Source organism: Mustelus asterias, chromosome 17 (genome assembly GCF_964213995.1).
Source record: "Mustelus asterias chromosome 17, sMusAst1.hap1.1, whole genome shotgun sequence".
Lineage (NCBI taxonomy): Eukaryota > Metazoa > Chordata > Chondrichthyes > Carcharhiniformes > Triakidae > Mustelus > Mustelus asterias.
The window spans coordinates 46,577,068-46,635,321 of NC_135817.1; the positions used below are offsets into that span (position 1 = coordinate 46,577,068).

The 58,254-nt window shown below is 44.1% G+C and overlaps 1 protein-coding gene across 1 annotated transcript; it reads left to right on the plus strand.

Annotated features, from left to right (window-relative positions):
- Positions 1-283: 283 nt before the first annotated feature.
- LOC144506439 (NADPH oxidase 2-like) lies at positions 284-55,658 on the plus strand. The gene is made up of 13 exons (XM_078232556.1): positions 284-343; positions 10,773-10,868; positions 10,965-11,075; positions 23,194-23,278; positions 31,250-31,389; positions 33,120-33,301; positions 36,911-37,040; positions 37,151-37,243; positions 38,825-39,078; positions 40,677-40,839; positions 44,812-44,958; positions 49,277-49,401; positions 54,586-55,658. The coding sequence occupies exons 1-13, from the start codon at positions 299-301 to the stop codon at positions 54,710-54,712; spliced, it is 1,698 nt and encodes a 565-aa protein (XP_078088682.1). The 5' UTR covers positions 284-298; the 3' UTR covers positions 54,713-55,658.
- The last annotated feature ends 2,596 nt before the right edge of the window (positions 55,659-58,254 follow it).

The window sequence follows — 58,254 nt, forward strand, 5'->3', positions numbered from 1 at the left end:
AGGAGTTAAAATTCCGGCACAAAAGGGCAGAGGGAAGGGGAGAAGTGGGGGGTTAGTCTCTCTCCTGCTACTGACAGAAATATCTATCCATAATTTTAAGCACGTCTGTACCGCGAAGAGCAGAAAAGGATTAGTTTAATGATACATATAACTAAGCCATGCAGTTTGTTTTATTCATTTCATTTCTTGTCCAATAGAGAAGATGGTTGTTGTGCAACTCACCGAAAAAATTCTCACTTCCTTGTATTTTTGATTAAATTGACATCTGTGTGTGAGTGAGTTCATCAGTACTTCAAGCATGGGAAACTGGCTGGTGAATGAGGGAGTTTCGATCTTCGTGATTGTAAGTATTCCAAACGTAAAAAGCAACGGTTCCACACTTTTACACGTGGCTTCATTCCTCTTTTACGAGTCGTTTTAAATAAAAATAAACCGTTTTAAATATTTTTAAGGCGAGCTGTGGTGTTAAATTTACATTTTGTTATTTTTGTGGCTACTATTTCGGAGAACTGAAATGCTCATGCTTTCAATTGTTTGTTCTTTCAAGAATAAATGATAAAACAAAACACTTGAATTGCACAAAGAAATCCTAAGAAATTGCTCATAGAATTGTTCTAATTAGAAAATACAATTTCCTCTCTGATGCTTCTTTAGCTAAATAATGAATATTAAATATTTAGATTCAAGTATTCCCCTTCGTTAGTGCCAGAGTGTGGCGACCAGGGGATTTTCACAATCACTTAATTGCAGTGTTAATTAATAAACTTTGTTGCCTTTGCTTTGCCATGGCATTCAATTTGTTTTAGATAAGATGTGTCAAATAACAAGCAGAAAATTTGTTATCACTTGAGCAAATAGAAAGTATATTTTAATGAAGGATATTGTTGTATTTATTCATGTTAGCAAGGGAACCACAAACTTGTTGTAACAGTGAGTTTGAGCGTTTACTGTTAATTGCATATTTGATACAACAGTTTAATCATTATTTTATCGGACTCATAATCCAAAATCCTAAAGTCTGGATTAATAAATGAATAGTTCAACCCCACCACTGTAGTTTCAGAATGATTTTGATTTGATTTGATTTATTAATGTCACATGCTAGTTTCTTGCAGTCTTGTAACCTGTGAATTCAGGTTACAAAAATTTGAAAATAAAGCACTAAATAATGAACTTGAAGCTACCAGTTAAAACCACAATTGGTTCATTAATGTCCTTCTGGGGAAGGAGCCCTATCGAACTTTCATGTATGATTGACTCTTAGCAACCGTCTGAAGTGATCTCGGAAGGCATCCTAGATCAAAGGATGCTATCAAAATCACTGTAAAAAAAATAGAAAGAATTGTATTGCAGCAGTACAAGAAGGTGACCCAGTTCAACCATCTCAGGACAATTAGGGGTGGGCAATAAATGATAGTCTTCCCATTAATGACGCCCACATTTTTTGGGGGGTTGAGAGATTATTTGCACAGTTGTTCTAATTTTTGATTAGCACCTCTATCTTACAAAGGAGTCTGGAGAGCTTCATTCAATAAATATTTGAATGTGAAGAGTCAACAGATTTGAAGCATAAGCACGGTGGCACAATGGGTAGCACTGTTGCCTCACAACTCCAGGGACCAAGGTTTGATTCCTGGCTTGGTTCACTGTCTATGTGGAGTTTGCACATTTTCCCGTGTCTGAGTGAGCTTCCTCCCACAGTCCAAAGAGGTGCAGGTTAGGTTGATTGGCCATGCTAAATTGCCCCTTAGTGTCCCGGGATGTGTAGGTTAGCGGGATTAATATGTGGCATGATGGAGAGAGGGCCTGGGTGTGTGCGTCAGTGCAGATGTGATGGGCTAAATGGCCTCCTTCTGCACTGTAGGGGTTCTATGATGAATTGTTCAAATTGTTATTAATAGCACAAGCAGATACGGCAAATATGTTTTATTCAAACTGATGTACTTTAGGAAGTGAATTCGAGAACTTTTTATTATTTTTACTCTGGTCAAGATTTTGGAAATTAACTTTTGCGTAACAGTTAGTGTTGAAGTGTGATATTTTATTCTAGTGTGTGCTCTCTAAACGGTGATGTTCCTATTCCTAAAATTGGGTATTAACCCTTTGCTCTCATTCTGCTTCTGACTTGTTCGCAAAGTTCCTCTATTCTGGTGTTTGTACATGATTGTGCCTGAAGAGGGCACAAAAATGTAAATTACGTGGCAGTGGATATCACTGAGCTAAGATTTTCCCTAAGAGTTCTGCGCAAAAATAAGGGGTCAACCATCTCCATAAAAACCTGGTGCTGTTGATTCTTGACCTGCTGTTCAGTTATTAATAATCATAAATGAAGGCTTGGTAATATCAAGATAGATCTTTACTTTTAACTTTTTGGATTGATCTGCTACTTCAAGACTTTTTGCAAAATACTGTTAGTCTTTTACATTGTAGTGTTGGGGTTGTGCTCTGACACATCACCCAACCCCTCACCCCTTGTGACATGGTTCATTTGCATGCACTAAATAGGAAGCAACCACGAGCCTCTTTAACAGCTGCCAAAGACACCGATCCAAGTCTCTCCTGGCCACAATTATTTTCTTAGGCAGATATTGCAAGAATCTAGACATCCCATAATGATACTGCTGCTCTATACCACCCTGGAATAAAAGAAATAAGACTCATAGCCATACCAACTCCCTTCTATTCCTGGAACATCATCCCAGCGAAGGCACTGATTGAGTCATTGATATTCCTAATAAGAAGATAAAATCACAACTTTTGGTGACAATCGCTAATTTTAGCACGGACCAATTATCATCTGCAGCCCTCACTTTTAACATTTGACGCCAGCCATAGTTGTTGTTTAACAGGTTGGTCCTGATTGATGGCCACAAATCAAAATGTAGTTTCATTTAATATTTTGTCCACATGTCTGCCTTATACTGCCATCACTGCCTTATACTGCCATCACTATTTATGCTTGTATCTATCATGTGAATGGGTGGTCTGAGACATGCCCTGTTGAAAGGGTACTTTGACACTTCCATCCATTGTTGCAGGTAGAATCATAGAATCCCTACAGTGCAGAAGGAGGCCATTCGGCCATCGAGTCTGCACCAACAACAATCCCACCCAGGGCCTATCCCTATAACCCCATGTGTTTACCCTGCTAGTTCTCCTGACACTAAGGGGCAATTTAGCATGGCCAATCAACCTAATCCACAGATCTTTTGACAGTGGGAAGAAACCGGAGCACCCGGAGGAAACCCACACAGACATGGAGAGAACGTGCAAACTCCACACAGTCACCCAAGGCCGGAATTGAACCCAGGTCTCTGGAACTGTGAGGCAGCAGTGCTAACCACTGTGCCACCTTGCCTGATTGGAATAATGCGTTGTTCTAACTCCATAGCATGGAATTTTTGTAACTTTTTCAGAAGTCAACCTGACTAACCATCTTGGCCCCCTGTTGAGCAAGGATGCTGCAGAAAAGGCCATGACCCAGGAGTAGCTAGCTTCCCTAATCCAGCGGTTACAGAATGTAAGAGGAATCTGAAATTGAAGGCTCATTAAAATATTTAAGTGAGTGCCCTGCTTCCTGGAAGCCTCCCAGATTGGATGCCCCTCTCATTTCACCTCTATTGCTAACCAGAGGCAGGCAAATTTGACGCGGGTTGGGTTCGGGGTTTAAGTTTGGGTCTCACCTGACCCAAACTTCCATTTTTCGGGGCTTAAAATGGCCCCCATTATACCAGGGTTTGTATTACTCTGCACTGCGCATTGACATAAAACACTGCTGACATGTTTGTTTCTTTGAAATCAATTCTGACTGACAATAGGAACATTGAATAGTTACGGAACAGAAGAAGGCCATTCAGCCAGTCACATCCATGTTGGATTATCAAAAATAATTCAGCTCGTCTCACTCCCCAACCTTTCCCTGTAATCCTGGAATACTGTTTTCTCTTCGGATGCTTATCCAACCCCCTTGTGAATGCCATGATTGAATCTACTCCCCAGAATACTCTCAAGCAGGGCGTTGTAGATCAGGAACACCTTCTGAGTAAAGAAGGTTGCACTTTCCGCAAACGCAGTGCATGAGCAATTGCACCACTTCACTCGGTAATGTCATTGTGAGCGACGGAGATCAAACTCTACTCATTGTACCTACATGCCTTATAATATAAAACACTCGGCAGAGCAAGGACTAACGTGGGACTGAAGTGTGGCAACCCCCACAGTATGTAATCACATGGTAAAAAACCAGTCTAGAAGAGCACTTCGTAAGCATTTAGCCTGCATGTAAGACCATACTTAGAACTGTAAATAATTAAAGTCTGCTAATAAAGGTTTAAACATACAAGTTCTCATCAAGATCTCATCATTGACGCACCACCACAGTAACATCAAGAGCCCATATTATGACACTCACTCGCCAAACCTGGGTGTGACGCTTATCCTCAACATTTAGTTTCTCCCCTTTTTTAAACAAAATTCAAACTCACAGGAACCCTAATCAGAGCTGAACTGAAGAAGAAGATTCAATTAACAACCCTAGAGAATGGATTTTGGAACCAGAAAGGGTATTCTATTCAGAACAAAATACAATACCCATTTTCACCTAGGAAATTTCTTTATCTTTCTCTCGGGCACATTGTCAGTTCTACTACAGGCACCGAGCCCCAAATCCGCTCGGGACCAGATGTGTGCCGGATTTGGGGATTTTATGGATGTTAGATCCTAGGCCTAGCATGAACTTATAATACATAAAATAAAGCATGAGGAAGAGAGAACAAAAGGGTTTTATTCAAATTGCTACCCAGGGTGCCAGCTTCGAATGTGGCTGGTTTTTGAGTCCTTCTGGATTGAGGGGCACTGGATAAGAAGTGTGGTACCTGTATTTACAAAGCCTGGGAGATCACTCATCCATACCTGATCCATTTTGCTTTTCTCTGCACTGTTTTCTTTTACACAATCTGCAACATACATAGTTTCATTAACAATAACCACAGAAATGTCTGGTTTTACTTTCCAATGTTTTATACCGGACTGTGTTTGCAGTCTATGCATCAATGGTTTTCTGTGCAGACAAGTTTACAATGTAGGTGGGTGCTGGTGGCCTGCATTGGCAGGAGACACAGCGCGTAAAAAAAGTTTCTCTTCATATCACCATTAGTTGTTTTGTTATTCACCTCGGATTCTTTCCAACAATGGAAATTCTTTTTCTTTAGATACTTTAGGCAGATCCTTAATTACTTTTAGCATTCTTTTCAAATCTCCTCTCAGCATCGAGCTCGACCTTACCTGCCATTCACACCACGTTCCAGCTGCAGCGAGGGTGGAGAACTTGGCGGCCAGCCAAATCTCCATTCACTGCAGCGGAATGGGAAAACCCCGCTGGTGTGAACAATGGTAGGTTTCCAGCCATCACCAATCTACCCACACATCCCACAGCCCTAGAATCATTTTTGTAAGGGTGGATTTTCCAGCTGTTTCTGCCAGCATGATCACCCAGTCCCACTGACAGCAATTTCCCGCCTCTGGCTCCCTGGTGGTTGCGGGTATGAACAATGGGGAACCCCGTTGACAGCGACAGGACTGGAAAATCCCACCACCAGCCAATGGGGGACTGCCTCCGCTACTGCAAAACATGTCACTGGGGGGGAGGGGGTGGAAGATCCCACTCTGAATCTTTAGTGCCCCCTTGCTAAATCCTTCCTAAAGTGTCATGCCCAGAATTGTATGAAACATTCCAGACAAGACCTAAGCAGTTTAAGAGTCACAACTTCCTTGTTTTTGTACTCTATGCCTCTTTATGTAACACTCAGGATCCTTTATGCCTTTTTAACCACTTTCTCAGCCTGCCCTGCCACCTTGAACAATTTGCACATACTTACCTCTAGGTCTCTCTATCCCGACACCACCTTCAGAATTGTATCCTTTCATTCAGCTCGCCTCTCCTTGTCCTTCCTACTGAAATGTATCATTTCATGCTTCCCTGCATTAAATTTCATTTGTCATTTATCTGAAAATTCCACCAGCTTGTCTATATTCCTCTACTACTATACTCAACACGCTACTTTTGTGTCATCTGAACGTTTCGAAATTGTGGCTTGTATGCCCAAATCAATGTTGTTAATTTATATCAAGAAAAACAATGGTTCCAGTATCGACCCTGGGGAATCCCTTATACACCTTCCTCCAAAACAAAATCAACTAGTCACCACCACTCTCCGGTTCCTTTCAATCCAGCTTCATACCCATGCTGCCACTGTCCCTTTTACTGAATAGGTTTCAACTTTACTGGCAAGCCAATGTGTGGCACTTTATCAAACACCTATTGCATACTTATTCTCCCATCTCACATGCCAAGCTATCACTGTCACCAAGAATGGAGAATTTGGTGCTCAGCCAAATCTCCATTCACTGGAGCGGGATTGGAGAATCCATGCCGCGGGCAAGGTTGGAGAATCTGGTCCAGGGCCTCTTTTGCATGGTCCTTATTAACTCCCTCTTTTACCTCATCAAAAATCTCAATCAAATTAGTTAAACATGATTTGCCTTTAATAAGTCCCTAATTAACCCACATCTACCCATGTAACTGTTAATTTTGTTCTGGATTATAATTTCTCTAATTATAATCCAGAAGGTTTTCTGACCACCAAGTTTAAACTGGCTGACTGACATGTAGTTGCCAGATTTATCTTTACACACTTTTTTGAGCAAGGTTGTAATGTTTGCAATTCTTCAATCCTCTGGCACTATCTGTACAACTAAGGATGATTAGGAGGCTATGACCAGCAGGGCCTCAGCAATTTCCGCCCTTAATTCTAAAATTTATTTATTAGTCACAAGTAAGGCTTACATTAACACTGCAATGACACCACCACAGACTGGCACCTGTCCGGGTCAATGCACCTAACCAGCACGTCTTTCAGAATGTGGGAGGAAACCGGAGCACCCAAGGAAACCCACGCAGACACGAGGAGAATGTGCAAACTCCACACAGACAGTGACCCAAGGCAGGAATCGAACCCAGGTCCCTGGCGCTGTGAGACACCACCGTGTCACCTGATAATTCCCTCCGTAACCTTGGATGCGCCCATTCAGTCCTAGTGACTTAATAATTTTATGTACAGTTAGTCGTTCTTAAATCACTTCTTTATCAATTTTAATCCATTTAATGCCTCAACTATCTCCTCTTTCACTAACCTGACTTTTCTTATTCTCTTTCTTTGCCACTCTCTCATTTTCTATCTCACTTGCTCTCTAACTTTCCATGTTCAGCCTGATTCTTATTTTGCATTATAAAGCTGACATCTGTCACATGTAGCCGTTTCCTACTTCATACTCTCTATCTCGTTTTTTATATAGCTCTGGCTTTGCTTGCACTGCCTTTCCCCCTTGTGGCGAATGAATCTCGACTGCACCCAAGCCATCTCCTCTTTATAGGCAGCCCATTGTTACATTACAGTTTTCCCTGTTAATCTTTTATTCGAGTTTACCTGGACCAGATCTGTTCTCACTCCACTGAAATCGGTCCTCCTCCAATTAGAATCATACAACGCCTACAGTGCAGAAGGTGGCTATACAGCCCCTTGAGTCTGCACTGACTCTCCAACAGGGCATCTTACCCAGGCCCTAGCCCCGTAACCCCACATATTTACCCTGCTAATCTACACACTTTTGTGACACTAAGGGGTAATTTACCATGGCCAATCCACCTAACCTGCACATCTTAGGACTGTAGGAGGAAACTGGAGCACCCAGAGTAAACCCACGCAGACGCGGGGAGAATGTGCAAACTCGACACAGATAGTCATCCAAGGCTGGAATTGAACCCAGGTCCCTGGCGTTGTGAGGCAGCAGTGCTAACCGTTGTGCCACTGTGTCGCTCGCCCTCATATAAAGGGGTAAAATTAAACTATTTTACTCAAATTTCTCCTTTTCCTTTTCTGCAGCTGACATTGGGCATGATTTACCAGCTGTTCACACCACACTCTCACAGCAGCGAGGTTGGAGAATTTAGCGGCCAGCCAAATCTCCATTTACTGCAGCGGGATGGGAAAATCCCGCCGGAGTGAATGACCGTAACATTCCGGCCATTATGTTTGAATGTTTAGGTTAGCTAAATATCTATACACTTTCTTGACGGTAAAAGTGTAGGGTGGCATTTAATCCAGGCCAGTAATTGAAATTCTTCAATTTTTTTCCTGCCTGACTGCAATGTTATATATATTATAACTGATGTAGTTCAATCTACTTAATACTAATTACTCATCCTGGACGTACAGTACAAAGATATTGAAAAAGTATTGTACTTTGGGGGAACCTATTGTTTTTGTTCTTGCTTATATCTGTCTTACTTCTCAGTAAACTTCATTCATACTTTTCATCCTGAACTATATGATTTGCCAACATGGTGTATCCAATTAGTTGGAAGGATCAAGCATGCATGATGGTATCGCTCCTACTTCCAGTGATAAAATGATATAATGTTCGCTGATAGACTTGCTATCATTGCTACTTTGTACATGAGGTCAAGTCTTGGTTCATGGGAAACATTAGCACAGTGGTTAGCACTGCTGCTTCACAGCTCCAGGGACCTGGGTTCGATTCCCGGCTTGGGTCACTGTCTGTGTGGAGTTTGCACATTCTCTTCGTGTCTGCATGGGTTTCCTCCGGGTCCTCCGGTTTCCTCTCACAGTCCAAAGATGTGCGGGTTAGGTTGATTGGCCATGCTAAAATTGCCCCTTAGTGTCCTGAGATGCGTAGGTTAGAGGGATTCGCGGGTAAATGTGTAGGGATGTGGGGGTAGGGCCTGGGTGGGATTGTGGTTGGTGCAGGCAGGATGGGCCAGATGGCCTCTTTCTGCACTGTAGGGTTTCTATGATTTCTATGATTACTTTGTGTTTGGAAGCTGCCTAAACTGCTGAGAAAATGTTTGGAAAAGTTCAAGTACGAGAACAAGTTGCATAGGCAAATGTATAGAAGGCTAAGTGATGATCTAATTGACCTGTTTAAGGTGATCAAAGGCATTGCTAGGGTAGATAGAGAGAAAATAGCTCCTCTCATAGGGAATCAAAACAAGAGGATATAACCTGAAAATTTGAGCTAGGTCTTTCAGGAGTGATGCCCAGAAAGGATGGTGGAAATCTGAAACTCTTGCAGCGAGGTAAACTGAAAAATTCAAAATTGAAAGAATTTTATTTGGCCGAAGTGTAAGGGATATTGGAACCAAAGTGAAGTTCAGATGCCTTTAAGCTATGATCTCACTGAATGGCTAAATGACCTTCTCCTGCATTCCTAAAATTGCCCTTGGAATGTCAAGATCATAGCATGCCTTACCAAGCTGTGGATAAGAAATATGGCTACGTTTCAATCCAGGAATCATCCAATTTTGCAACCTCGAAATTCATAAAATCCCTACAGTGCAGAAGGAGGCCATTTGGCCCATTGAGTCTGCATCAACCCTCTGACAGAGTATCTTACCCAGGCCCTCTCCCCTGCCCTATCCTCGTAATCCTGCACATTTAGCATGGCCAATCCACCTAACCTACACATCCAGGGACACTAAGAGGCAATTTAGCATGGCCAATCCACCTAACCTGCACATCTTTGGACTTTATTTGGTAATTTTCAATAGTTATTACATTGGGGTGGTCTTGTGTTTTATTTTTGCACACTCTGGATGGTTTAAAAAAAAGAAATAGTTCACAGTGTCAAAATCTGGGCACAATATCACCCACCTTAACCCTACACATGACAAGGATTTTCTAACTTTTAAAGTTTTTTTTTCTTTAGTTCATTACTGCATATCTTGTTACTTTTGTTTTGGTTCTGGTATTTGGTGTATAGCATCTTGGAGTTTTTTTTGTCAAGTGTTGAATTAGAAAAGCCCTACAATGAAAATTGTTTCTTTCTCATCAACAAGGTGTCATTTTGAGTCCAATAGTTTAAGGTGTTTCTGTTCTTTTTACTAAATTCAGAAATCTAGGTTAGAACCTAAGGACACACCACAGGTAAAAAAAACGAGGAGATAAGTCCAGGTAAATCAGGGTGGCACGGTGGCACAATGGTTAGCACTGCTGCCTCACAGCACCAGGGGCCTGGGTTCGATTCCGGCCTCAGGTCACTGTTTGTGCTAAGTCTGCACATTCTCCCTGTGTCTGCGTGGATTTCCTCCGGGTGCTCTGGTTTCCTCCCACAGTCTGAAAGACGCGCTGGTTAGGTGGATTGGCCATGCTAAATTCTCCCTCAGTGTACCCGAACAGACGTCAGGAGTGTGGCGACTAGGGGATTTTCACAGTAACTTCATTGCAGTGTTAATGTAAGCCTACTTGTGACGCTAATGAATAAACTTATTCCTGAAGGTTGCATGAAACAGGAAAGACTGCTGGGGAGGTGGGAGGGAAGTGGGAAACAATCAATTAGATTCGGAGACGGTGGAATGGGCTAAGATTCCCACATAATGGGGCAATTGTTTCTCTGTTCCACCTGCATGTATTATAGCGTGCTCTGAGGAAAATTGAGTTAGGAGGATTTCACGGGAGTGTAACACATTCCGAATTACTTTTCCTCCATTCATTTAAACAGCGGGGAAGCTGACCAAGATGTACGACCTTCCTTGCCTAATCTTACACTTCCAGAGGAGCAAAGGAACAAACAAAATGGAACAGACTTAATGGAACTGGAGAAATTGAAGTTAAACCACAAAAGGCTCAAGAATGTTTTTTTCCTCAGTCCTGTGCAACATGATTCCTTACTGTGTTCATTTTTCTCTCTTTTTATAGCTGGTGTGGCTTGGAATAAATGCATTTCTCTTTGTGCATTACTTTTTCGTGTATGAGGATGGACAGAAATTTTATTACACACGGGAGCTTCTTGGAGTGAGTTTGCATGCCTTTAGATACCACCATTTAGATGGTTGTTCCTTTACTGCACAAGCACGGCTGCTCACGTTTGTTTCTGTTTATTTAATATAGTCTGCACTGGCCTGGGCTCGAGCACCCGCTGCATGCTTGAACTTTAACTGCATGCTGATCCTTCTGCCAGTGTGCCGAAATCTGCTGTCATTCCTGAGAGGATCATGTGGGGTAAGTGTTAAAAAATCTACATGATTGCATAAAAATGTGTGCATGTTTATCTCTTTTTTTAATATTTATTAACCATGCGCTCCCCCCCCCCCCCCCCCCCCCCTCCCCGAACACACCCTCACCTCTCAGCCTTTAAATGGCTTGTAACATCTCATCTTGAGAAAGTGGGCAGGTGATGGGTATTGATGTGCAGGTTAGGTTGATTGGCCATGCTAAATAGACTCTAGGGTCAGAGGGTTTAACAGGGTAAATTAGGGTTACAGAAATAGGGCCTGGGCGGGATTGGGGACGGTATAGATTCAATGGGCCGAATAGCCTCCTTCTGTACTTTAGGGATTCTATGTATTCCTCCCAATGTTAGTGTTCGTACAGGCAGTGGGATAGGCTGACAGAAGCTCCACAGGATTTCCCACTTGGCTTTCAGTTTCAGTACTTGGTGCATCATTCAACGGAAACTTGGAAATCCCACTTAAAATCCCGCAGTACCAGTCAAGCCACAACACGTTGCTTCGCCATACTGCTGATGTGGAATTATTTCTGGTTCCAATATTTGATCTTTTTTATTCATTAGCAGAGGTGATGGCCTAGCGTATTATCGGTAGATGATTCATTCAGAGAACTCAGTTAATGTTCTGGGGACCCGGCTTCGAATCCTGCCATGGCAGATTCAATAAAAGTACCTGGAATTAGGAATCTACTGATGACCATGAAACCATTGATGATTGTTGGAAAAACCCATCTGGTTCACTAATGTCCTTTATGGAGGGAATCCCGCTGTCCTTACCTGGTCTGGCCTACATGTGGCTCCAGAACCACAGCAATGTGTTGACTCTCAACTGCCCTCCAAGAGCAACTAGGGATGGGCAATATATTTATTCAAAATATTCAAAATATTTATTCATTCACGGGATGTGGGCATCCCATGTGGCTAGCATTTATTGCCTGAACCTAATTGCCCTTGAACTGGTGATGGTGAGCTGCCTGAACTGAAGCACTATACAGTTCATGTGATGTAGATACACCCACAGTGCTGGTGGGAGGGAATTCCAGGATTTTGATCCAGCAACAGCGAAGGAACGATGATGCATTTCCAAATTTGGGTGATGATTGGCTTGGATTGGAACCTGCAAGCCGTGGTGTTCCCAGGTCTCTATTACTTGAAATTCGATAGCCAACTACTGTACGTCAAGAAAGAAACAGTTTATCTCCTTTTTTCTCACCTATTAAAGACACTGACTCGTGTCGAAGGATAATTCCATGTGCCCTTCAATATCTCACCCAATTGACCAGACTTTTAAACGGCGGGATATTTGGGAGGTTAAAATTTAAAGTTAGAAGTTGAAGTTGTTTTAATAAGAAACTAGGTAGTTACCTGAAATAGGTGGATATTAAAAGGGAATTAGGGGTGTAAATAAGAGGGGGATTAGACCAGAGAAAAACATGAATGCAGACTTACTAAGATGGCTTGTTTCTGTGCTGCAATGTTTTAAATTGTGTGCCTTTTATTCACTAACTTGGTGGGAGTGCCAGAAGCATATTTACCAGGCTGATTCCTGGGATGGCATTTCTGTCATATGAGGCGAGACTAAGTCAGTCAGGAATATATTAATTGGAGTTTAGAAGAGTGAGAGGGGATCGCATAGAAAATTATAAAATTCTAACAGGATTAGATAGAGTAGATTCAGAAAGAATGTTCCCAATGGTGGGGGAGTCCAGAACCAGGGGTCATAGTTTGAGAATAATGGGTAAACCTTTAAGAACTGAGGTGAGGAGAAATTTATTCACCTAGAGAGTGATGAATCTGTGGAATTCACTACCAGAGAAAGTAGTTAAGACCAAAATGTTGTCTTATTTTAAGAAGAAATTAGATATAGCTCTTGGGGCTAAAGGGATCAAAGGATATGGGGGAAGGCAGGATCAGGATACTGAATTTGATGATCAGCCATAATCAAAATGAATGGTGGAGCAGGCTCGAAGGGCCGAATGGTCTACTTCTGCTTCTAGTTTCTATGTTTCTATGCAAAACACTTTCAATTATGAGACTATTTCACCTTTGGTAATATGTCTATTTGTCCACTAAAAAGATGAAAGAGTAAAGGTAACAGAACATGCTTCTTTTAGCTGATAGGATGGTGGTACAAAGAACAAAGAACAATACAGCACAGGAACAGGCCCTTCGGCCCTCCAAGCCTGTGCCGCTCCTTGGTCCAACTAGACCAATCGTTTGTATCCCTCCATTCCCAGGCTGCTCATGTGACTATCCAGGCAAGTCTTAAACGATGTCAGCGTGCCTGCCTCCACCACCCTACTTGGCAGCGCATTCCAGGCCCCCACCACCCTCTGTGTAAAAAACATCCCTCTAATATCTGAGTTATACTTCGCTCCTCTCACCTTGAGCCCGTGACCCCTCGTGAACGTCACTTCTGATCTGGGAAAGAGCTTCCCACCGTTCACCCTATCTATCCCCTTCATAATCTTGTACACCTCTTTTAGATCTCCCCTCATTCTCCGTCGTTCCAGGGAGAACAACCCCAGTTTACCCAATCTCTCCTCATAGCTAAGACCCTCCATACCAGGCAACATCCTGGTAAACCTTCTCTGCACTCTCTCTAACGCCTCCACGTCCTTCTGGTAGTGCGGCGACCAGAACTGGACGCAGTACTCCAAATGTGGCCTAACCAGCGTTCTATACAGCTGCATCATCAGACTCCAGCTTTTATACTCTATACCCCGTCCTATAAAGGCAAGCATACCATATGCCTTCTTCACCACCTTCTCTACCTGTGTTGCCACCTTCAAGGATTTGTGGACTTGCACACCTAGGTCCCTCTGTGTTTCTATACTCCTGATGACTCTGCCATTTATTGTATAACTCCTCCCTACATTATTTCTTCCAAAATGCATCACTTCGCATTTATCCGGATTAAACTCCATCTGCCACCTCTCCGCCCAATTTTCCAGCCTATCTATATCCTGCTCGTATTGCCCGACAATGCTCTACGCTATCCGCAAGTCCAGCCATCTTCGTGTCATCCGCAAACTTGCTGATTACACAGTTACACCTTCTTCCAAATCATTTATATATATCACAAATAGCAGAGGCCCCAGTACAGAGCCCTGCGGAACTCCACTAGTCACAGACCTCCAGCTGGAAAAAGACCCTTCGACCACTACCCTCTGTCTCCTATGGCCAAGCCAGTTCTCCGCCCATCTAGCCACTTCTCCTTGTATCCCATGAGCCTTAACCTTCTTAACCAACCTGCCATGTGAGACTTTGTCAAATGCCTTACTGAAATCCATATAGACGACATCCACGGCCCTTCCTTCATCAACCGTTTTTGTCACTTCCTCAAAAAACTCCACCAAATTTGTAAGGCACGACCTCCCTCTTACAAAACCATGCTGTCTGTCACTAATGAGATTGTTCCGTTCTAAATGCACATACATCCTGTCTCTAAGAATCCTCTCCAACAACTTCCCTACCATGGACGTCAAGCTCACCGGCCTATAATTTCCTGGGTTATCCCTGCTACCCTTCTTAAACAACGGGACCACATTCGCTATCCTCCAATCCTCAGGGACCTCACCCGTGTCCAAAGAAGCGACAAAGATTTCCGTCAGAGGCCCAGCAATTTCATCTCTCGTCTCCCTGAGCAGTCGAGGATAGATGCCATCAGGCCCTGGGGCTTTGTCAGTTTTAATGTTCCCTAAAAAACCTAACACTTCCTCTCTTGTAATGGAGATTTTCTCTAACGGGTCAACACCTCCCTCCGAGACACTCCCGGTTAACACGCCCCTCTCCTTCGTGAATACCGATGCAAAGTATTCATTTAGGATCTCCCCTATTCCCTTGGGTTCTAAGCATAATTCCCCTCCTTTGTCCCTGAGAGGTCCTATTTTCTCCCTGACAACTCTTTTGTTCCTAACGTATGAATAGAATGCCTTAGGACTCTCCTTAATCCTGCCTGCCAAGAACATCTCGTGACCTCTTTTTGCCCTTCTAACTCCCCGTTTGAGTTCTTTCCTACTCTCTCTGTATTCCTCCAGAGCTCCATCTGTTTTCTGTTGCCTGGACTTAACGTACGCCTCCCTTTTCATTTTAATCAGATCCTCAATTTCCCTGGTTATCCACGGCTCTCGAATCCTACCTTTCCTATCTTTCCTTTTTACAGGCACATGCCTATCCTGCAGCCTTATCAATAGTTCCTTAAAAGACTCCCACATGCCAGACGCGGACTTACCCTCGAAGATCCTCTCCCAATCAACATCCACCAATTCCTGCCTAATCCGGCTATAGTTAGCCTTCCCCCAATTTAGCACCCTGCCCGTAGGACAGCACTCATCCTTGTCCATTACTATCCTAAAGTTAACAGAGTTGTGGTCACTATTTGCCACATGTTCCCCTACCGAAACTTTGACAACCTGACCAGGCTCATTTCCCAGAACTAGGTCCAGTATAGCCCCCTCTCTAGTCGGGCTATCTACATACTGTTCCAAAGAACCTTCCAGTACGCATTTTACAAATTCCTCCCCGTCCAGACCCCCAGCTCTAAGCACTTTCCAGTCTGTGCCAGGGAAATTAAAGTCCCCCACTACAACAACCCTATTTTTTCTGCACCTATCCAGAATCTCCTGACATATCCTTTCTTCCACTTTCCGTGGGCTGTTGGGTGGTCTGTAGTACACCCCCAGCATAGTGACTGCACCCTTCCTGTTCCTGAGTTCCACCCACAGCGACTCGGTACATGACCTCTCTAAGTTGTCTACCCTCCTCACCGCAGTAATATGTTCCTTAACTAATATCGCTACTCCCCCACCTTTTTTAGCCCCTCCTCTGTCTCGCCTAAAACACTTATACCCCGGAATATTCAGCTGCCAGTCCTGTCCTTCTTTTAACCAAGTTTCCGTCACTGCAACCACATCTAAATTCCGCATAAGCATTAAGGCCCTAAGTTCGTCTGTTTTACCCGTTACGCTCCTCGCATTGAAGCAGTGATGCGCGATTAAATCACGCGGGAGGCTAGATTGTACCCGGGAAATAAAGGCTTTTATTACTAACAAGAATGGAGCACACTATATACAATACAATCCCAGACTAAAGGGTCACCAGGCAGTGCAGTGACCTTTATACTTCCCCAGGTAGGCGAAGCCAACTGGAGTGTACCACAGAACAATATCAACACGTAGAACAGCCCAACTCTAACCCCAACAGTGACAACAGTAACATATCTACAAACACCCATAGTGCTGACCATCCATGGCTCAGCACTCATAGTGGTAACCAACTATGGTTCACCACATTCACCCTTCCTTTAAAACAAAGGCCGGCGGGGCAAAAAAAAACACAGAACAACTGTTCATATATTCACAAGTTCAGTCGTATTGGAGGACCGCACCGTCTCTGCGTCCTCCTCAACACTGGCGGTAACGCCGGTTCTGGTAACCGTGGTGACCTGCTCTCCAAGGCGGTGTCCAGTGACTCCTCCAGTTCCTCACGGCAGGTGGACCACGAGGTGGCGACAATCTGCTGGACTCGAGCACGCCTCGAGATGGCGACAATCTCCTGGACTCAGGCAAGCTGTACACGGGAGTAAGAGGATTAAGTGGTGGTCCCGATACTGCCCGCGCCGTGTCAGGAGGGGAGATAAGGGTCAGGGGGTCCCTAACTAGGGGTGTGGGAGCGACTGGGGTTTCCAAGTCCCCTGCAGGCGCCAGATCTCTAATAGAGACCGTGTCCTCTCGCCCGTCAGGATATGCCACATAGGCATATTGAGGGTTGGCGTGGAGGAGATGGACCTGTTCAACCAAAGGGTCGGACTTGCGGGTCCTAACATGCCGCCGCAGGAGGACAGGTCCTGAGTACGTCAACCAAGACAGTAATGAGGTCCCAGAGGAAGACTTCCTAGGGAAGGAAAACATCCTCTCATGTGGAGTAGCGTTGGTTGCCGTACACACGAGTGAGCGGATGGAATGGAGCGCATCAGAGAGTACCTCTTGCCAACGGGAGACTGGAAGACCTTTAGACCTCAACGCCAGTAAGACAGCCTTCCAGACTGTAGCATTTTCTTGTTCAACCTGTCCGTTACCCCTAGGGTTGTAACTCGTAGTTCTACTTGAGGCAATCCCTTTTGAGAGCAGGTATTGCCTCAAGTCGTCACTCATGAATGACGAGCCCCTATCACTGTGGATATAGCTGGGGTAACCGAACAGGGTGAAAAGATCCCGTAATGCTTTGATAACCGTGGCAGCGGTCGTATCTGAACAGGGAATGACAAAAGGGAATCATGAGTACTCGTCAATCACATTGAGGAAGTACACGTTCCGATCTGTCGAAGGAAGGGGGCCCTTGAAGTCCACACTCAGTCTTTCAAAAGGGCAAGTGGCCTTAATGAAGTGTGCCCTGTCAGGTCGGTAGAAGTGCGGTTTGCATTCAGCACATACCTGGCAGCTTCGGGTTATGGACCTGACATCCTCCACTGAGTAGGGTAGATTCCGGGCCTTTACGAAATGGAAGAGCCGAGTGACCCCCGGATGGCAGAGATCATTGTGGAGAGCCTGTAATCGATTCTCCTGCACACTTGCACATGTTCCACGCGACAGGGCATCTGAGGGCTCATTGAGCTTCCCTGGCCGGTACATGATATCATAGTTGTAGGTGGAGAGTTCGATTCTCCACCTTAAGATTTTATCATTTTTGATCTTACCCCGTAACGTGTTGTTGAACATGAACGCCACGGACCGCTCGCCCGGGAGCAGGGTGAATCGTTTTCCCGCCAAGTAATGGCGCCAATGCCGAACGGCCTCCACAATGGCCTGGGCCTCTTTTTCCACCGCAGAGTGCCAAATTTCAGGACCTTGGAGGGTGCGAGAGAAAAAGGCGACGGGCCTGCCCGCCTGGTTAAGTGTGGCGGCCAGGGCGAAATCAGATGCATCACTCTCCACCTGAAAGGGGATGGACTCATCAACAGCATGCATCGTGGCTTTCGCGATGTCGGCTTTTATCCCTTCAAAGGCTAAGCGAGCCTCTGTTGCTAGGGGAAAGGAGGTAGACTTGATGAGCGGACGGGCTTTGTCCGCATAATTGGGAACCCACTGTGCATAGTATGAAAAGAAGCCTAAGCATCTTCTCAGTGCTTTGATGCTAGTGGGCAGGGGAAGTTCAAGGAGGGGACGCATACGGTCTGGATCAGGGCCAAGGACCCCGTTTTCCACCACGTATCCGAGAATTGCTAGGCGGCGTTTGCGAAATACGCACTTCTCCCTGTTGTAGGTCAGATTCAGGCGAGACGCAGTGCGTAAAAATCTAAGGAGGTTGGCATCGTGGTCCTGCTGGTCATAGCCGCAGGTAGTGACGTTATCCAGGTACGGGAAGGTAGCCCGCAGCCCGTTCTGGTCCACCATTCGGTCCATTGCACGCTGGAAGACCGAGACCCCATTCGTGACGCCAAAGGGAACCCTTAAAAAGTGATAAAGACAACCATCCACCTCAAAGGCCGTGCATTTTCGGTCCTCTGGGCAAATGGGGAGCTGGTGGTAAGCTGACTTCAAGTCAATGGTGGAGAACACCCGGTACTGTGCAATCTGGTTGACCATGTCAGATATGCGCGGGAGAGGATACGCATCCAGCTGCGTATATCTATTAATGGTCTGACTATAGTCTATGACCATCCGGGGTTTGTTTCCAGTTTTAACCACCACTAATTGCGCTCTCCATGGACTAGAGCTAGGTTGGATGATCCCTTCCCTGAGGAGCCACTGAACTTCAGATCGAATCAAGATCCGATCCTCAGCGCTGTAACGCCTGCTCTTGGTTGCAATGGGCTTGCAGCCTGGCACGAGATTCTCGAATAAAGATGGTGGGGTGATTCTGAGTGTCGAGAGGCTACACGTGGAGCACGCTGGGCAATTTGGAGGCTGCTGTGCTCCCACTGAAAGTGGAGGGAGTAGCCCATCGTACTGCAGGGTTACACTCCTCAGGTGGACCATAAAGTCTAGTCCCAGGAGCATCGGAGTGCAAAGGTGCGGTATCACAAGGAGCCTGAAGTTCTCGTAAACTGTGCCCCGCACCGTTAGGTTGACCACGCAGCTCCCTAGCACGGTAACAGACCGGAACCTTAACGCCATCTAAATTGTCTGTCTGACAGTCCGTACTCAGAGACCGCACCGTTTCACGGTGTCAGGGTGAATGAAGCTCTCCGTGCTCCCGCTGTCAAACAAACAATGAATTTGGCGTCCATTTACCTCTATGCCCATCATGGACTTGTCGAGTCTGTGAGGCTTGGCCTGGTCCAGGATGATTGACGCCACCGTTGGGTCTTGGGTGCAACTGCAGGCAGCTGACATGGTTGATGATGATGAGCCCTGCTGATCGTCTGCGGTCGGTGCCGACCAAAATGGCTGCGCCCATGGATCGCACGTGGTCGGTGGCGCTAACAGTGGTGGCTCCTGCAGGTCGCACGTGTCTTGCATCTCCGTCGTCAGGAATGGCGGCGCTCTGGAATCGCACGTGGTGGAAGACCTCGAAGACGCTGGAGACAAGGAGACAGGTTCAGGAGAATCACACACCGCGCTGCTATGTTTGGAGAGTGGTTTGGTCCTGCAGACTTTGGCATAATGCCCTTTCTTTCCACACGCGGAGCACAATACCGTTCTAGCTGGACATCGCTGCCGAGGGTGTTTCGCCAATCCACAGAAGTAACACCGCGGGCCTCCTGGAGCTGCCGCTGTCGTCAGGTCCGGGGTTGGAAACACAATCGCGCAGTTTTTCGGAGCCGCTGAATAAAGTTGAGTCGGTGGCTGAACTTGCCATGATGTTCCCACGTGGTCGGTGGGGTACGTTTCTAGACTTCTGGAGGCCGTTTCCATAGCGTCAGCCAATTCTACTGTCTTAGCGAGGTCTAGATTACCTTGCTCTAGCAGCCAAAGGCGAATATATGACGAGCCGTTTCCCGCCACGATCGCATCTCGGATCAAGTCGTTCGTATACTGGGCCGCCGACACTGGCTTGCAGTTGCAGGCTCTGGCTAGCTGCTGAAGTTCACACAGGTACTGTTCTGTCGTTTCGCCGGGCCACCGCCGTCGAGTGGCTAGAAGGTGTCGAGCATGGATCTCGTTTGGCGGTTTGTTGTACCGTTTCTTAAGTAGTTCGATGGCCCCCTATGTAGTCTTGGGCATCGTGGATTGATGAGTATACGGTGTCGCTTACCCTCGCGTGGAGGACCTGCAGTCTATCGGCGTCGTTTTGAATGGCTGTTGAGGCATCGATGTAGTCTTGAAAACACTTTAACCAATGGTCGAAAGTGTTCAACGCTCCTGCCGCACGTGGATCTAAAGTAAGCCGCTCGGGTTTCAACATTTGCTCCATGGTTTTTTTCCAAAATTTTGTTAGTAATAAAATTGATGCGCGATTAAATCACTCAGGAGGCTAGATTGTACCCGGGAAATAAAGGCTTTTATTACTAACAAGAATGGAGCACACTATATACAATACAATCCCAAACTAAAGGGTCACCAGGCAGTGCAGTGACCTTTATACTTCCCCAGGTAGGCAGAGCCAACTGGAGTGTACCACAGAACAATATCAACAGGTAGAACAGCCCAACCCTAACCCCAACAGTGACAACAGTAACATATCTACAAACACCCATAGTGCTGACCATCCATGGCTCAGCACTCATAGTGGTAACCAACTATGGTTCACCACAAACAGATGCACTCCAGACCTCCAGGCCCACTCAGGTCATCCTCCTCCAGAGTGCTCCTCTTCTTAGCTAGCCTTGCCCTGGCCCCCAGCTCAATCCCAGCCTCAGTATTTACTGACCTACTGTTTTGTTCCCCACCCCCCTGCCACACTAGTTTAAATCCTGCCGAAACACTCTAGCAAAACTCCCAGCCAGGATATTTGCTCCCTTCCAGTTGAGGTGTAACCCATCCTTTCTGTACAGTTGCCATCCTGACTTGAAGATTTCCCAATTATCTATGAATTTAAAACCCTCCCTCTTGCACCAGTCCTTTAGCCACGCGTTCAACTGTAGAATCTCCCTGTTCCAAGCCTCACTTGCACTAGACACCGGGAGCAGTCCAGAGATTGCTACCCTGGAGGCCTTACTTTTTAGCCTAGCACCCAACTCCCTGAATTTCTCTCGTATGACCCCCCTGCTCTTCCTACCTACATCATTTTCACCAATGTGTATAATCACATCTGTTTGACTGCCTTCCTTTTTAAATATGCTTCCTACCCTCTCGGAGACATCCAGTACCCCGGCACCAGGGAGGCAGACTACCATCCTGGATTCTCGTTCACTCCCACAGAACCGCCTGTCCGTGCCTCTAACCATTGCGGCCCCCACAACTATCGCTCTCCTAAACCCCTTCGTTCCCTTCCGGACCCCTGAGCCTGTCTCCGTGGAGGCATGTTGAATTCCGTATGCCTTTTGAAAAGAAAAATCTTTGCTAGATCACTGCTTGACGCAAGCAACTCACCAAAGCTCCCTGGACAGCACCTCAAAGGACAAGGGCAGCAATTGTATGGGAACACCACCACCTGCAAGTTGTCCTCCAAACCACACACCATCCTGACTTGGAACTATATCATTGTTCCTTCATTGTCACTGGGTCAAAACCCTGGAAGTCCCTTCCTAACAGCACTGTGGGTGTACCTGCACCGACCTGAATGCTGCAGTTCCAGAAGCAGCTCACTACCACCTTCTCAAGGGCAGTTAGCAAAGGATAACAAATGCACGTCTAGCCAGTGACATCCACATCCTGCGAATGAATTTTTTAAAAGGATTAAAATTGCAGGTGGCAGTAACACAGGAGAAAGGCAGGGGTTACTTACTGCCTGCCAACCATTTTAATCCCCTGCTCTCAGTGTTAGTGCTGAGTGAGGGGGGTTAACATCACAACTGCAGGATTCTCATTATATTACATACCAGGTACTGAGTATGCATGCATTTGCCTGCATATCGTGGCAGAGATAACAATGAGGTTAAGATTATCATTGAAGTAGGAATCTGACAGTAGCTTTGAGTAATCCATTGGTGCAGTTAAACACAACTAATCAGAATGCTGCTCTCCAAGTTGCCCTTTCATCCACAAGCTGCATTGTACCAGTATCTCAGCAAAAGATTCAGTATTGAAATATATGGAATGGCATGAAGTTGCTTTACCTACATAGACATGCAATAAACTCACCAGAAAAAGTTTGGTTCGTCCATTCAAGTGTAAAGTACATTTTTAATGCATGATAATTAACAGATCCCTTGTAGAGTGAACCACATTAAAATGGCTATCTAGTAACACAAATTCCAGGTCAAAAATCTTACGGAATCTAGGTGGACAAGTGTTAAGAGCAATAAAGGGCTGCTGCTATACATTCGCTATTGACTATAAAATCCAGGCCTTTGTTTGGGCTACTGGAACAAAATACAGCAGGGGCACAGGATCTCAGCCGTGTTGCTTGAGTTATGCTGTGTTCCTGATGTAACTAAAGTTTCACTGCAAAGATTGGAAATAGGCACTAGCTGCTTGATCACTTTGTCAGATCTCATTCGCATTACATTCAGAGAGAGACACAAACAATTGTCAACATGATAAGGCAATGGCTTAGTGGTATAGTCACTGGACTAGTAATCCAGACACCCAGGGCAATGACTTTGAAATTTGAATTCAATACAAGTCTGGAATTAAAAAGTTTAACAATGACCATGAAACCATTGTCAATTGTTGTAAAGACCCATCTGGTTCATCAATGTCCTTTAGGGAAGGAAATCTGCCATCCTTACCGGTCTGGCCTTTCTGTGATTCCAGATCTACACCAGTGTGATTGACTCTTAAATGCCCTCTGAAATGGCCTAGCAAGGCACTCAGTTCAAGGGCAATTAGGGATGGGCAATAAATGCTGGCCCAGCCAGCGACATCCGCATCCCATGAATGAATAAGAAAGAAACATAATAGGACACTCAACAAGAATTATTGGGAACTATTGAGAATTTTTTGTCCTAATTATTTGAGCTTGTACATTGTTCTAGGTGATGCTGATATCAGCAGTAGATCAGTTGAAACATACACCTGTACACCTGCTACAGTCTTTTATTGTAACATCTGTTTTAATTCCAAGTGCTGCAGAAGAACTCTCAGAAGACAATTGGACAGCAACATCTCCTTCCATAAGCTGGTAGCTTATATGATTGCCCTGCACACAGGTAAATTAGAAAGTTCTCTTACACTATTGTAGTGAGTTTTGTTTCTTCCTGAATTCAAGCCAAGAAATCAGATGAAATAAGCTGCAATATTTAAATGGGTTTTTTTTTGGATCAATAGTAAAACAGAGTGTTCATAATCAGAAAGTTTCAGACTTACTCAATCAGCTTTGGAAGGAACTAATCAAATTCTTTACCACAAAAGGGACTTCAAATCTTCCCCTCCGTGGAAACCACCTCAGCCTTGTGTAAGTAATGCAGGTGTCTGTAATTGCATCCTGTGTTGATGCTCAAGCGTAGATGACGTGATGGCTGCGCTAACCACAAAGATAACCACAGTTGTAAAATGGCAACATTGATGTTTCTAAGTTTATGAGGCTTCATCCTGATTTTTGAATTAATTTTGGAGGGACAATGATCAGATCTGATCTGAAATCAGAAGGTGTCCCTATGTGCCACGCTGAGGAATTGACCTCATTATGAATGCAAATAATTGAATCAGCCAGCTGAGACACAGAAGTGCGCAGCTAGACATCAGTCAAACAATGAAAGGAGAAGAAACTGTGACTTCCCTTCTGATGAAACTCATCACCCTGAAATATGGGCCTTGATGTTGGCCACTTCAAGCTGGGCAGGAGTGGGAGGGTGGAAGGTATAAAAGAGTTAGACTCAGGGAACATGGCCTCCACTCACAGTTCCCACATCCACGTTCTTTTTTTTTACAGCATATTGGCATATTTAAATTGGCTTCCACAGTTTAAAATTAACTGTTACTGCATAGACAGTGAGAGAGACTTAAGGGCTGCTGGCTCCACACAATAAATAGAAGGAAGAACACAGTGCAGCCAGAATAGGTGAAATAGTCACTGTAGTGGTATAGAGTCTGGTACATAAAGGGTTAATTTGGGACTGGGTGCTGTACCGTCCACACAGTGATGTACAAAGATACATGATCCAGAGCCAAGGTCAGTCGAGAGATGGGCATGAATGGTAAAGACCTAGGATGGTGTCAGCTCCATACGTGTACCTCTACTCTATATAATATGTGTATAAAAAGCCTGTAACTTCCTGGCTCCCAGCATCAGATTATGGGAGTACCCCAAAGATGTGCTGGGAAATCCCTCTTGGAGATTCCCGGGTAAGGCTTTACCCAGCAATTGTCCAGAAGTGATATCTTCTTGACCGGACCCGACAAGTTTCAAGCCAGAATTATAAAAAGCAAAAGCCGAATGCATGAAATGGAAAGCCGAATAAGGGAAAAAGTATCCACACGGTAAAAAAGGGCAGGAGAAAGGATTCGATGATGAGGAACTGTCATTAAACGTACTGGCTATTGCTGGTACAACAAACTGTTACTGGGTCACTCCTTTATTGGACAGACAGCCAGTGAAAATGGAGGTGGACACTGGAAAAGCAGGTTCATTGGTATCACAAACAGTTTATCAAGAAAAGCTTCACCATATTACCTTGAAACCTTTGAAAGTAGTGTTTAAAAACCTATACTGGAGAAGTAGTTCTATTGAGTCCAAAGATGTGCGGGTTAGGTTGATTGGCCATGCTAAAATTGCCCTTAGTGTCCTGAGATGCGTAGGTTAGAGGGATTAGTGGATAAATATGTAGGGATGTGGGGGTAGGGCCTAGGTGGGATTGTGGTCGGTGCAGACTCGATGGGCCGAATGGCCTCTCTCTGTACTGTAGGGTTTCTATGAGGGGCTGTATTGATGCACAGTTTGTAGACTTATCCTTGCGTATCGTTAAAGGAAACTATCCGGCACTAATGGGAAGAACCTGATGGAAAAGGTCAAATTAAATTGGTCAGAGGTAAATCTCATGACAGATTCTGAAGCAAGCCTAACCAAAAGTCCAAAGGAACAGAGAATGGCAGCTGCTGAAAAAGCTTTGAAAGAAGCTGTGGCCAAGACTCAGGCCAGAAGTGCTGGGACCAAGATGACAAAGGCTCAGCAAAGGGCAACAAATATGCTTCAGGATCGAGAAACAAAGGATGAAGAGTTTACGAAAGATGCATATGAATATTTTGACAAAAGTGAAGGTCAGAAGTATACTGGAAAAAACAGTGAGGATTATCGGAATGCGTTTACATGTCCCCTTTGTAAATTCCAAGCCGCAGAGGAACAAGAAATTGAGGCACATCACAAACCTTATCATAAAGAAACTTGGGAGTTCATTGGAAAGAACATATTGTTCGGAAAAAGAATTGCTGACTTCCTTCATGCATCAATGATCAATAAGAATAAAAAGATTGCTGGTCATAAACAAAGGCAACAACAGGAGCAAAAGCAGCCAACAAAGAAACTCATGAAGGATGTTTGGATGGGAGTTGCTCCAGATGAACAAATGAAAAGAGTTGGAGCTGCTCAGAGTGCGGTCCGCAACACCAATATTCCTTTCCTATTTCACTCTGTACAGCAGCATCTGAAGTCCAATGAACATACCCACAGCAGGAAGGATTACTATGACCTGGTCTGGCTCAACAACCCAATCCTAAAGGCTTAATTTGAAATGTTCTTAAAGGGTGAGAACCCTTTTGGAAATCTTCAGGAGCAACAACTTCAATTGGATAGTTTGGAAGTTGCATTCATAACAAGACCTAGGACCCAATTTTACCAAAATTTCACGCTCGTTTTCGGGCGCGAAATCGTGGTGAAGTTGGGTGTCGGGCCTAAAATGTGGTCCAGACCCGACCCAAGGCCAATCGCGCCTTTACCAACGGCTGATCCGGGCACCAATCCGGCGCACGCCCGAATCGGCCAGCGGGCCAATTGAAATGCATTTGCATGCATTTAAATCAGCATAATGAAGCCCGCGCCCAACTTACCCAAGGATTCCCACTTTACGAGGCTCCGATCCATTCGGCGCCCGTGCATTTACCGTGTTGCTGAACTCAAGTCCGATAGGGCTTCAACTCAGCAACTGAACCGCCGAATCGCCCTCAACCACCCTTCGTGGACCACCCCTGCGCACCACCCCGGCAGCCCCCCCCCGATCGGACCACCTTGAGATGCAGGCCCCGCCAGTAGCCCCCCCCCCCACCTCCCCTGGGATTGGACCCCCCCCGGGCCCCCGACCTACCTCGATCACTGATGTCCGTCGAAAGCATCTTGTGATCCTGGATGATGGCCTTGCTCCGGGGGTCCTGATAGGTAGGATGATGTCTCTTCCCTGAGTGGGGAGGGGGGGTAGGGGGGCGATGTGATGTCTTTTCCCTGAGGGAGGGGATGTGACATCTCTTCCCCTGGCCGGGGGGCGGGGGGGGGGGGGGGGGGGGGGACGAACTGCGCATGTGCAGTTCGGTGCTCCGACAGATGTAAATGTGCTAGGCCCCGCCCACTGGACCCACACCGTAAAAAGGCGTATGGGGGTGCTGGAGCGCGGCTGCCGGGCGTGGGTCTGATTTACGACCGCACCCGGCACTTAGAGCCGATTTGGTAAAATCGGCCCCCGAGAATGTGAGGGTGAATGCAGCGAGAATGCAGCCCCAAGGGTCCGACAGAGGCAAACCACAATCTGGAGAAGGCACTGCACAAGCTGTGTCACGAGATTCTGGTAGAGAAATCCCTGGTAAGCAGCAAGGAGGGGCAGCTGTTGGCAACAGGAAAACAGATCGACAACCTAAGGCAAGAACTAAAGAGGCTGGAGGCTGAGCCTGAGCAAAGTCGAAGAGCTCCAATACCTGCAGAACGCCAGCTCCGCCTTACTCCAGCTAAGATCAATCCTGGATGTGCCACACTCAACAGTGCGAATTAAAAAGCACAATGGAATGAACTACAAGAAAAATTCTATCAGGAGTTTACGTTTAAAGTTTATTTGTTAGTGTCACGTGTAGGCTTACATTAACACTGCAATGAAATTACTGTGAAAACCCCCTGGTCGCCAAACTCCAGTACCTGTTCGTGTACACTGAGGGAGAATTTAGCATGGCCGATGCACCTAACCAGTACATCTTTCAGACTGTGGGAGGAAACCAGAGCACCCAGAGGAAACCCATGCAGACACATGGAGGACGTGCAGACTCCACACAGACAGTGACCCAAGCCAGAATCGAACCCGGGTCCCTGGCTCTGTGAGGCAGCAGTGCTAACCACTGTGCCACCGTGGAAGTAGAGAAAAAGAAAAGACTAGCCTTTGAAATAGCAGCAGAATCAGGTCATATGATGAGAGAACAAGGTGAAATGTTGTGTTTTTCATCAGGGTCAAGAGGTTCTGGCAAGGAACTATACCTCAACTGAAAAGTGAGGTATGTGCCATCAACATAGCACAGGCAGGACCGGTCTCCTACATTGTACAAACCCGAGATGATGTAATATGGGGAAGACATGTGGATCAAGTTTTGGCAACAAGAACCAATCTGCCAGAACTGACTGAGAGTTCACATCAAGCTGTGCCAAGAGAAGACCTGAACCTTCCTGAGAACCTGACACCACCAAAACCAATTGGGGAAGACAGTACCTCAGTTGAGGACACTCCGACACCAAGTCAACCTCAGAACATTATGTTGACTGCAGTTTAAGACAACCATGGATGACGTCCAAACCAAACCAAAGACCACCAGAAGTTGCAGTAAACACTAAAAAGCAGATACCTGAGGTTCAGCAACAACCGCTCAGAGAGAGACGACCTCCGGAACGTTTGACCTATTGACTGTTGTTTATTAATCATTCATATTGCTAATTTTGATTGCTGTCATTATACTGTTATTGGTGTCAGGAACCTTTTGACTTAAAGGAGGAGCAAAAGTGTCGTGTATTCATGTTGTTTCTAATGTTTCATCACTAGCAGCTTTACAGTGGAAGAGGGGCAGTTTAAGAGACTGATCACGTGATGTCATTGCAAATGGGCAATCTATCTTAGCAGCCGGTAGCATTAACATCCTTTCAATAAAGCTCTTCACTTGTTTAAACCTGTGAGGCCTGCAGCCCATCTTTCAAAACCACCACACCAGTAAGACACTGGCTGGAATTTTCCAGCCCTTCATGTTGGCAGGATTTTCCGCTCCCACTGATGGATTTCAATGGCTAGCCAACTGGAAAACTCCAGCCACTGATGGTAGTGACAAGTTTCGAAACTTTTACTGGTAAAATACAATCAAATTAAATGTTACGCAACAAATAAAGAATTCCTCATCCAGCCATGAACAGTCACTCTGGGATCTTGATCCAACCAACAATTGCACCTGTAACTAAATTCAGAGATAGATCAGTATTCCATATCTAAAAAAGGAAAATATCTCATATTTCAATACATTAGTTGTTAAGGTTCAAGGACCAGTGTATTGGCACCAGGCAAGTTTAACATTGCAGTCAGTACTGTCATATTGATCTACTTCCACAAGCAGTTGTAACCACAATTCAGACAATTTTCTGAAAATCATTTAAGGTTAATTACCTTGCCATCAGTTGGGCTGTACAGGTCACTGGCTGTGTCTCCAAGGTTTGGAAGCATTTGGGCTGAGTTTTGCTTGGATGTTGTTGGGACTCCAGCTGTTGCTGCCACAGGCACTTAGATCATAAATCATAGAATGCCTACAGTGCAGAAGGAGGCCATTTGGTCCATTGAGTCTGCACCAACCACAGTCCCACCCGGGCCCTATCCCCGTAACCCCAAACGTTTACCCTAGCTAGTCGGTAGCATTAACATCCTTTCAATGGAGCCGGGAGACACGGGAGAAAGGGACAGGAAAAAGAGAGGGAGAGGAGAGATAGTGAGGGAGAAAACAGAGGGAGGGTGAGTGGGGAGAGGGAGAGAAATACAGCATGTCCTGTCGTAAAGCTAATGTATCAGTACACTTCTACTGTAAATTATAAAAATACCATCAGTACCACTCTAGGAGGCCATTGGGTCAATGCAAGTTTATGTAACTGTTTCCAATTTGATGCTGCTTTAGTCCCAGAACAAGGTATAAGTAATAGACAAATAAATGAGATTCCCCATTCTGAGAGTGCCACAATTTCATTGTGTTGCTTTATATTCTGAGCCTTCACAGGGCTGCCCCCTCTTCCTCCAGGGTCTCGACTTTCTGGCATAGGAAGGTTCGCTCTTCTCTTTGCCTCCTGATCCTCAGATCCCTCTTTTGAAGTGGTGATTGGTTTGGGGTGCAGGTGGGGGTGGTCTGGAGGTGCAGGTGGGCCTAAGGCACCTCCTGTGAGCCAGAGGGATTTTCTGCTGCTTCCACCTTCTCCTGGAGCCAGGAGACATGGGGGGAAAAGGACGGGAAAGAGAGGGGGAGAGGAGCGAAACTGAGGGGGAGAAGGGAGGGATGATGAGTGGGGGGGGGGGGGGGAGGGAGAAAAATACAGCATATTCTATCGTAAAGCTAAAGCATCAGTACACTTTTTCACTATCCCTTGTAGCCAGGCCCTTCAAGAACACCTTCAGCCTCACAGCTCCAATCACTTGTCTTCCTTCACCCCAGGCCTCTCAATTACCGACTTCCTCCCAGCATGCACAACTGTCCTCATTGCAGGCATCCCAGTTTCTGGGGATTGTCACCAAGGATCCCAGACTGCAGCTTTGTAGGTTCTTCAGCTGCTTCCAGCCTCACCTATACCCTCCCTAACTCTGTGAATAACGGGGCCATTATTTCTGTTTCCCTCGCCACAGATACTGCTCAGTATCTTGAGTGTTTCCAGCATTTCTGTTTCCATTTCAGATTTCCAATATCTACAACATTAAACTTTTGTTTGACATCATTGTTCTGTGCAGTATTCCTTCAATTCCACAACGCAGCAATTGAAAAATTGAAGAAGACAACTTGAGTCAAACGTTACAAATTTAAGGTTAAGATTAAGAATAGCTCAGAGTAAGATTGTGTCAGTCTTGTAATGCTTGATGGTATTTTACAACTGTAGCTTTAAGAAAATCATCGACATGATTCTCCCGGACCATTGCGCTGCTCAGGTAGCACAGCAGGACAGGAAATGTCAGCGGGACGCCAAAAACGGGAATGGCGACCAGCATCTGACCGGTCGCAATCTTCCCTGGCCATTTTTTTGGACATAATCAGCTTGGCTGAGGTTGTTTACAACATGGAAATACAGATTTCCATCTCTTTAGTGAGCCCAGAACACAATCATCCCAGGCTCACTAAAGTTTCTGACCCTACCGTTGGAGGTCCTCACCTGCAGGGATTATGTAAGATCACCCAGCATCATGGGATCAGGTGTGATGGCCTCACTGGTGGGACCAGAGGCCATTGAGGCCTCCCGTGAGATTGGGGCTGAGGGGTTGCCCCTTGGGGAGCAGTGCCAAGATGGTGAGGCCTGAAGGGTGCCGAGCCTCATGGGGCGGGGCCAGACTGGGGGGTTGGAGGGGGAGGTGGGGGGGGAGGGAAGGGAGAACTCTGCATTAGGGGATTGGGGGGCTGATGTGGGGCTGGCAATCGGAAGCCGGGTTGGGCCTTCAGGAGGCCTGCCAATCGTGGAGGGAGGGGTTTGGTGCCAGCGACTGGGAGAAGGCGGGAGGCGCATGTCAACCGATCTGGGAGATCAGCACACGCACACTGGTTATCTCAGCAGTCTGATACCGGTCTCTCTGGCGGGGTTAGGCCCTGCTCCCACTTACTGACGTAAATCTCCTGAAGGCCTTTCTGATACACCGAGTTCCAGAAATTCATTTCAATAAGCTTGCCCAAAAACAAACGGGAAAAACTCCTGTTTTCCTGCCCATTGGGTACTTAGCTTTTCTTTGGGAAAATCGCGCCCCATTTGTGTAATTTTCACTGAACAACAAGGAACCAGACTGTGCCACGTTGACTATCAGATTTTCATTTAAACACTTTTACTAATGGATTGAGAACCGGGGTTTTAGCTGACTCCATTGGCCATATATTGCTCATTAGTATCTAAATAATGCACAATCTCTTTGAACAATAGATTAATCCCATTAGTTTTAGTTTTCACCTACATATTGCAATATTTATGCAAGGTTATGGCAGTCTGTGCATTACTTCCTTCACAGCCATTCACATCATTGCACATTTATTCAACTTTGAGCGATTTATGGACTGCCAGCTGGGTGAAAATGGACCACTTAATGCTGCTTTGTCTAAAGTGGGAAACAACGAAAGTTATCTGAATCCAATTAGAAGCCCTCGCACGGTAAGCTTCAATTTTCCATTGATGTCTAATGAAGTTACCAAACGTTGCGGACATTCATCATAGAAGACCTACTGTGTAGTAAAGGCCATTCGGTCAATCAAATCTGCATTAACACTCTGACTGAGTATCTTACCCAGGCCCTCTCCCCCACCCTAACCCCATAACCCCACATATTTACCCCAATAATTCCCCTAATGTACACATCTTTGGACACTAAGGTGCAATTTAGCATGGCCAATCTACCTAACCTACAGATCTTTGGACGGTGGGAAGAAACTAGAGCACCTGGAGGAAACACACACAGACATGGGGAGAACATGCAAACTCCACACAGACAGTCATCCAAGCCAGGAATTGAACCCGGGTCCCTGGAGCTGTGAGACAGGAGTGCTAACCACTGTGCCACAGTGCCACCCATCGTTAGATATTGCATTAGTTGGTAACTTTTAAAGGCAATGTTCACAGTTCAACAGATATTTTACAGAAGAGCAATAGAATTTTAATTTTTCCACATACTACTCTTTTTATCATCTTTAGACAATTGTCTTTCTAATGGGAAGATGTGAGTGCGCTATACAGCTTATCACAAGTTCTGTCACGGGTGCAACTCTCAGAAGGCAGCTTTCATTGCTGAGTCTGATTCAGACTTTGGTGCACTTTGTGTCAAAGTGCACTTGGCTCTAGTTAGATTGACCCACATTCATCTTGCTTAGGACTCTTACAGTTGTTTTGAAAAAAAGGGATATACATTTGTCTGCACCCAATTTCCAGCCTGAATGTGGTGATGAAGTTACAAAATGCATCTGAACCAAGAGGCTGGGGCCGGCCTATAAATTGGGCCAGGTTACTATTAATTCAGCAAGCTGACAGTATCTGTCACATCTCTGCAGGCAGCGTGACAATTCAATGGAGATCAACAAAGAACAAAGAAAGGTACAGCACAGAAACAGGCCCTTGGGCCCTCAAAATCCATGCCGATCATGATGCCATAACTAGACTAAAACAAAACCTTCTGCCCTTACTCGGACCATAACCCTCTATTCCCTCCCTATTCATGTACCCATCTGGGTGCCTCCTAAATGCTGCTAATGTGCCTGCTTCCACCATCTCCTAAGACGGTGCATTCCAGGCACCCACCACTCTCTGCATTAAAAATTTTCCCAGCACATCTCCCTTAAACTTTCCCCCTCTCACTTTGAACATGTGCCCGCTTGTATTTAACACTTCCACCCTGGTAAAATGTTGGTCCACTGCCTGATTGGCAGCAGCCCGAAAGTAATTCCTGGGGGCACAGGAAAGGGGGTAATTAAGCAACATTGGACAATCATGCTACTATAGAGTCAAGAGAGTTTTCCTGCCTTTCCTTAGGATGGGTGACAGTGTTTCTACTTCTTGCTGTTCCACCACTACCTGATCAGGTGGCATAAGGGTTGAAGTGAGGAAATAGTGAGAAAGCAAGATGTTCATGCTTCCAATATCTGCAACTTGGAAATCAGAAGAGATTGTGGGATGAGGGGTGTACGGGATGTGAGGAGGAGCAACATTCAATCCAGCCTTGTCACTGGCTGCATCTTCAGTTATGCCTGCTCAAATGATGGTGTGCACTGTCTCTGCCAGAGGATGAGGACATAGAGTCACATCTGTCCTCTTCATCAGTTAGATGTTGCTGTCTGTGGTTATGCACCAACTTGAACTGTATTGTTTATACATTTATTGTCTTTTCTTTCTAGAATCCAACTAAAGTGGCCTTCACAACCTTGGCTGGGTTGAGTGGGGTTGCAATCACTCTGGCTCTGATACTAATGATAACATCATCAACAGAAATTATCAGGCGGTCATACTTTGAAGTCTTCTGGTACACTCATCACCTTTTCGTGATCTTCTTTGCTGGACTTGTGATCCATGGAGCTGGGTACGTATTGTCCATGGAAACTGTCTTTCACAACAACTGAAGTGCCATGTTCCTTCATTTCAGTAAATGCTTTTCAGATGACACAAGTGAAACAACAGCACACCTGGTTAATGCTAAATATGTTCTTGGCAGCAATTATCAGCAGATGTGTCCAGTGCTTCTATCAGCACAGCTCCATTTACCATGTGATATGTTAAAAAATATAACGATTGCTAAATCATGCTCATCATCATTGGTCACAGTTGTATTCTAGACAAGCAGGGAGCTAACCAGGTTACAGAGTCTTTTATTCATGAATGAGCTGTTGGCTGATTGCCCATCCCTAATTGCCCATGAACTCAGTAACTCGCTAGGCCATTTCAGAGAGAATTTAAGAGTCAACTGAATTACTGTGAATCTGGAGTCAAATATAGGCCAGACCGGGTAAGGATGACAGATTTCCTTCCCTAAAGGACATTAATGAGAGGTTTTTATGACAATAGTTTCATAGTTACCATATTTCATTGTTAATTCCAGATCTTTATTATTGGATTAAAATTTCACCATCTGTCATGGCAGGATTTGAACCCGGATTCCCTACCGGATTATTAGTCTAGGGACAATACCACTATGCCACCAGCTCCCCCAATTGATTGTCTAATTGCAATAATGCTTGAAATTAAACTGAATTTCTTCGCTCCCAGGGACTTAGATAACACTTCTCACCACCGCCAGACTTCCCAAAGTGTTTTACAGCCATGAAGTGCTTTGGAAGTGCGGTCACTGTTGGAATGAAGGAAATGTGGCAAACGAATTGTGCACAGCAAATCTCACAAACAGCACCATGTTAATGATCAGATAATCTGCTTTTGTGATTTTGATTGAAGGATAAATATTGATCAGGACACTGGGGACAGCTCCCCTTCTCTTCTTTCAAATAATGCTATGGGATATTTTATATCCATCTGAGCAGATAGATGGACCTTGGTTTAACATCTCATCAGGAGGACAGCACCTCCAATGACACAGAGTACTGCCTTGACTTTGAGCTCAAGCTCTGGAATGACTCTAAAACCTAGAACCTCATGACTCAAAGATAAGAGTGCTAGCCACTGAGTCATGGAGAGCCACTTTCTGGCAGCCATGCTCCAGCAACATGTTCACCTAAACTTAGGAAAATAGAATTAGGGAGGGTTCATTGATGGCACTACAATATAGGAGCGATAAATGGATCATCCAGTTGGTAGAGGAGAGGAATCAGGTTTGGGGAGAGATTCAATGAGCAGCGTATTGAATGGGTGGGTGGGAAGAGATGGATAAATACTTCTGCACTTGCCTTGGTTTGCAAGGCTGTTGATACACCATGCTGCACTATAAGAAGGAAGTAAAGATTTTCATTTATATAGCACCTTATCGCATCTCCATTTTTCACACAAATTATACTTTTGAAGTATATAGGTAAACCCAACCAACTTGTTCACAGCAAATCACCACAAAAAACAGAGTTGAATGACAATGCGACTGCTTTGTCCACATTAGTTGACAGATAGATGTGAATGAGCACACAGGAGAAATCACCTGCTCGTCAAAAAAGGACACAGGACCTTTAATATCCAGCTGACAAAGCAGAATGGACTTCAGTTTAACAGATAAAGCAGTAGGAGAAGTTTCCCTGCACCTCACACCCTCATGCTTTGCAGATGTTAGGAGAGAAAGCCGAAGTGCAAACGTATATCTTCAGCCTGCTTGCACAAGATGTATTTCCAGGAGCTGACCGAATGGCGAGGAAAATTTCTTGCCTTGAAACAAGTGGGAGAATTTAATTGCTCGGCAAATGGCAAATAATATCATTACCAAGCCAAGTCATTGCGCAAGACATTGCTGAGCAAACACCTAGCCTGAAGATTATACACCTAAACTGGGTAATAAATGTCACGGGGCCGCTGCTGATCAGAGGATTTGTAAAGATGCTGTAAGCACAGCTAAGTACTTTTCATTAACAGAGAAAATTCCTTATAGCAATGCAGCATTCCAGCAGTAGAGCACCAAAATGTCAGTTTAGATTATGTGCCTAACACCCGAAATGGGACTTGAATCTTTATAGCTTTCTGAACACAATCCAAGCTGACAACTGACCCTAAGGTATAAATTTACTTAACGTATGGCTCTCATAATCTTGTAGACTTCTACCGGGTCTCCCCTCAACCTCCGTCGCTCCAGTGAGAACAAACCAAGTTTCTCCAATCTCTCCTCCTAGCTAATGCCCTCCATAAAGAAGACAGAGGGTAGCAGTGGAAGGGTTCATTTCTGAATGGAGGGCTGTGACAAGTGATGTTCCTCAGGGGTCAGTGTTGGGACTTTTGCAGTTTGTAATATATATAAATGATTTGGAGGAAAATGTAACTGGATTGATTAATAAGTTTGCGGACGACACAAAGGTTGGTGGATTTGCGGATTGCGATGAGGACCATCAGAGGATACAGCAGGATATAGATCAGTTGGAGACTTGGGCGGAGAGATGGCAGATGGAGTTTAATCCGGACAAATGTGAGGTAATGCATTTTGGAAGGTCTAATACAGATAGGAAATATACAGTAAATGGCAGAACCCTTAAGAGTATTGATAGGCAAAGGGATCTGGGTGTACAGGTACACAGGTCACTGAAAGTGGCAATGCAGGTGGAGAAGGTAGTCAAGAAGGCATATGGCATGCTTGCCTTCATCGGCCGGGGCATTGAGTTTAAAAATTGGCAAGTCATGTTGCAGCTTTATAGAACCTTAGTTCGGCTGCACTTGGAATATAGTGTTCAATTCTGGTCACCACACTACCAGAAGGATGTGGAGGCTTTGAAGAGGGTACAGAAAAGATTTACCAGGATGTTGCCTGGTATGGAGGGCATTAGCTATGAGGAGAGATTGGAGAAACTTGGTTTGTTCTCACTGGAGCGACGGAGGTTGAGGGGAGACCTGATAGAAGTCTACAAGCTTATGAGAGGCATGGACAGAGTGGATAGTCAGAAGCTTTTTCCCAGGGTGGAAGAGTCAATTACTAGGGGGCATAGGTTTAAAGGAGGTGTACAAGGCGGATTTTTTACACAGAGAGTAGTGGGTGCCTGGAACTCTTTGCCGGGGGAGGTAGTGGAAGCGGATTCGGTAGTGACTTTTAAGGGGCGTCTTGACAAGTACATGAATAGGATGGGAATAGAGGGATATGGTCCCTGGAAGGGTAGGGGGTTTTAGTTAAGTCGGGCAGCATGGTTGGTGCAGGCTTGGAGGACCGAAGGGCCTGTTCCTGTGCTGTAATTGTCTTTGTACTTTGTTCTTTGTATTTGTTACATTTAAAAGGAGGAAAGAAAATCACTGAAGAATGTGAAAGGCCCCATTAACAGTCTTCAAAAATAATAGGAGTTAAATACAGCTGCAGACCTTTCAGGATTTTGTGGATGCACACACAGACCAGATCACTTCCCCCTTCACTCCCAACTGCCATGTGCCAGGCAGACCTGGAGGAAAGAATTCTAAAAATAGATGTCAGGGCTCTATAGTATTTAATTTAATTTTTTTTAAAACAAGCCCAAAGCCTCTTTAAAACATTCTCACAAAGAATGTATTATTTGTTTCAAATCCACAGGCAAATTGTTCGTGGTCAAACAGAAACCAGCCTGAAGCAGCATAATGCCACCTATTGCAAGGATAAGTATGCAGAATGGGGGACTGTCCCACAGTGTCCTCAGCCTGTTTTTTCAGGAAATCCACCGATGGTACGTATGTCTTTGGTTCACTTTTTAATGGTGATATTTCTTGGAGACAATGTGATCACATTAAACTATTCATACTTCTCTGCCTAAACATACCGATCCTCTCTTTATAGACTTGGAAATGGGTGGTGGGACCAATGGCCTTGTACGTCTGTGAGAGATTCGTGCGATTTTGGCGATCGCACCAGAAGGTTGTCGTCACAAAAGTAAGCATATATATTCAGCTGATATTGTTGGAAAGTATGCAGCATTACCGCAAACTCTTTCTACTGTATAGCCAAAGCTTGTATGTGAAAGATGGAAAGATATTAACATTCTTTGAAGTAACACCCTTGTTTTTAATCTCCAGAAATAGATGGAAAGTTGGAAAACATAGCAGAAAAATTGCTCACGAGAAAAACTGCGGCCATAGCGCATTGTGTCATAATGCTTTAAAATCTGTGCTATCCCCCATAACCATCCTCACATTGAGTACATGAGCTAAGCCATGGAGTTCTGGAGAAGCGCCAAGTAGAATCTTTCTCACAAAAATTGCCAAGGGAAAACAAAAGAGAATTACTTTTGGTACATCCCTTGAAAACCTTTTGCAGTAAGTTTTAGAGTGGAAGCAAAAACAGCAAATGCTGGAAAATCTCAACAGGTCTGACAGCAACTGTGGAGAGACAATAAAGCCAACAATCCTGACTCGAAACATTGGCTTTAATCACTTTCCACAGATGTTTTCAGACCTGCTGAGATTTTCCAGCGTTTTCTGTTTTTGTTTCAGATTCCAGCATCCGTAGTATTTTGCTTTTAGCTTAGAATGGAAGTAGTTGCCCAGCCTGCATTGCGACTTTGAAAGCTTTATTACTTGATGAAAGAAATGGAATAGAAAATGTAGTTTTAAAAGTGGACTCAGAAAACTGCAAACAATAAAATCTCAACAGCATATGTAAATCCAATTTATTTTCCTATTCATTTTGAAGCATCAACAACAGTTCATGGTTAATATGAAACAGCTCCAGGCATTTCACAGAAGCATTAATAACAAAATATTGCCTCATGTGGCTCAGTGTCATACTAAGTCAAGTGAAGCTGTATAGAGAGGTGGAGAGGTGCAGAGCTAATCCTGAGATTAGGGCCCAGGCAATTGAGGTTACTGCCATAAATGCTGGAACAATTAAAATTGGTGATATTCAAGGGGACCAGAATTAGAGGAGCTCAGATTTCCCAGAGGATTGTGGGCTCAAAGAGAGTACAAAGGTTGGGGGGGCGGGGGGCAGGGTGGAGACGATATGGAGGGATTTGGAAATATTGGATGGGAGGTTAAGTGGTCAGGATCAGGATTTTAGTGATAATAAGATCGAGGGAGCAGATTGTGTGTCTCATGAAGCTCAAAGAGGGCATGAAGGGAGATAGGAGAGAAACTAAAGAAAGACCCAAATCCAGGGCTAAGGCATGGAGGAACTTTAGAGAAGGTTTGGCCAAGTGGGCTTGTGGAAGAATTCCTACGGTGCAGGAGGAGGTCAATCGGCCCATCAAATCTGCACTGACTCTCTGACAGAGTATCTTACCCAGGTCCTATCCCTGCAATCCCACATATTTATCCTGCTAATCCACCTAACCTACACATCTTTGAACACTGTAGAGATGTGAATGGTCCTAAGAAAAACAAAGCAAATTCTCTACTGTTAGAATTATATTACACAAGGACCTTATGTAAGAAAGTTAAATCTGACCAAGAATTGCTTGCTGTATTGATTGTCATTTGTTCAATCAGTTGCTGCAGTATGTGTCTCTACCCCTAGGTTGTTACCCATCCCTCCAAAGTGTTGGAGCTGCAGATGAAGAAGCGCGGCTTTAAAATGGAGGTTGGCCAGTACGTTTTTGTCAAATGCTCAAAGATTTCGAGGCTGGAGTGGCACCCTTTCACCTTGACCTCCTCTCCAGAGGAAGACCACTTCAGCATTCACGTGAGAAGAATGGGAGATTGGACGGACAGTTTGTTCAAAGTATGTGGTGGAGACCAAATGGAATTCCAAGAAGCATGGAAACTCCCCAGGTGAGGGAGCTAGCAACCTGCTGCATCTGGTCAATATTATTCCTGCTAGTCAATATGATATTTTAGAAATGAAATTCCTGTACAAATTCCATTCAATTTTTGAGGAGTGATTTGTTACTCCCAGTAGGAAACTATGCTACAGGGTATGCGTGGATCCCTGGGAATCGCACGCCAATAGTCTGTGATTCTAAGATTGCCCTCTTCGTCAGAATAGTAATTTAGAATGCTGGATTACAGAATAATTCATTTGAAATTTAATTCTGTTGGTTCTAGGTCATACTTAATTCATTTTGATGCTCAAGGAGGGATTTTAACTCACTCCCCTCAGTGGAAATCAGGCAGTGCATTGGCTCTTTTTTCCTACTCCAATATCCTGCAGTAATTCTAATGTCAAGAGGTTGAGGTGTTCACTTGAATCAGGCCACAGCCTCAGTAATATGTGTTAGTCAAGATCCTTTTGCTCACATGGGCCTTGAAGCAATTTTAATGGGCTGAGCAGCCAGTTTGACCAAAGAAACACTCCTGTTACCCAGTAGTGGCCCCAAAGGGTAGGTTAAAAAAAACATTTTTTTTACAGTGTCTCCGAAGGCAAGTATGAGCCTCCAGAGTCCCCTACCCTCTGACCCTTCCTACTCACAGTGTCTTGCTGAACTCCCTCCCCATTCTTCCCAATCCTGTGACTTACTAGAATGCTGGCGGGTGGTCCCTGGGTTGTTCAATCTTCTCCTGTTGGCAACCAGCCAGCTGCCCATTTACACCTCCTTTGGAGGGAGGGAGGGAGTTAATGCTGGGAAGTGGGATGTTAATGAGTCTAGCTTCTTAAAACTGACCTGTCTCTCCACAAGGGATTGCCAGGTGGGAGGTCTGGCAGTTCCCTCCAGCTTTCTAACCATGCATTGAAATTCACAACGTAGATCTCTGAAGCCTTGACATTAAGTAATCCTAATTCCCATACATAGGACTGAGGGTCAGTTTAGCTCAGTCAGCTGGATGGTCAGTTAGTGATGCAGACAATTCCCATACAGGCTGAGGTTATTCATGAAGGCCTACTTTCTCAACCCTGTCCTTCACCTGAGGAGGTTAAAGTCCAACAGGTTTATTTGGTAGCAAAAGCCACACAAGCTTTCGGAGCTCTAAGCCCCTTCTTCAGGTGAGTGGGAATTCTGTTCACAAACACTCACCTGAAGAAGGGGCTTAGAGCTCCGAAAGCTTGTGTGGCTTTTGCTACCAAATAAACCTGGTGGACTTTAACCTGGTGTTGTTAAACTTCTTACTGTGTTTACCCCAGTCCAACGCCAGCATCTCCACATCTTCACCTGAGGCGCAGTGATCCTCAGGTTAACTCAACATTGATCACAGCCTATGGTCATTTGAGACAATGGCAACTTTACCTTTAGTGACCCTGAAATTATGCTGCAGGACTAGTTGACAATGCATTTTTCTGAAATCTCTCTATCCATTGCTTAAACAGAGACCCATCAAGACCTTCTCACCACCAATGTGCTCTGTTTCCTTGGGATGCCCTGCTCCTGGTTGAGATATTTTGGCATCAAAGAGATTACAATTGCTAGCAGGGTCACTTAACATTTTTGTTTTAGAATTGCAGTTGATGGTCCTTTTGGCACAGCCAGTGAGGATGTATTTCTGTATGAGACTGCTGTCCTTGTTGGTGCAGGAATTGGAGTGACTCCCTTTGCATCCATCCTCAAATCAGTCTGGTACAAGTTAACCCACTCTGATCCTGATCTCAAACTGAAAAAGGTAATTGCGCAATGAGCACATTTATTGACGGAGGTTTATTTTGCTTGCATGCATTGATCTGTAGAATGTAATTGATATTTGGTTTAGATTCAAAGATTTGTAAATTAAAATAAAATAAAAATCAGTCTTAAGACAAGAGCGTGAAATACAGCAACTGATGCATCAAGAATATTAAGCTCCTCTAGAATGATGGGGCCAAGGAATTTGATTAACCCAGGAGATGTGATGCACATGTCCTGTCCTTCTCTTAGGATGGCAGTACGACTAATCCCTGTCACCCATTGTGCCTGTATCCTTACTAGTGCCATGTAGCCAGCTGGGCCAGACTGCCCTGTTCCATGCCAGATGCTTCAGTATATAGCCAGGTTCTTCAGGCCCACTGCTGCTCATGGTTAGCAATCACAGCTACCTAAATGGTAGCTCAGCAATCTTTCACCGTCACAACTGAGGAAATAATGGGAGCACTAGGATCAGTAAACATACACTGAAGACAGCAACTAAGACTATGCATAAAGCCTATTCATGATTATTCCTATGTATTATTGGACAAAGATGGAATTGAATTCCTGGATTAAATTTCTTTTCTCTGGTGTAGGTATTGATATTCATAGTGAAGTAAGGCCAAGACCCATAGGGCTAGACTGGGGACAGTTTTATAAGCATTGTGGGACAGGTTGTGCATAGTGTTAGAGAGGATGGGAGGAAGCATTCATGGGTAATAAGGGGCAACGGTGGTCGATGCCACTCTTCCTCCACTGCATCCTCCTCTTCTTGGATGCGTTGCTGCCTGGGAATGGCAAGGACTGATTCCACATTACTGGAAAATTATCCTCAAATAGTAAATAACCACAAGTCAGGTACCACTCAGAGCTGTACTGCCAAACCCCTCCTAAACGGTCCAGGAAATCAGAGACTCCTCGAGCACATCATTAGTTTTCTTGATCATGTTTCTGGGAGCAGGCAGAGAAACAGAAAATGCTAGCAAGTTACGTATTTCACCAGACTGACGCCTACGAATCAGTCCAGAGCTCCCACTAGCAAAGTACTTTGGGGAAGAGGGGTGGTGGAGTAGTGGGGAAGGGTCACAATCACAGAGTGAGGGAAACTTTAGAAGGCAGACCCTACTCCTCTAGGGCCTAGAAAATAACTGAACACCTCGTTTTACAGGGCCATGGGAACTGCACATAATCCAGTTAATTCCTACCTAAAACAGGCAATTGAAGTTCCAGATATGTTATAGGACCCTGCTGTTATAGGATGGTAATGTTATTTTGAGATTGGTTCAGTCACACACATGGGTTGGTAAAGCTAATTACTCCATTTGAAGCTGGTATGCAAGGGAAGGCATTCAAGTGTTGTATATATATTTCCATTTAACGTTGCAAGATCAGTACTAGTGAATAAAAAATCCATTATTGCTGCTGTCTCCTCTTGTGAGGCTGTTCCCACTATCTTGTAAAGTCTACAAGATTATGAGGGGCATGGGCAGAGTGGATAGTCAGAAGTTTTTTCCCAGGGTGGAAGAGTCAATTACTAGGGGGCATAGGTTTAAGGTGCGAGGGCAAGTATTAAAAGAGACGTACGAGGCAGATTTTGTACACAGAGAGTGGTGGGTGCCTGGAATTCGTTGCCGGGGGAGGTAGTGGAAGCGGATATGGTAGTGACTTTTAAGGGGCATCTTGACAAGTACATGAATGAGATGGGAATAGAGGGATATGGTCCCCGGAAGCGTAGGGGGTTTTAATTAAGTCAGGCAGCATGGTCGGTGCAGGCTTGGAGGGCCGAAGGGCCTGTTCCTGTGCTGTAATTTTCTTTGTTCTTTGTTCTATCTCTCCTGATACTTTAAAATCTATTGCAAGGGATTCTGAAAAATATTAATGATCATTTTTTACTGCCACAATTGCAGATCCCAAAAATTAAATCAATTTTCTTCGTAACCTTATACCTAAAGCCCTTCTTAACTTGTCAAGTCTCATATGGCAACGTTTTTCACACAGCGAGATCTTTTATTCTTGCTAATAAATCACTGAATGGCTATCAGAAGTACTCCTATTTTCTTGCTAGTACAGAACATGAAAATTGCTGAAAAAAGGGACATGTTGCCAAAGCTTTTCATCTTGCACTCATCTGAACTATTGCAAGAATACCACATTTCAAACAATCACATATGCTACAGGAGAAGAGGGTGCTGAATGGCTGGCAAGTTGACTCTGATCAGCCAAGGCTTTGCCATGGAAAAAGAAACAGAAAACTATAGGCTTCCCAAGCTTCCGGGTAATTCGAAGACGTGCAAGGCTTGAACATATTCCTTTTGTTCTCAGAGATTTGGTCCCTGCGTATGAACGTATATCACTTATAACAAACATAAATGAGCAAATTATGAACCTGACTGATTATCTTAAAGTAAAAATAAAGTTTATTTATTAGTCACAAGTAAGGCTTACATTAACACTGCAATGAAGTTACTGGGAAATTCCCCTAGTTGCCACAGTCCAGTGCCTGGTCGGGTCAATGCACCTAACCAGCACTTCTTTCAGAATGTGGGAGGAAACCAGAGCACAGGAGGAAACCCACGTAGACACGGGGAGAACGTGCAAACTCCACACAGATAATGACCCAAGCTGGGAATCGAATCTGGGTCCCTGGCGCTGTGAAGCGAACCATTGTGCTACCATGCCGCCCAAACTGGTTATTAGTGTAGCTATTAGCACACTTAGGATCGTTCAGCAAGTGCTGCCCAATCACAGCTAACAGTAGACAAGCACAGGCTGGTTGAGTATGATCTTTACTATATCTATTCCGCACAACCTCGTGCCTTTATTGAATTACCCAGGAACTTGGAAAAGCTAAAGTTCCCCATTGCTTTCCCCATGGCAATCAAAGTTGATGTATCAACCAATCAACCCCTGCTTTCTGCTATCATATAAATTGTGATTGTTCAAAATTTGGCATTCTTACGTTTGTCCGAACAAATGCAAGGTGAAAAGCTTCAGCAAAATGTCTCTGTTTTAGCAATATACTCTGATGTTATTTTGTATTTTCTTGTAAACAAAATATTCAGTTTTAAATAAGTCAGATCATCATGAAATAAGTATAAAGTAGCAACAGGAAACGGTCAGTCCAGTTAAACCCAGAACACTTGAAGACTTTGGCTGGAGTTCTCCGGCCGTGCATGCCACACCGCCGCTGCCAATGGGAATGGAGAATTTGGCACTCAGCCAAATGTCCATTCACTGCAGCGGGAGTGGAGAATCCCAGCTGCAGGCAAGGTCGGAGAATCCAGCCCTTTATATATATATTTTTTAATACTTTTCCAGTTCAATCAAATCAAATCCAATTCAGAGTCTCAACAAGTTGAGACATTTCAGATCCAGGCTGACAAGACAGGGCGAGCGACCAAACCACCCTGTCCTGGGCCTGATCTACATGAGCCAAGCTGATTGGAGAAGGAGGAGGTTCCTCCTCCAAGACTTGACCTCATTTGCATCTTAGCCAAAAGGCCGAGATGCCGCTTTAAAAAATTGCTTCATATGAAACATATGAAGCCTCAGCGTAACCCAATGACCTCAACCATGTGCGGCCGACCATGGGCTGCCGACCATACTACACTTGATCTTAGCCAAAAGGCCCTTTATATTTCTCCTGGTCAATGTGGGTACGTGCTATGTTAATAAGGAAAGCACATGCATTCTGGGTAAGATAACAGGGGATCATGCCCTTTTGTTTTTAACATTTGACAGCTCTGTGATGTAGAAATCTATATCATTAGATAGCAACTTGGAAAACGATGGTTAATGCTCTAGGAAAATAGAAGGACAAGCTATAAAGTGAAATTAAACTGCTTGTTGAGTGAAGGGATAGTTGAAATGGCAAAAGGAATTGGAGAAAAATGTTACCGATCAATTGTGAAAGGTTAAAAAAAAGATAAATTATACAACCGACACAATACCACAATCTTGATTCCTTTCTTAGATCTACTTTTATTGGCTATGTCGAGAAACCAGTGCCTTTGAATGGTTTGCTGACCTCCTCCAGTCACTTGAGTTACAAATGCTTGAAAGAGGCAATTCTGATTTCCTGAGCTACAACATTTACCTCACTGGATGGGATGAAAATCAGGTAACTGTTCATTATTGTTAGCAAACTCATCAAGCAAGCTTTATCAAGGAAAGTTGATGAAAAGAAGTCTAGATTCTTGTTCACTCTTTCCTGTGCCTTGCAATGACCAATCTGCTTAGAACGCTTATCCGATCCTAAATGGTCTCGCTTCACACTGTGGGAAGATCCTAGCTCTGATCCTCAAGCTGCACTGAATTAGCCCATATCAGTCAGGGCAGCATTACAACTGACCTGATCATTCCAGAGGTATGTAAAATAATGTATGGCTAATTACAATTCCTGCTAATGATCTCCATCCAGGCATAACTTGTCATACATCAAATAATTTAGTCCCTGGCATAGTATCACCAATTAAATATTTGTATAATTCACCATACTAACATATAAATGTCTTTCAGTTGATCAATGTCTTTTTATTGCGGAAAGTAATTTGGTATGTGCATTAGTGTAAGAAGACACTGCACCCCTGAGAGTGGAATGGCACTAATGCTTAGCTTAGCTTCATCATATTCCTGTGAAATAAACAAAATCAGACTATTTGTGAGTCTTTTGGGTTCACAAAGGATTTTGCTTAATTTCATATGAGAGATGATTAAGATGAATAAGGTATGTGCCACCAGTGTATTTGTTTATGTTTTGTACATATTTTGATGGTTAATGCATTATTACAAATGTTCTGGTCAGTTAAAATAGAAAAGCAAAAGTGAGAATGTAGGGCTTAGGAGTCTAGCAAATTGTTCCTTAGTGTGTAACAACATTATTTCCCTGTCAAGCTGTAACGTTAGTATTTCTACATGTCTAAAGCTGTGTGGATAAATGGAACAAATTAATTCATGTATTCTGACCATGTGGGTAAATTTAATTCTGATTTTCACCAAGGAAGTTCCTACAATTAGCAATCTCAAACTTCCCCAAATATTACAGAACTCTAAGATTCCAGTAACCCAGGCAGTCATTCTCAAGAACTTTCAGAAGTTGAGATTGGGTAAATTTTAAACCACAGATAGATATATATATATATACACACACAGCCACACAAGTTTGAGGAACTGTCTCAGGGAGATTATTTTGTCACATCACGCTACTAAAAACATTATGAATCAGGCAGTCATTTGACCTGTCATTTGTGCCAGTTCTTTGAAAGGTCCATCTAGTTTAGTTCCACCTCCTCAGCTTTTTCCTCCATAATGCTCCCAGTTACTAGGGCGGCACGGTGGCACAGTGGTTAGCACTGCTGCTTCACAGCGCCAGAGAACCGGGTTCAATTCCGGTCTTGGGTGACTGTCTGTGTGGAGTTTGCACATTCTCCCCATGTCTGTGTGGGTTTCCTCTGGGTGCTCCGATCTCCCCCACACTCCAAAGATGTGCAGGTTAGGTTAATTGGCCATGCTAAATTGCCCCTTAGTGTCAGGGGGACTAGCACTAAATATGTGAGGTTACGGGGATAGAACCTGGGTCAGATTGTTGTCAGTGCACCTTGGTGGGCCTAATGGCCTCCTTCTGCATTGCAGTGATTCTATAACTTGTCCTTTTGAAAACTCCTATGGAATGCCATTACCCCGTTATTGCCCTGGTAAACCTCCACTCTATCCTCTTTAAGGTCTTGACATCCTTCCCCTAAAATGATGCCCAAAACTGTAAATAATACTTCATCTGGCCTAAAAAATGCTTTGTAAATGTTTGGAGTAATTTCCTTATTTTTGTATTCAATATACCTACTTAAGATGTCAAATATCCAAAGTGTTTTCTCAAATGCCTCATCAACTTAATCATCAATTATGGGCGGCACGGTAGCACAGTGGTTAGCACTGCTGCTTCACAGCTCCAGGGACCTGGGTTCAATTCCCGGCTTAGGTCACTGTCTGTGTGGAGTTTGCACATTCTTCCTGTGTCTGCATGGGTTTCCTCCGGGTGCTCCGGTTTCCTCCCACAGTCCAAAGGTGTGCGGGTTAGGTTAATTGGCCACGCTAAATTGCCCCTTAGTGTCCCGGGATGCGTAGATTAGCGGGTAAATATGTGGGGTTATGGGGATAGGGCCTGGGTGGGATTGTGGTCGGTGCAGACTCGATGGGCCAAATGGCCTCTTTCTGCACTGTAGGGTTTCTATGATTTCTATAAACTTGAGCTGCCGTCTGCAACATTTTGTGACTATACACATTCCCAGTGTGTTTGTATCCCACTGCAAAGCAGTACCATCTTGCCTTTCCATCTTGTTCTTCTTAAAGTGCATCACTTCAGACATAATTTACATTCAACTGCACTTACCATGTGACTTCTCATTTTACCTGCCTGCCCACATCCTCCTGAAATCTGCTACTATCCTTCTCACTATCTGTTATGTTGCTACATTTTATATCAGCAAATTTTGAAAACATTCTCCCTAAAACCAAGTCCTGATCAATTATATTATATAACATGAAAGAAAGTGGCCTTAATGCTGTTAGCTGGGGGTCTCCAGTGCATGCTTCTCTCTGGTCAGAAAAAACATCTTGCTCTATCCCTTAGCCAATTACAAACTCAAGTTACCACTGTCCCTTTATGCCATGTGTATCTATTTTACAAATACGTCTGTTAATTAGTACTTTATCAAGTGCCTTTTGAAAGTCAATCTATGCAACATCTGCTGCACTATCTTCATCAACCCTCTGTTAATTTTTTACAGAAACCAATCATATTAGTCTGATATGATTCACGATTAACGAACCTGTGCTGGCTGCTCTTTATTAATCTATGCTTCTCCAAGTAAAAAATTGTCTGTGGCAATGATCTCTCATGGTTTTCCCACCAGTTTTACCTGCTTTTGACAAGGGTGTAATATTTTCAATCCTCCAGTCCTCTGGCACCATATTGCTATTTTCCCTCTTAGTTTTCTATGCATCTCGTTTCTCTTTTCTGCTGTTATGTCTTTGTTCCTCTCCTACTGCCAAATTAATTTGAACCCTCACTGAAAGCACCAGTTAATCTCACAGTGAGGACATTACACCTCAAAGGTCTGGGGCTATTCTGTTTGGCTTGCATATGTTCTTCCTGCTCAAGACCTGGTCCCAGTGCCAGAGATATCTGAACCCTACTGCCCTTGCACCATGTTTCCTGTCACATGCTCACCTGTTTCTGTACTCACTAACGTGTGGAAACCTGGAAGTCACCCAGAGTTCACCACTTTTAATGTCCTGTTCTTTAATGGTTTTCCAAACATCTGAATGGGTCCCTGCCAGACCTCTAGTCTTTTCCTACCTACACCCTGGGCAATGGCTTCTAGCTGTTGTTCTTTAATGAAATGTCATAGAATCCCTACAGTACAGAAGGAGGTCATTCAGCCCATTGAGTCTGTACCGACCACAATCCCACCCAGGCCCTATTCCCATAATCCCACACATTTACCCTGCTAATCCCCCTGATACTAGGATCAATTTAGCATGGCTAATCAACCTAACCCGCACATCTTTGGACTGTGGGAGGAAACTGGAGCACCTGGAGGAAACTCACGCGGACACGGGGATAAAGTGTAAACCCCACACAGACAGCGACCCAAGGCCGGAATTGAACCTGGGTCCTTGGTGCTGTGAGGCAGTAGTGTTAACTACTGTGTCACCGTGCCTGTTTCCCTATCCCTCACAAACATCCTGTATCTGTTCAATGGTATGAGAAAAAGAAAGCTTGTCATTTTCTGGTGATTTCTCTAGATATTAACCTCAGTATAAATCACAGTGCACAACTTTTAGATTTTGTCACCTAAGGTTATACATAGAGCACCAAACTGAAAGTTAAATGATATAGAGCTTCTGCCTTTATAAAATTGCATCACCACTGCTTATTATGAACAAAACAGATCTTAATTAAGGTTTATTTTATTGTATAATTATGGAAATTTTGAAAATACATTACAGAAAGATCAGCATTTGAAATAAGAAAGACTGGCTATCTGTTTCAGCCATGACCCTTCACCAGAGATTGTTTTGATGTGGTAACCATTGGCAGCAGTTTTGTTCATATGACAACCTTGAAATATTATCCATTTCCATTAGACAGTAGGATAGAAATTATTGATGGTGAAATTACCAAATGAATCCTTCACAGATTTGTATCAGATTTCTTTCTCCACTATTTTAATCAAATAAAAGAGGAATTAATATTATTTTAAGCAGTTTGCTTGATTCCATCACCACTAGCATCTTTTACCCTATTCTCGTTATCCATTTGCTTTATAATGCAAAGTCTTAGAGAATTAGTCCTAGCCATTTGTATCATTTTTGAAACGCTCCTCCATTCAGTGATGAACACTAATGCAGAGGTTAAATCTTATTTTCATCCCTGTTAGGCTACTCACTTTGCCATGCACCACGAAGCCCAAACAGATGTCATCACAGGACTCAAACAAAAGACTCTATATGGGAGGCCAAACTGGGAGATTGAGTTCAAAAACATTGCAACCAAACATCCAAGGTAGGTCTTTGAACAAAGCAACCGAACCGGAAGTGCTGTCTTACTTTAATGTGTTTTACATAACTTCTACCACAATGCTTAAAAAAAATGGAAAATTCTATTAATGACACACGTATATATTTATTGTTGCTATGGTTTCTAGCTTTATTAATACATGACCTTACTCCCAATTTCAGTACTCCTCTTCATGGTTGGACATCAATCTCTGAATAGCTTACTGTTTTATAATGTAGTTGCTAGGCAGCAGTGAGGGAAGACAGACATAATTTTCATTGTATTCCTTAGGGAATATAAACTGAAAAGTGACAACATTAAATAAAGCCAATTAGGGTTTAAACACCAATTTTCCCTTTAAACTAAATGCAATCCCCATCTGCTTGCATGTTACAAAAATCACATAGTCAACTAACTTGGGTGGAATTCTCCCAAAAAATTCTAAGTGCCGATTTCATGTAAAAACTGGAGTAAATCTTGCTGCTTTTTTACAGCGGGATTTTCAAAATGAATCTCCCACACGTTGTGCATGACAGAGAGCCCGAGCATGAATCCTGATAAACATTAGTGGGCAGGGCCTATTCCCACCCGAGAGGCCAGCAACATAGCGCTGAGCGGGCCACTCCGCATGCGCCGATCTGTCAGCGCCAAGATCGGCACATGCGCAGTAGCCCCGCACTGCCGGCCTCCCGATCACTGGCCAGCTCGATCGCTGGCCAGCACAGCAACCCTCTATCACTGCCCTGCCAATCCCCCATGCCCCAATCGCTGGCCTCCTGGATGTGTCCCGGCCCATCTTGATCTCCTGTGCTCCCCCAGCAGTCCCGATCACCCTGATGCCCCCCCTCCCCCCCTCTCCATTCCACCCCAATGGCCAGCCCCGATCGCTGTCCATATTTCCTCTGTCACTGATCCTGACTGCACTGGCAGCAAGACCTCCCACCCTCACTGAACACCCCCAGAAGCCCTGCTTCTTCCATTAGGCCCTGCCCCCTCTGGCCCTGCCCCCTTGGTGGGCAGTGCCAAGGTACCCCCTGGGCATTGCCATTTTTCCCCTTGGGCAGTGCCAGGGGGCCAGACTGGCACTGCCAGGCTGGCAATATGCATGGGGCACTTCCCCCTTATCCCCGACCTCCTAGGGGGTCTCCATGGCCTCCCATCAGTCCAGAGGGGTCAGTCCACCAGCTCCCCGTTAGTAGGGCGCTGTTGTAAACCCTACTGGAGTGAAACACTCCTGGCAGCGGGGGAGAAAGGCTTGCAGGCCCAGAGACCTCAGTCCTGGGCCCGCTAATGACATTTAAATCAGAGTTATAATATTCAAATATTATCTGGCGACTGGAGACACACGGAGGCTGTGGCGCCCAGTGGAAAGCCCACTACACAGCATCCGCTTATGTCTCCTGGCCCGCTGTGCTGCTAGAAGGCTGGGAGAATTGACCCCATTGTTTTATTTATATTGATTTATTTTAGATTCCATTTACACATTGGTGTGTATTCAGAACATTGCTGATATTGCAACAACCTCATTTATGCTAAAAAAAAACTGCCTCTAGCATGCAATTCTATAAAATTTCCTATCAATTTCCTTTGCTCCAAGGAGAGAAATTTCAGCTTTTCCAACATAACTTTGCAACTAAAATCTCCCATCCCTGGAACCATATGGATAAATCTCTTCTGCATCCTTTCAAGGACCCTCACATCCACTTTAAGTGTGATGACCAGAACTGTACGCAGTACTTCAGCTGGCGCCTAACTAATGCTTTAATAAGGATCAACATAATTTCTTTAATTTTTGTCCTCAATGCCCTGATTTATGAAGCCCAAGATTCCATATGCTTTGTTAACCATTCTCTCAAAATGTCTTGGCATCTTCAAGATCAATGCACATACCCCCCAGTCCCCTGTGTTCCTGCACACTCTTTAGAATCGTTGTTACAATCATTGCAGAGAGTGATAACTTCAAAAAATATTAACTTACAGTTAATAGTTGAAAGGATGATACATGACTTCATGTTAAGAGTTTTACTGCAACAAAAGACTAAAATCTCTATTGACTAAACATTATATTTGTCTTATTATTCCTTAAAGTACAAAACGGAAAATTCCCCCTTTTCTTTTAGAAGAACCAAAAACACATTAAATTCTTCAAAGTCCAAGGTGATTCTTAATGCCCAAGAGTTGGCATGGTGGCACAGTGATTAGCACTGCTGCCTCACACACTAGGGACCCAGGTTCGATTCCCGGCTTGGGTCACTGTCTGTGTGGAGTTTGCACATTCTCTCCGTGTCTGCATGGGTTTCCTCCGGGTTCTCCGGTTTCCTCCCACAGTCCAAAGAAGTGTGGGTTAGGTGGATTGGCCATGCTAAATTGCCCCTTAGTGTCAGGGGGACTAGCTAGGGTAAATGCATGGGGCTGTGGAGGTGGGGACTGGGAGGGATTGTTGTTGGTGCAGACCCGATGGGCCGAACGGCCTCCTTTTGCACTGTAGATTTCTATGAGTTTATTTCTGTTCTTTTCCTTTCTCATCCTGGGAACTTTTAAGCTCAGAACTATATTTCACATTGGAGGGGAAGGGGAAGGGGGGGTGTTGTGGGCACCCCCTCCCCCCCACCCGCACCCCACAAGAGATTCTTCCTCTAACATGAGCTACATTAATCTTCAAGCTTCATTTTGACTCATCATGAATTTGGCCTTTCCAATCCAAGCACGAGCTCTCACCTGCACTCCTGCAATGTTCAACCCCAGCATTTAGCTACCTGTTGCCGCTCTCCCTACCTTGGATCCTGGTAGACTACCCTTGTCTTAAACCCTTCTTCTCTCAAAGCAATGTAAACCACAGGGGTCCTTTTTCCAAGTGGAAATGTTGATCAGCTATCCTTGAGATCCTAACTGTCTTCTATCTTGGAAGTAAATGATTAATTGAAACTGTTTAGAACCTGACATTATCAACACTTTTCTGGAACTGCAGAGACTCACAATCTGTCCACTGTTAGCACATAATCTGCTTCCATTGTCCCCAACTTGCAGCTTCTTGCTAGTAAAACAACCGGGGCCCCTTTAATCTCCAACAGTCAAACCACCCAGGCTTGGTGTCAGGCAGACTTCAAAACAAATCATTTTTTTTCCCAGTCCCAAAATATCTCCCTTTATTTTCCCAGTCCCAAAATATTTTTAAAGATTATAAACCTCATAATTGTAATACTGTGCCATTCAGTCCAAATTGCCTTGTCCTATCCCATCTCCCAAAATGCTTCACCTCACATTCCCACATTCTGTGGCTATGACTCGTCTATCATTCCCTCCTCCTGCAGTATAAATAGCTCCCACTTTCTATGTCTTTTAGCTTTGACAAAGGGTCGTCTGGACTCGAAACGTCAGCCCTTTTCTCTCCTTACAGATGCTGCCAGCCCTGCTGAGATTTTCCAGCATTTTCTCTTTTGGTTGCATCACCTCACACTTGGTTAAATTCCATCTGCCACTTGCCTGTCCATTCTGCTAGCCTATATCATCAATAGAATCCATACAGTGCAGTAGGAGGCCATTCAGCCCATCAAGTCTGCACCAACCACAATCCCACCCAGGCCCTATTCCCATAACCCCACATATTTATCCTGCTGGTCCCCCTGACACTAGGGTCAATTTAGCATGGCCAAATCAACCTAACCCGCACATCTTTGGACTGTGGGAGGAAACCGGAGCATCTGGAGGAAACCCACGCAGACACGGGGATAAACTGCAAACTCCACACAGACAGTGACCCAAGGCCGGAATTGAACCCGGGTCCCTGGTGCTGTGAGGCAGCAGTGCTAACCACTGTGCCACCCACATCTTTAAGCTGATTTGTATCATCCTCACTGTTTGCGACTCCTCCAAGTTTCATATCATTGCCAAATTTTGAAATTGTACTCTGTATTCCAAGACCCAACTCATTTATGTATAACAGAAGAGGAAGTGATCCCAGCACTGCCCCTTGGGGAGCATCACTTGTCTACCATCCTCTAAACTGAAAAAATAACTATTTACCATGACTCTCTGTTTTCTGCCCTGAAGCCAAATTTTTTATTCAAATGGATCCCCAAATCTACAAGCTTCAATTTGATTAATCAGCACAGATTGGGATCACTAGTCCAAAAATCTTACAAAATAATTATGGCTCCACTGTATGTTAACTATTGGCTCAAGATCAAAATGTTGTGATTTCCAACCATATACCAAAGATCAAATTTATAATCTCAGTTGACATTTTGGTACAGTATAAACATCTGGGTGGCACGGTAGCACAGTGGTTAGCACTGCTGCTTCACAGCTCCAGGGACCTGGGTTCAATTCCCGGCTTAGGTCACTGTCTGTGTGGAGTTTGCAAATTCTCCTCGTGTCTGCGTGGGTTTCCTCCGGGAGCTCTGGTTTCCTCCCACAGTCCAAAGATGTGTGGGTTATGTTGATTGGCCATGCTAAAATTGCCCCTTAGTGTCCTCAGATGCGTAGGTTAGAGGGATTAGCGGGTAAATATGTAGGGATATGGGGGTAGGGCCTGGGTGGGATTGTGGTCGGTGCAGACTCGATGGGCCAATTGGCCTCTTTCTGCACTGTAGGGTTTCTATGATTCTATGATCTATTGAATCCATAGAATAGAATCATAGAATCCCTACAGTGCAGAAGGAAGCCATTCGGCCCATCGAGTCTGCACCGACAACAATCCCACCCAACCCTATTCCCATAAACCCACGTATTTACTCCACTAATCCCTCTAACCTACGCATCCTGGGGCACTAAAGGGCAATTTAGCATGGCCAATGCACCTGACCCGCACATCTTTGTTCAATATGCTTTTCCTCAGATGAAATACTTAATTGAAACCAATCTCTCTATATTGAATGTTAAAATTTGAACACTGCGGTGTGTTTTCCTTTGATCGCTGCATCAACACCAATTATCATTCAACTCTCAGATATTTGTGGAACTCTGCCAGCATAAAATGGCTGCCACAGTTCTAAAGAAAAACAGGACCAGCTGGTGCCCTGCAGGAACACTTGGTTTGTTGGCCACTGTGGATGCTCTTGAGTGTTACCTGGATGTTACCATCCCAGCAGAATTGTAAACAGAAATAGCAATCTAAGTGGAAAAATAAAAGGGAGTATCTGTTTACAAAGTAAGGTGCAATTATTGAAAGTAATATCTTTTCTTTTACAGCACTAATGTGGGAGTCTTCCTTTGCGGGCCACAGGCTCTCGCTAAAACCTTAAATAAGATGAGTATTGCGCATTCATCTGCTGATCCAAGAGGAGTGCATTTTATATTCAACAAGGAAAATTTCTAAATTCAGTTGCTATTCTTTTTCTTCTGATTGCACCGTTTGTATTTTTCACAAAAAGGCATGGTATAATTCTCACGCATCTATATTAGCTAACATTGTCATCACTTTTCAATATTTTCTTAAAATGGCTCATATCCAGCCTTCTTGTTGCTAATTGTCTGTCCCTGAGAACTCGTGTGTTCCCAAAAGCGTTGTGCCAATTCTCACATTGTGTGATAACAGCAGATTACAAATGTAATACTTGCCAGCGCATACCAATGAGTCCACACTCATGTCTAATACCTTTGACCAAACTGATTGTGAAATATTTGCATCAAAGTACTGAATTTTCAATGCAATTTTAATTTGTGGGTTTCCAATATGCTCTGGTTATATATGGGCTCTGTAGTTTATCGATGGTTGACATATTGGAGAAGAAGAGGCTCAAGCTAATGTGGCATCAAATGAAATCTGCTTTTTGCCATATCTGAAGTAATCAGGAATAAAAGTTTCAAATGTAAACCAAACAGGCTAACAGTAGGATACACAAAACTTTTGACAAGTCGACAAACTGCTTTGTCTTTAACCACTGCTGTAACATAGATGCTTACAAATGCTGACATTGGATGGTGAATTTGTGTAGCAAACCAAAGCTGCATATGTCCAGTTCGCATGCATTGAGAGTAATTTGCGTATGTTGCTTAATCTTTGAGTAATGAAAGTCTCAGATTTTAGAACAAGCAGCTATTTTATTGTATATCACACAATAATGTTACTGCTCTGTGTAGTGTCAATGAATAGAATTTAAAGAATACTTAAATCAAATTGTTCAAAGATTATTGTATGCATTTTTTTATTTTGATAGCCAAGAGAAGACAAAAATGACTGTCTACGATTTCCTCCATGGATATTGTGTAATAGTTACTTCCTCCAAATAAAAGGCGTTGCTATGTGTACCCATATGAGTTCTATACTTGTCTATGTATAAGATATGTTGAACCACCATTCGACAATTTCACGCAAGTTCCCTCCTGGACCTCTTCGTCCACTGCCTGTGTTTGTGCTGCTTCTTACTCTTTCTCTGCTCTAGAAAATGTGTTTAATTTTCCTTTTAATTTTCATTCCATCCTTGTCTTTATATAATCTATTCCTTCCTGGACTCCTCTCTGTCTCTGCGAAGGGGTTTCCAGCAGACACTTATTTATAACAGAATCCTTTGATTATTTGGATTTCCTTCTTTCCATCATACCAACTGTAAGCACAATCTCTGCTCCCAAATTCTCAGTCTTCATTGCATCCGTTCCATTGATACCAACTCCCACACCAAAACTTCCAAAGTATCTTCATTTTCCTCAGCCAAAGACTCACCCATTCCCACCCTTCTGCACTCACTCCTTTGCACACCCCTATTTCTTTAATTTCTCTCATTGACATATGCTAATATAACTTCGGCCATTTCACCCATCTCCTGTTTTCCACTTAAGCACTTTACAGGTCATTCTATTAATTTTCCTATGTGTATTTTACCCCTCCCCTTGAACCATACCATTTAAAATATTGTTTCATCTGTACTAACAAACAGTTCTGGTGAAGGGTGCAGGTGTGAAACTTGAACTTCTTCCACAAATCACCCCCTGATCTGCTGAATGTTGCCAATGCTTTCTGCTTAATACTGACCCTGATTTTACTGTCAGTGGCAAAGCGATGGCACCTATCCTTGACCTGAAAGGAAACTGGCCACCAGATCCAGCAGGCTTTGCAACATGGATTTTACTTTTCCCAACATTCATTTCATTCTGGAGCCCACTGTAGAGGATCTCTCATGTCGAATGAAAGTGATGTCATCAAGCAGTCAATTACATTGAGGAATTCTCAGACAGAAAAGCAAGAAATAACAAGCAGGATTATCATTCTCTTTTCATCATTTTACAAAAAACAACATAAAGACTATAATATACACATGGACAGAAGCTGAAATACTAAACAAACTCGTGTGTAGGTTTAAGCACACGGGCTTCAAAATAATATCAATGTATTTATTTATTAGTGTCACAAGGAGGCTTACATTAACACTGCAATGAAGTTACTGTGAAAATCCCCTAGTCGCCACACTCTGACGACTGCACAGGTACACTGAGGGAGAATTTAGCATGGTCAATGCAACTAACCAGCACATCTTTCGGACTGTGGGAGGAAACCGGAGCACCTGGAGGAAACCCACGCAGACAAGGGGAGAATATGCAGACTCCGCACAGACAGTGACCCAAACTGGGATTCCATCCCGGGTCCCTGGCGCTGTGAGGCAGCAGTGCCAACCACTGTTCCACTGTGTATTTGAGAGGGTTAAAAGAAGAATGGTACAGATGATGCCAGAACTTAGCTGTCAACTAAAAGAGCTCCGTCAGGAAGAAAAGCCTTTACTTCTACTTGAGCAAAGAAAATTGAGCAAGGTCAGCATATTTTAAAATGCTGATGTTTGTAGATAATGCAATTGAAAGCAATCTATTTTGGATTGCAAGTACAGCACTAGAAGATACACATATGAAATGTATATGTCTCAAATTGAAATTCTGCTCAGCACAATTCTTAGTTCATTAATGTAATTCTATATAATTCCTACTGACAATATTTATTGTCTTTAATCCCTTTATAATGATTGTTAAGACTCTGGAAAAAATGAGCCAGGTACACGGTTTTAACCAAACTTCACAAAGTAAGTGATCCAACATATTCAAGAAACTTCTAGAAAGAATAGCGGAAGCTTAAAATCCTAGGATTAATTTAGAAATAATTGGATGCTACAATGAGGAAGAATGATATGTTCCCTCTAGATTGATGAATTAATAAGGAGACAGTGGCCTTCCACATCCATAATTATATCATCCTGAGGTCACACAGTGGAATTTAAACCCGATGGAGTGTTAGATATGTGGAACAGTTCCAGGAAGAGCAGTCCTTCAAAAAAGTGAGAGTTAAATAGCTGGCTAGCTTCATGATTGAAAGCTAAATATCAACTGAGATGATTAACTGCTCCAGTTGGAGAACACAATGGTTTCCATGCTGTTCAGATTCAGCTAGGTGTCTTTGTTTTCGACAATAGTTTGACAAGAATTATGGAATGCTTACAGCACAGGAGGAGATCATTTAGTCCATTGGGACCATGCCTGCTCCTTGCATGAGCAACTCTGCTCATCCCACTCCCCCACCCTCACCTTAGCCAGATATATTTTCCCCTTCAAGTGCTTATCAAATTCCTCTTTGAAAGTAACAATTGAATTTGCATCCACCATATTGCAGGCATTGCACTCCAGGTTCAATATACTCACTGCAAAAGCAGTTTTTCTCATATCACCATTGCTTCTTTTGCCAATCGGTTTAAATCAGTGTCCTCTGGTACCTGATCCTTCTGCCAATGGTAACAGTCTTTTGTTCTATTTATACCGCCTAGACTTTTCATTATTTTGAACATCTCTATCAAATCCCCTCAACAAAAGTAGCAATTCTAGTACCAGCCCCTGGGGAAGTCCTCCAGTCTGAAAAGCAACTGCTCACCACACTCTCTTCCC

Coding starts and splice junctions, on each gene's coding strand:
- LOC144506439 (XM_078232556.1), top strand. CDS start 299: ATGGGAAACTGGCTGGTGAATGAGGGAGTTTCGATCTTCGTGATT. Junction 11,076..23,193: donor TCCTGAGAGGATCATGTGGG/GTAAGTGTTAAA, acceptor TTTAATTCCAAG/TGCTGCAGAAGAACTCTCAG. Junction 37,244..38,824: donor AGAAGGTTGTCGTCACAAAA/GTAAGCATATAT, acceptor CTCTACCCCTAG/GTTGTTACCCATCCCTCCAA.